We start from the raw sequence: 72,089 nt of genomic DNA on the forward strand, positions 1-72,089 counted from the left end.
ATCTATATGTACATTTTACAGCAAATCTTTTTTACATACGAGGGACTTTTTTTTAAAAAATTCCAAATCATTGGATTTTTTGGGATTATACCAAAATATGAAACAAATTATAAACTTAGAAATCACAAGATAAATTTTTAAAAAAAATTAAATTAAAAATTTTTGAGTGAGATTTTTGTTTTTTTTTTAATTTAAATAAAAATCATTGATTGCAATTTTTAGATTAATTTTTTTTAGATAGATTTGATATGAGCGATATATTTTAACATAATAATTTTGAATATTTTTTAAAATGATAGAAGGTACTGATTTTTATACCTTAAATTTTTTAATTTTTTTGAAGTAGAAATTAGAGAGCCTAATTTCTGTCCCCCTCACAAAATCGAAAGGTCCCATCTTTATATTTTTTACAAATTGAAAACTCCAGTTTTTATACTCTAAATTAATCGAGATCACATTTAAGAGTAATATTTCAGCCATTTATAATTCAAAAAAAGACATCCGCTCAATATAAAAGAAAAAAGTAAAAAGTGGTTTTTATAAGAACTTTTTCATTCCTAATTATAGTTGAAAATTCTAAACTAAATACGTATTGTTTTTCGGCTAAAACCCAAGGGAAACTGAACAAGCTAAGCAAAACGTTAAACGTGCGTGCTTAATGCTTTCCTCCTTTTTTCCCTTTAAAATGAGAAAAAAAATCCCTTACTTACTTAAAAAAAAATTCTTATTAAAATTTAGCTAATATATAATTTTTTTATAAAAAATTTCTATTAGTAATAATAAAGACACATATTAATTGAACTCTTATTATTATTTATTAAGACGTGTTTCTAGTTTCTACTCATTTTAATTAATGAGAGAAAGATGAGAATAAGAAACTCACTTGTTAAGAGGTAGTAAACAACATATTATTTAGTAATGGTTATTAATTTTTTTAATAAAGAACAAATAAATTTTTAACTATTTTTTTAGAGATATATAATCAAAATTAAATACTCCTTAACCTTTGAAAATACAAGACAGATAGAAGTTTTCACAACAAAAACATTTATGTATCTCATCTTTTAATAATATTTTTTTTATAAATATTTATATTTGATTAAAGACCTATTATTTATTCTATTCTATATTTTTTTCTATTTATAACATCCTCCCTTAATAAGTGCAAGAATTCGTTACACAGATCCTTTAATTAATTAAGTAATAAGTAAGGTTGGCAATGTTTATTTCATTATTTATTATTATTATTGGCATGTCTTTGTTTATTGTTTGCTCGAATTTCAATGTCCGCGTTCACACCACACCTTGTGTTCACACTACAAACACAAAAAATATTAATAATATTAATAATAATATTACCACAAAATAACAAACCATATATTATATCATATCATAACTCAATCTCAAAGAAGAAACAAAGAGATTTTAACTCAACAACAACTACTTTTGTTGTCTCTATCTTTTATTTGTTCTTCCAATACTCAAATTTCAGTTCTTTCTCATCAATCAAATTCTCCATAATTTTGAAGAATTGAACTCAACCCTTTTGTTTCTATTTTGTATATTGTTCATTTGTTTATTCATTATTCATTCATGAAACTCCCAACTTTTGCAGACCCTGAATCACTCTCATACGTTTACACTTTGCTTCAGAGTTCTTTTGATCAAATGAATGACCCCATTAATGGTTCCACAAGAAAGAGGCATAGAAAACATGATGATGATGATGATGATGATGGATCAAGCAGTAGCAACAACAATAACAACCAAGAAGATGAAGATGAGGATGAAGAAGATGAAGATGAAGATGAAGATGCAAAGAACAACAAGAGCAAGAAGAAGAAGAAGAACAATAACAATAACAAGAATAAGAATAAGAAGAAGAAGAAAGAGTTAAAGGGTATTCTAACATCTTTGCTATTATTAGATGAACAAGAGAAGCTTGATCATCAAAACCTCAACAAAATCTGTGAAGAAGAGAAGCTCTCATTGGAAACCAATCACAAGAACAAGACAAAAGCCATGGTGAATTACTATTCCAACCTTGATGAATATTATAATCACGTCCAAGAATCAGAGAGGATCAAGAGGAAGAAATCAAGGAACATGGCTTGTGCTGCTGCTGTTTCTGCTGCCTCACAAGGCTTAGAAAAAGCAGCATCTTCAGAAGGTACTAACTACCTTCCAATAATCTCTTAAAATTTCTTTAATTTTTTACTACAAATTTATCACGTATTTGTTGCTATGCATATCTGTTTCCAATATTGTTACTTTGATTCTATTTTTGGTATTTTTATCTAGGATATATGCTGTAATTCTACAATTTGTGACTAATTTTTGCATTACATACCTCAATTTTACACATTGATTGGTATCTGCATCAATTACATGAATTTATCAATTGTGTTGGTGTTTGTACTACATAGGTGGTGGTGGCGGCGGCGGAGGCGGGGCGGGGAATGGGGGGCCTCAGAGGAGGCTGTGGGTGAAGGATAGATCAGGGGCATGGTGGGATGAATGCAACAGAGAAGATTTTCCTGAAGAAGAGTTCAGAAAAGCATTCAGAATGGGAAGATCAACATTTGATTTGATATGTGAAGAACTGAACTCAGCAATTGTGAAAGAAGACACAACACTGAGGAATGCAATCCCTGTGAAGCAAAGGGTAGCTGTTTGTCTATGGAGATTAGCAACTGGTGATCCTCTAAGGCTTGTTTCAAAGAAATTTGGATTAGGAATCTCAACTTGTCACAAGCTTGTTCTTGAGGTTTGCACTGCAATCAAAACTGTTCTTATGCCTAAGTATCTCCAATGGCCTAATGAGTCTCAATTGAGGAACATCAAGAATGAGTTTGAGGGTATTTCTGGTATTCCAAATGTTGTAGGGTCCATGTACACTTCACATGTTCCTATCATAGCTCCTAAGGTTAGTGTTGCTGCATATTTCAACAAGAGGCACACTGAGAGGAACCAAAAGACTTCATATTCAATAACAGTTCAAGGTGTTGTTGATCCAAATGGGGTGTTCACTGATGTTTGCATTGGTTGGCCAGGATCAATGCTTGATGATCAAGTTCTTGAGAAATCAGCACTTTCTCAAAGGGCCAACAATGGTGGATTGTTGAATGGTGTTTGGATTGTTGGTGGAAAAGGGTACCCTTTGATGGATTGGGTTTTGGTGCCTTATAGTCAACACAATTTGACTTGGACACAGCATGCTTTCAATGAGAAGATTGGTGAGGTTCAGAAAGTTGCTAAGGATGCATTTGCAAAATTGAAAGGTAGGTGGAGTTGTTTGCAAAAGAGGACTGAGGTTAAGCTTCAGGACTTGCCTATTGTTCTTGGTGCTTGTTGTGTTCTTCATAATATTTGTGAGTTGAGGGGTGAGAAAATGGATCCTGAGATTAAGGTTGATCTTCTTGATGATGAGATTGTTCCTGAGATTGCTTTGAGATCTATGACTTCAATGAAAGCTAGAGATGCTATTGCTCATAATCTCTTACATCATGGCCTAGCCGGCACTTCTTTTGTTTAATCTTGCTGCTGATGACAGTTGTTCTATCAAAACCAAAAAGAAAAGAAAAAAAAAGTTGTTTGTATTTGACTATCTTGATGCTTTATATGTTCAATTTTTTTTTATATGATATCAAATCATTCATCATTATTTGTTGAAGGGGCTTTTGTAAAAGGTGTATTTGCCTCTGCAATTTCATATATATATATGTATGTATGTATGATTTTACATAGGTTAGGTTCATATACTTGTAAACCAATTCCATACTTTAATTTCCATATGAGAAACTAGTTAATAATATCAGTAACATTCTTTTATAGTAACCCTTTACTTTCATGGATTCTTTTGATGCCATAGGATTTTACAATGGTATTCAACTTTTTCTTGTCATCTTGCAAGCTAAACACATGTTAATGAACAAAAATCCTTTCTAGAATCATTATCATAGTATCTAAGAGTCAAGTATGATCGAAATTGATTGGAATTTGAAGTCCAAGAAAAATAGATGTTATGATAGCAACTTCTGTTATTCATCATCAAGTGAATGTAATGCTTATTCTTTTGTAGCTTTTGTTTTCACTTCATACGGTTGAGAATTGATAGTAAAATTTATTCTTTTAACTATTTTTTTCACATTTTTTCCTTTTCTTCGTACACATTCATTTTTATTTTATATTTTAATTAGAGTCCCACTAAGAAAACAATGGCTTATTTGTACAATGTGTACTATAATATTCAGAATAACCATCCGTGTACTAATGGTTATTCTAGAACTCTAATACCATGTCATGATAAAAGTGTAACACTAATAGTTATATCTTTAAGGGAAAGTATGAGGAGCCAATGAAATATTTGTACAATGTGTACAATAGAGGTTTATGAAGTCTTAGAGATACAACTATTAGTGTTACCTTTTTCCATCCGCTGAAGTTTTTGGGATGAGTGGTATCATAACATGGTATTAGAGCGAATATGTTTATTATCCCTAATACTCGAATGGTTATTAACATTGTATAGATATTCCATTGGCTCTCCATACTTTTCCTTTTAATTTTAATTATCTTATTTTACCCTCCTCATCTTTTCTACATGCAACATCATCTTCATTTTATTTTTTAACTATCTTTAAAATTAAATTTAGTCATTATTATATTATTTTATTAATTATAATTATTTTTGAATAAAAGTATCCAAACATAAATAACTTAAAACAAATTCAATTTTAATCAAAATCAGTTCTAGTATAATCGAATTTAAATTAAACTCCAGTTTATAAAAGCTAAATCAGACACACACCGTGTTTTCGCATTTATGAAAAATGCATGTTTCATTAGAATTCTTGCCTTTCTTGGAAGAGAAGTATACATGTATGTGATTGTGAATGTGTATGAAATTCAAATATAGCAGGCGCATGACACAACACATTTGAATTCCATGTATATTTTAGTTGAACTAATGTCTCTACATAATTACATGTTTGCCCCTCTCATAAATTTAGTCATGGACTCATGGTCTTCGGTTCAGTGCCCAAGATAGCGTTGTAGTAAAAGGTTGGTCCAGGCCTCCATAAAAATTGGGAATGTAAAAAGAAAAAAAAAATCAAAAGGAAAAGGAATTCAAGGATTTGATTGGACCATTAAATTTTGAAGTTGTTAAACATTTATTAGTGATCCTCTCACTCTCAGGGTCTCCATGCCACATCCACTTAATGTTTGACAAAATAGATATGCAAATGCAACCCTTTTCCATGTGAATGGTGGCATGGTTTTGGACCAGAAGTTTGGGGTGCATTTAGGATGACTTGGTAAAATATGACAGAAATCCAGATTTAAAAAAAAAAAGGAATATGACAAAATTCCATATATGGAAAAACAACCAAACAAAATTTAGAAGGGGAGTGTTAGGTAAATAATGACTATTTTGAACAATATGAACAACAACCGATCAAATAAAAATACACTATACCATAATTTAATGTTACTAATTTAAATTTATTTTTTTAATCCTATTAATTTACATTGTTCACACATTGTTCAAAAATATTATTAGTTACCTATACTTTTCCAATTTAAAAAAGTAGTTTCTATGTCCCAAAAAGAAAAAAGAAGAAATGTTGGTTGGTTGTCTTGAGTGAAAAAAAGTTCAATAAGTTTTGTTTCAACAATGAAAAATGTTATTTGTACACTAAAATCAGCTATTTATGTATTTGTGTATAAATATATGTGTAGTTTAATTTATTTTCAATGTGTATTTATATTTCAATATGTATTTTATACTATTGGTTGACTTTGGTGACTAATTTTAATGTACACATAGCATAATTTATTATAAAAAAGATTTATTTTGGTAATTATTTGTCCATGGATATAATTGTTAATTGATATTATACTAAAAGTGTATAAATAATTTTGTTAGAAATAAATTGAGTAAATCAAATTTATTTCATCAAATAAGTTCTTTTATAAATTAATTTAGATTGATTTAATAGTTAATTTATTAGTTCATTTAATTAAATAAATGCCAGTTCGAATATTGATAAGTCAAATTTTTAAATGTAATTTTGATCTATAATAAATTAGTTTTTGTTAGATTGAAAATATCTTGATAAAAAAATTGTAAATTATATGACTAACCATTCACACTTAAAGATTCTCATTAAATGGAGTGTAAAAATAACATGTTCGATAATTGGGTAAGTATGGAAAAAACACTGATCTTGACTTTTTATGTCAAAAAAAATTATGTACTAAAGTCCTCTACAAATATTTTACCCTATTTTCACCAAAAGAAATTTGAAAAGAATCTATTAAGTTGACTACTCCCTAACATAGACAAATAAAACTTAGGTATGGTATTTGAATAGACCCTTCAATGGTATACATTGATGATTTGCTAATAAACTGGATATAAATGTTGTAAAATAAATAAAGGAAGATATATTAAATATAAAATAAAAATGTGTAAATAAAAATATTTTAGTATTAACTTAATAAAATTATTTATATATTTATATGCAGTAAGAAAAAGAGAAAGAAAAAATATTAGTAGTGTATAAAGAGAGAAAAAAGAGTTTTTATTACTTTTTTGTGTATTCCTTTTGCATCATTTCATGTCCTATTTATAGGCGTACAAGAGCATTGTTTTTTAGTTTCATTAACTTCATTTTGTTTTGAGAAAATAAAATCTCATCCTAAAAAGAGTGAACAGTCCATTAAATGGGCATCCACATCATCATACTTATCTCAACACTCCTTTTGAATAACCATTTAGGAATATATCTAGTTAAAACTTTAGTACCTTATTAAAGAAAAATCCAATGAAAAAAATATTTTAATGAAGAAAAAAGAGTACAATATCATTTGTGATGAAAACTGCCTCATTAAAAACATTGTTAAGAAAAGCCCAATAGGAAAAAAACCTGATCAAGAAAAAAAGAGTACAGTCTCCCCTTCTTGTCGACATCATTTGATGTCTCGAAATCGGCGCATCCCAATCTCATGTACCAATCTTTCAAAGGAGGATTTTGGGAGTAATTTTGTGAATAAATCTGTCAGATTGTCACTTGAGCGGATCAGTTGGACATCAATTGTCCCTTGATTTTGGAGATCATGAGTGAAAAAGAATTTGGAAGAAATATGCTTTGTTGCATCACCTTTGATGTATCCACCTTTAAGTTGAGCAATGCATGTTGTATTATCTTCAAACAGGATAGTTGGAGCCATCTTATGATTAATCTGTTCACATAATGACATAATATATTGGATCAAACTCCTGAGCCAAAAACACTCGCGACTTGCTTCATGAATCGCTAGTATTTCAGCATGATTAGAGGATGTTGCTGCAATTATCTGTTTCATGGACTTCCATGATATAGCTGTACCACCATATATGAACAGATACCCTGTTTGAGGTCTCTCTTTGTGTGGATCAGACAAGTATCCTGCATCTGCATAGCCAACTAGTTGTGACTTGGATCCATAGGGAAAAAACAATCCCATATCAACCGTTCCATGAAGATATCGAAAGATTTGTTTGATTCCATTCCAATGTCTTCTAGTTGGAGAGAAATTATATCTTGCTAATAAATTCACAGCAAATGATATATCGGGTCTTATATTATTAGCAAGATATATTAGCGCTCCAATGACACTAAGATATGGTACTTCAGGACCAAGGATATCTCCATTTTCTTCCTTAAGACGGAACTGATCATTTTTCATATCCAAAGATCTTACAATCATTGGAGTATTTAATGGATGTGACTTATCTATATAAAATATCTTCAAGATCTTTTATGTGTATGTTGTTTGATGAATAAAGATCCCATTTTTTGTATGCTCGATTTGCAGGTTAAGACAAAATTTAGTCTTTCCAAGATCTTTCATCTCAAACTCTTCTTCTTTTAGAGTTTTTATAATTGTTGAAATCTCTTCAAGAGTTCTAATAATATTTAAATAATCAACGTACATAGCAATTATAATGAATTTAGATGCAGCTTTCTTTATGAAAACACACAAGCAGATATCATCATTCTTGAATCCGTTTTTGGCCAGATACTCAGTAAGACGATTATACCACATTCGTCCAGATTGCTTTAGACCTTATAAAGATCTTTGTAATTTGATTGAGTATAACCCTTGTGAATATTCATTGGATGATTTAGATATCTTTAATTCTTCATGGACTTTCGTATAGATATCACGATCTAATAAGTCGTATAAGTAGGTTGTTACCACATCCATTAAATGCATATGTAATTTATGATATGCGGATAAACTGACCAAATAACTCATTATTATTGTATCCACTACAGGGGAATATGTTTCTTCACAATCTATACTAGGTCTTTGTGAAAAACCTTGTGCCACAAGTCGAGCTTTGTAACATACAACTTCATTTTTTTCATTTCGTTTTCTCACAAATACCCATCGGTATCCAGCAGGTTTTACATATTCTGGTGTAGATGTCCAAAGACTTCATGTTTTGCAAGTGAGTTTAACTCAGGCTTTATGACTTCTTCCCATTTCGGTCAATCATTTTTTTGTCGATAATCTTCGACTGCTATTGACTCAAGATCCTTACTTTCATGTATGATATTTAATGTCACATTATATGCAAATATTTTATTGACAATTATCTTATTTCAGTTCTATTTTTCTCCTATAAAGACATAATTTATATTTACAACAAATTGAAATACCTATAAAAAACTAATTGCTTTGTTGATGATTCAGATATGGTAAACCAACACATGGTGGCTATGGTGGCTTTGGAATTGGCTTGGAGCCTGTAGAAATACTCTTCTTTAGCGCCTGAATAACATTCGCAAGACATCACTTTATCCTCGTGACCCTAGTAGGATTGCACCATGATAGTTATACCAAACAATGGCTTGAAAATTGCATTGTTACAAAATCTTCTAATTGCAAGAATTTCTTTTCTTTTGAATCAGCAGTTTTGGAGGTGGTGTATACCACTTTACAAATTAAAGAAGATATTTTTTTAAAGGATATATTTTTAAAAGATCTTTTATAAAAATAAAAGTGATTTTATGTTTAGATATGTAAAATTTTTTTTATTTATCAATTAATGTTTAGGTAAAATAAGATAAAAGTATTTTTTTGTTAATTTATTACGTAAAAAATATTTTTTAAAAAAAAAATCTTTTAAAAAAAGATGTAAATGATAGTTTCTCAAAAAGATGTTTTTTGTTAGTACTTTTACTATTAAAAATTTATTAAACACACTAAAAAATAAAATAAAAAATTTTTAAAATTTTTTTTTTATCAAAATAATAACACTCAAATAAACACATAATTAAGATTAAATTGATTCAGCCAGGACCACCCTCACAAAAATAATCTTCGCTTTATTTGTACTATTCTCTTGCCAAAGCTAACTTAGTCCTCTGTCTGTGTTAATTACCTCAAAAATAAGCAAGCAGGACTTTGAGAAGAAATGGAATCAAACCAAGGAATGGAATTAATCATACAAAAATGCTAGGTGTTTAATCCTTTCATAATTAAGTTGTTTAAAAATAAAAGATTTATATCATTTTTTTTAGTTGTTGTTATCATGGTTATCTTTTTTCTCTTGATATTATTGTTAATATTGTTTGTTATTAATTTCTTCTTCTCTTTTATTATCATTATCATTGTTCTTATCGTCTTCATTTTCTTTTCTTATAAATATTTATAAATTTTGATATACAACACATGAATTTTAGTGTAAAGCACATAAATTTTAGTATTTGAGACTATATATTCAAAATATTTTCACTCAATCAATAAAATATATATAATACATAAAGAAGAGTACTAGGGGCTAGCAGATGTTGTGAGTTGTAGCCATCAATGGTATGAGATTTCATCTAATGGTGAAGAATCATTCATTTTTGTTTTGCTGGCTAAATGCTGGCCAGATTTTAACAAATTTGCTGGCCCCTAAACTTTTCCATACATAAATTTGTGTTAACAGCACAAAAATCTTGTTGCATAAGCATAATATAGAATTTTTGAAGTCCATTGTAAAAATTATTGAAGAACTACATATCTAAAACATTAATTCACCTAACTAACAAAATATAAAAAAAAATTGTGTATGTCCAAAGATTTGTGTATTATGTACAAAGATGTGTATACTATATCAATAAATTTGTATTATGCTTAAAATTTTATGTGATATGTTTCGAAAATTTATGTATTATATCAATAAATTTTTATACTCTCCAACAAAAATTTGTGTACTATAAATGACGCGAAAAAAAAAACGATGTATACACACATTTTTTTTCTAGACTTTGTACAAATTTAATTGGATTTAATTAAAAAAGGCCAGTACAAGTAGTACCATTCTACATTATTTTGTTATACGTTTGAATCTTTTAAACACCTTAAAATTGGTAATTTGTTATGTTTTTAAAGAAGTAAATATTATTGCTCCTTAATTAAAAAATATCTTTTTTAATTTTTGACTATTTATTAAAAAGATAAAATATTTATGTATAATTAAAAAATTATTAATTAATTATTCATTATTTAAGTAATTAGTTTAAACATTATTATAAATAATAATTTTTTTTGTATCACATAAGATTAGATTATTTGCTATGAAAAGCAAGATATTAAACCTAGAGAGTAGAGCAGAGTTAGTAATACTAGATAAGAGTGGCAGAGAGAAGTTGTAACAAGCTTTCACTTTCACATTCTTCGATTCTTGGAGGTCATGGACGATGAGCTTCTTGATGAAAAAGAACAAGAAGCCGAAGAAGAAGAAGAGAGTGTGGGCTCCAGCTTGACCATGGTCAAGGTCGCTGCTGCCAAAAAGTTCATCGAGAACCACTACAGAACCCACATGAAGAACATTCAAGACCGCAAGGAAAGGTAACCTATCCTAACCTAACCTAACCTCTAACACAACTATCTCTTCTGATTTTCTCATCAATTCGCTTCAATCGTTGTGATTTCTCTGGTGTGTTGATTTGGACTATAGTACTGATTTTGAATAAAATAAAATAAAATGCAACGCATGTGTTGAATCTGTGTGCGCAATTCTAAATTGCTAATTGAGGTGAAGGTAGTGTTAATTCAAGATGCTTTATTCGGTTGTTGTTGCGTGGTAGCTGATAGTTTTCTTAGTTCAGCTGATTCCTTTGTTGTTTATGTTCTGTTAGGGTTAATTATTTGATTTGTTAGGTTGGACTTGGGAGTTAAAAGTAATATAAGCTCCAATTGAGTGTAATGAAATAATGAATCCTTGAGTTTTGCTACTCAATCTAGCTTCATTGATGAGGAGGACACATTGAGATTCAGTGTTAGCTGATACCGCTTAGTATACAAACTATGTGCTTAAGACAGTTCCAAAACCCAGGAAAATCATCTGTTAGAAGGAGTGCTTAGTCATGGCGGTGACTTGATGGTGAGTATGAGCAATAATGCCTTTTTTACGTATCTCGGTTGAAGACAAAAATGGGAAAAACAACGAAGAGTAATGTTGCGGCTCCAGAATTGTTGCTGAAAACCAAAAGAGAGTTGTTGGATAAGTTAAAAGAGTGAAATTCGCTCATCTTTCCAGAGGTTAAACATAATGTCACATAATTCTGGCGAAATTCTGGAAGTTGTATTCTGATTGTTTAAGATTTTCCAAAATGCCTTAGCTAGCTATCTCTATTTTGATTATTGAACTAGGCTCAAACCAGATAGCGAAATAGGGTAATGACAAGAAAAATTATCCCCTTTGATCACCTAGGATGTTATGTTTTCTATCTCATTGGAAATGACACAACAACAATAGTCTTTAACAACACTATCTAATTATGTTACACAATTGGTTCCTCCTTTTATAGTTATACATATCCATATGTGGATTTCTTGTTTTATTTTATTAGGTCAATGGTGAATGCTAATTTATACAATCATTTATGATCTAGAAAAATTCAGACCAATAGAAATATATGGGCTAATATTTACTCGCCTCTGTCCAAATTTATTGTCCTTTCTTAAAAGTTTATTTGGTCCCAAATAATTATCCATTTAGAAAGATTAGAGAATATTAATTAATTTTTTTCCATCAGTAACCCTATCAAATGAATGAGAAGCTACGGGGAAAGAGATGATAAGTATTGAACAAAAAATAAGGATAACTTGTACACTCGCTTAAATTTATCAAAATTAAGATGTTTTCAATCATTTCCTTAATCCATATGCTGATATCTGTAATTATAACTGGACAATTATTTTGCATTGAAGGGACTACGGAGATTAATAAGGCTATTGAACTTCTCTAAGATTGCAACTTTTTTATTTTAGTAGTTTTCATACTTCTTATTTTGTCCTTAACCTCATATTGGCACTTGATGTTAGAATTTATTAAGGTATGGCTTCTAAATAGTGATACACACATATATATGCCAACTCAATATCCTAACTAGACATAAATGGCATATCTATGCAATAGATTGAACTTTCTGGTCTTGGCTAATGATTCAAGATGTTTCTTCAGTTTCCCATGTGTCTCTGACTGAAAAAACACTCATCTCTTCCAATTTCTTGCCATATTGGATGGTTTCTCATTATAACAAGGTGCTTTTAGTAGGCATGAATGAATGATTGAGATCATCATATTTCTTGAATTTCTCAAAAGAGATTAAGAATAAATGGGCTGTGTACAAGCATGATCCAAGACAGGGCATAATGCGTGTTTGCCGTATAGTTGGCACGTTGTTCTTCTAGAAATTATAGTCTGATCTTATCTCATCAGGGAAAACATTTGCACTTTTTCTTCCTTTTGTGAGTTTCACAAGAAAAAAAGGAATTAGGAATTGCTAATAATGCGATTTACACATCTCTTGCATGAGATCCCTGTTAGTAGCCATGTTTATATACCTCCTTACGGCAGTCTCCAATGTGATGCAGATCTCTTGTTCAGTGTGTCTTTTGGTGTTTCTGATCCTGACATTTTTTTTTCTTATTATAGACGTTGGGTTTTAGAAAGAAAATTAGCTTCTTCAGATGTGCCAGATGAGGAACGGATCAACCTCATCAAAGATTTAGAGAGAAAGGAGACAGAATATATGCGATTGAAAAGGCACAAGATATGTGTTGATGATTTTGAGCTCTTAACAATCATTGGAAGGGGGGCCTATGGAGAGGTCCGGACTTTCTCTTTGCATATGTATTTGTGCATGAAGCAGTTCTTGTTAAATATGCAATCATTATTTGGTGTGTGCATTGATTTTCTGACTGTGTGCTTATAATTAATCTTATCTTCTGTAACCCATTTAATTACAGGTTAGGCTGTGTCGGGAAAAAAAGTCTGGAAACATTTATGCCATGAAAAAGCTGAAGAAATCTGAAATGCTCAAGAAAGGCCAGGTGAGATATATATTATCTGATTAAACAAAATCAGTTACTAATATCTAAAGGATACAGTATTGATTTTTTATTCTAGATAGTCCTTTTAAATTCGTTGTTGTAGAAAACTTCTATTAGTCTATACATGGTCTATTATCAGGTCCTACGGTCTCTGTTTAGGATAATTGCCAAGTCATTGGATCCGTAGCACAATGCATAGTATCCCTTTTTCTTACTTGACATCGTTCATTTTCTATAGGTGGAACATGTTAGAGCTGAGAGGAACTTGCTGGCTGAGGTAGCCAGTCATTGCATCGTGAAACTTTACTACTCATTTCAAGATGCCGAGTACTTGTATTTAATTATGGAGTATCTGCCTGGGGGTGATATGATGACTCTTCTAATTAGGGAAGAAACCTTAAGTGAAGATATTGCTAAATTTTACATTGCACAAAGTGTTCTAGCCATAGAGTCTATTCATAGGCATGGTTACATTCACAGGTTTGTTCAATTTGGCTGTGCTTATGATGTTGTTGACCTAATTTATTCATTGATGATGATGATGATTTATTGGGTGGTAATGTAGATAGGTTTAATGTGCTAAGAAGTTCTATTGATTTTCATCTTTACAGAGATATAAAACCTGATAACCTACTCTTAGACAAAAATGGTCACATGAAGCTCTCAGATTTTGGCCTCTGTAAGCCTCTTGACTGTACCACCTTGTATACACTGCATGAAAATCAGGTCATGGATGACAGAAATTTAGCAGAGCCAATGGATATTGATGGATCTATTCCTGGCATGGATAAGCATACCAGTTGGAGAAATCCACGTGAGCAGCTTGAGCATTGGCAGATGAACAGGAGAAAGTTGGTATGCTATAAAATTTATTAATAGTTCGATATATTGTTGCAGTGTGGCAGAAGATATGTTGCCAATCATGTTATTTAGCTTAAATTACTACATATCGATATTGTTTTAAGATCCTTGTAATATGAATGTACATTCTTATCTCAAGAGTAATGTTCAGCTTTGCTTATTTATTTCTTCATGACAAGAAACGCTTTGCTGAAGATGAAGAGCAAATATTGTTTACTTGTGTCTGAGAAATGAAGTTTGGATAGATTTAATTAGTCCTTGTCATCTTGTAAAAATTAATGATGTGTGTTGTGGAAAGGAAGACTAAATCCTATTTTGTAGAATGGAATCCCATGCCTTTTTATAAGATGTTTTTCATTTAGGTATGGGAATTTGTCATTCTATGAAAGCACTATCATCTTTCTGCATATTAACATGATGCTATGTTATATTTATAAGACTGAACTGCACATGATAATGTAGTCTAGTGTTACTTGGGCTGAATATTATAAATATATATTTTGTATAAACATATTACTTGATCATGGATTTAGCACCTTTAAAATTGTCGTGTGGTAATAAAATCCAATTCAATGCTAAAGAAATTTCCTGTTGCTACCAGAGAGTATTCATCTCTCTAGGTGATATTGCATTTTGATAGCATTGTATATAATTTCTTTTTCCTTTTTTTCTTTTTATCTAATAGCTGGTATGTAATGCCTTTTGGCTGTTATGTTTCTTGTTATCTTTGCAAGGCCTTTTCTACAGTGGGAACACCAGACTACATTGCTCCCGAAGTACTTCTGAAGAAAGGATATGGAATGGAATGTGACTGGTTAGTTCTTACCAATGTTTTTGACCATGTATTATTTTTTTTCGGAAAACAATTATTGAGCTTGTTCTTCTTAGACCAGCATGATAAACTTTTACAATATGTCCACCTTATTCCTATATTCTATATATCTATACCCCTATTCAGTTGTATTTATTTCATGCAAACAGGTGGTCACTGGGAGCAATAATGTATGAAATGCTAGTTGGTTACCCTCCATTTTACTCGGAAAACCCTATGACTACCTGCAGAAAGGTAACATTCTTAATTGTCTTTAAATTTTTACTTTTTTATTTTTGAAGAAAAGTACTTTTTTCATTCAAAAAAGCCAATCCAAACTAGCACTAAGTGTTCCTATTTTTTACAATAGTGTTTTGTTGTGAAACCTAAGAATTGCACTTACAATCAAACTATTAAATGATAGTCTAATTTGTATCCAACCAATTTATTTATTACACTTTATTTGACTATCATTTTGCTTCTTCTGGCTGCTGCTCATTTTTCACCATTCTAGTTTTGCTATTATGAGTCATTGTTCATACTAATTTTATTTTATCATTCAATCAACTGCTGGCAGATTGTTCATTGGAGAAATTTCTTAAGGTTTTCAGAAGATGCACAGTTGTCTCCAGAAGCTAAGGATCTAATCTGCAGATTGATGTGTGATGTTGACCATAGGTTAGGTACTCGAGGGGCGCATGAAATCAAGGTAAGGTGTTCACTATTGCTGTGTCGAATTTTTCCTTCTTCATCTACTAATATTCATTATATTTTGACCAGGCTCATCCTTGGTTCAATGGTGTAGAGTGGGATAAACTGTATGAAATGGAGGCAGCATTCAAACCACAAGTTGTTGGAGAGCTAGATACTCAGAACTTCATGAAATTTGATGAAGTATTAACAACTTTTCTATGCCATTGTCATTGTTTCCTCTTTTCTATGAACCATAATCTATCCCATCTAATCTGACAATTCTTAGATGTTGTCCATGGTCTACTTTTTCCTTATAATCAGTTGAAAGGAGTTGCTTCAATTTTATGAGCAAAGTGTCTGATTATATGACTAAGAAGTTAAAACTAGGAGCATTATATCAATCGCAGTTCCTCTTATTATCTTGTATGTCTTTTTAATCAAATCCTACTGATTTTCACAGAGGCTTCTTCTCTAAATTGTTAGGTTGATCCACCAACAAACGAAAGGCTTGGATCAGGAACCTCCCGGAAGGTACATCTGCTTTGTATTGATTTTTGTATACTAATGTGAAGAATATACTACATATGATAGTTAGTAGCTCAGTGCAGTGGCGAGTGATAATAGTTTTTGAAAATTATATACTACATATGAAAAATATAAACTCTGCACAGCTACAAGACCAGTGTGATATTTTATAGGCCTGAATGTTGGACAGTGAACAACCATGAAGAAAATATGTTAAATACTGCAAAGATGAGGATGCTATGATGAATTAGTGAATACACTAAATAAGAGAATTTGGGATGGATGTATGAAGAGAAAGTTAAGGTGGCAACATTGTGGAAAGTATGGTAGAATACCTTCTTTAGTGGTTTCGACCAGTGTGGAAAAGATTTGAAGAGGCATCAGTAAGGAAAGTAGATCAGATAGAAGATAGTAAGAACATCTATAGATAGAGGAGGTAGGCTTAGAAAAATCATAGGGAGAAATATTAACAGTGGTACAGAATTTTATCTCTTATTTAGTAATCCATTAAATGTGTCATTCAATAACTTTTTCATTTTAGTTTTTCTTTCTCCCACAATTCAATTATATTCTGTAAATAATCAAACTGTGTTTAACAAGTAATTTTGTATATTTTGATATTCCACCTCCACTTAATTCATGCAGATGCCCAAAGATCTAAACTTTGTTGGTTACACTTACAAGAACTTCGACGCTGTAAAAGGGCTGTGTCAAGGTATGACTGTCAGCTTGTTATTTCTTATAGAATGTTGCATGGTTGAACTTGAAAATCAGTTATTTACACATTTCGCTATGGGAAATGTGAAATTTGTATGCTTGTGAAGCTACCTTCATTTGATTCTTCAGTTAACAAAGTTATGTAGTATCCTTGGGCTAAAAGTTTTTAACCTTTAATTTGCCTAACAAAAATAAATTCTTTTCTTTGCCGGAAAGTTTTTGTAAAGATTTTGAACCACATTTAAGATCTTACTGGGTCGAATTATTCTAACACTCACTGAATGTAATATAGAAGACTGAACAATTACACAAGTAATTTGAATCATAATAGGATGGGGTTCTGAAAATTGAGTCTAAAAGCTCTAAATTGGGACTACGAAACCCAGTGATGGTGAAAGTTAAAACCAAGAATTAGATCCTAACAGAATCCAAAGTAAGTGCTAAGGTTATTTGGTTTGTCCCTAGTAGTTGGGATGACCAAAGTAAGTTGAGATAAACTTATAGCTGATTTCTTAATGGGTCTGTTGTAAATTTCTTTTTCCCTTAACAACCATGTGCTGTGTGCCTATGTATTTCTATCTTAATCAACTCTTTCCATTTGTTTGTTGGGTAAGCTAAAATTAATTGTAAATTTGCAGGAGAGTCCATGCAAGAAATTTCTTCTAAATGGCCAGTTGAGGAAACCGGATTGCAAATGCTTGCATCATCCGGTGATCCCATGTTACCATAGGACAATGCAACGATGCATACCATGCATCAAGGTAATCCAATGATTCAAATTTGGTGTATAATAGATAGCTTAGTGCATGATTCGAATCTGTACCTCTGGATTACCTTAATCCTGGTGCATCTAAGACGTTGCCGGTACAATACTAGGAATTTGTGCAATATGCATATTAAGCCCATCTTTGAGGTTCTAGTAAACCCCCTTGGGCTTAAATATTTTGCCAAAAACATCATATTCTCTTATAGTTAAGTTTCCAACGGTGTGTACAGTAAGTAGTTGAACAGCATTCTCTAAGCTGAGTGCTCCATGGCTGCCCAGGTTGGCAATTTGGCATGTTTAAGCCATGCCTTCTCTAGTGGCAGTTTATGTTTTAATAGTTAAATTATAGACAAATGACCGAGGAACTTGGAAGAATGCATCCTGATGAAATTATTCAGTTTTATGTTGTATACATTTATGGGAAAGAGGCACACGTTTATCTATGAAGAAGTTCTGATTGAGGATTATTTGTGAGTGTTGTTCACCTTCATTTTCTTCAACATGGCGATTCATGACTATCTTTGCTCACTTATGATTTAATGTCATACCCAAAAAGGGAGAAAAAAAAGGTTCACGTATGATTGGACATTTGCTTTTGAATTGGATCTATTTAGTATTCCCTATGTTAACTATCTCCTTATGTGTGTGTGTGAAGGGAATGATAAAGTTGTATATAAAAAGAAACAGCAAGAACGAGAAGAAAGGATTTACTAAATCTGAATGTATATATATGTGTTTTGCTTAGATTTTTCCGACTCACAAATAAATCAGTCGATTAAGCTCATCAATAATCTCAATTTTGGGAGTAGATGCAGCTCTTCATGGTGGGTTGTTCAAGGGATTTACAGTAGTGCGATTCTATGATCAAAGGAAGCTTTAAACAATTTTTTGTATCAACAATATGAGAATCACAATTCACAACTTGTGTAAGAGTACATGCATATGTACCAATATGACCAGGGCGTCGAATTTCAGTTCATAAAATGAAATTCTCACTTGATTGCTTTTGTTCGTGTCCTTGAAGATGGTTTGAATGAATAGGTGATTGAATTCAAGTAAATTAGAACGAATGTGCTAGAGGCAAATGTTGCAGAGTGTTCGGAGAAAAAAATTTATCATCCATTTGTGTTTATAGAAAAATTCTTATTTATATAGACCATGGAGGACTGGAGGTTCGCATTGATAATCACAAAATAATTAAAGAAGATTGAGAAGATATAATTTAAAAAATATGAACGACTAGGTGTAATAAAGTAAGAATTTTATATCCTATAGAGGATAATAAAATCTCTGGTTTTCATTTCTTCAACCGTGCTACATATATCCTGTACGGATTTGGATTTTCTAAAATTTGAATTTCACTTTAGAGAATTAAGTTACCCTTGAATATTTTTTCTTTCATATTTATTTTTGATTCTACCTATAAAATCAATGGTAAAAGATTACACTTTACTCTCTAAAATGAAATTCAAACTTTAGAGGATCTAAATCCTGTGATTCAGCAGACTTAGGGCATGTAATTAACTAATTATGTGCAATTTTTGTTAGAGGTTGTTTGCATTCGGTCTAAAACTTAGTATGGTTAAATAAGAGGTCATGTAGTGTAGTGGAATAAATTATTTAAAAAATGTATGATGATTGATATTTTTTTTTGTATGTCTGCTCCAAAAATATGTGCATTTTATATGCACTTAACAAACCCGTACACGAATCATCTTTTTAAAGAACATCTGTATAAAAATTTAAAAATGTATTTAAAAGTTTGTCTGTCATTAGTTTTGATTCAAATCTAAATAACAGTATTTCACAAATATATCATATGTATTAAAATATTGAAATATTATATGTATTTTTATATACATTTTATGTGTATATTTTTTACTTATAATATTAAGTGATTGATAAAAAAAATAAAAATTTATTTTTTATATTATAAAAGAAAGATATAATACTTAGTCGTGTACTAAAAATTGATACGAATATGTTTTAAGTGAATATTTTATAAAAATTAAAAACTTATTAAAGTCTAAAATAAATAAATAAATAAGTTGACATAGTCTTTTCATATTCATTTAAAAATTGTGGGTTCGAGTTTTACTCCTAATTTTGGAAAAATAGATAAGGGTAAAATATATTTTTTGTCCCTAAAATTTGGCAAAAGTTTTAAAAATACTCTTAAGTTTTATTTTGTTTTAATTTTGTCCCAAAAATTTTCGATTTATATCAAATATACCACTGACAATTAATTTTTCAAAAAATTTAAGACCAATTTAATAGCAATTTTATAACTATAACCCTCAATATAAACAAATCAAACATAATTTTCATGTATTATTGTTAAATTAATCTTAAATTTTTTAAAAATTTAGCTGTCGATGATATATTTGATACAAATTAAAAATTTTTAAGACAAAATTAAATTTAAATAAAATATAGAGGTATTTTTAAAATTTTTGACAACTTCACGACAAAAATATACTTTACCTCATAAATAAATAAAAATGTTGACAATTATAAACTTATGGAATATGTGTAGTATAGGTATTAGAGTATAAAATAAATAAAAATTTTGACAATTTTGGAAAATAAAATAATGACAAAAAGAAGAACATGCTTGTCTGCATCTTCTCATTCTTTCTCACCAAAGTCACCTACCTCATCTTTGGAAGTGCACTAAGCAAAGGATAAAAAAAACCAAGCATAACAGGGAGTCAACAAAACCGCTTCATTTCGTTCCAAATCACAATTCCTGTTTCATCAAAACCAAAGCTAATTTTTCGGGTGTTCCTCGTTCCATCAGATTCACGCTTCACCAGCCACAACCACCGAATACTTATTTTTCAGTGAGTTCTTTCATTCATAAGCTTCAACTTTCAATTTTACTTTATTGCTCTTAGATTAGTGGTTCAAATCATGTAAAGTTTGTAACTTTCTTTGCGGAACAACAATGGGTTTTTCTCAGAATTCTTGCTTGCTGTGTATTTTGATGTATCCTAGCTAGGAGCTATGATATGATGATTATGGTGGTTGTGTTTATATCTGATTGTAATTTATATGGTTTGTTACTTTGTTATAGGTCACGAATATCCTAAATTGATTCATCCGTGAAACATCTAGTGTGATGGGTTGATAGAATTTGTTGGGTGTTTTTCTATATTTACCAATTTATTCAATCTTCAATGCCAATAAGATGATAAAATCAAAGTTTGAGTGTGGGGATCAAGATGTTGATGGTGGTGATGTTGGAGAAGCTAACTGTGAAGATGGTCGGTTACTGCGTGACATTGAGGAAATAAGCAGAGCCCTTTACTTGAACAAGGCCCCTTCTAAGGGCTTGTTCTCTTCGTCGAATATTCGATCCAAATCTGCTGAGAAAACTCGTGTAGCAAAGCCAAAAGTTCAATTTGCTCCAGGATATGTTAGGGATGATCTGTTTGTCAAGGACAAGAAGTTGCCTTCAGCATGGAATTGGAAGAAGCCCTTGAAAGCTTTGACCCATATTGGTAGTCAGAAGTTCCATTGTTGTTTTAATCTCCATGTCCACTCGGTTCAAGGGTTGCCGTCGAATTTCAATGGCATTAGTTTGCGTGTTCATTGGAAAAGGAAAAACAGCAGTTTGCAGACACGCTCGTCAATGGTTTTTGGCGGTGCTGTTGAGTTTGATGAAACTTTGGCCCATAAGTGCTCGGTATATGGTAGCGGCAGTGGGACTAGTCATTCTGTGAAGTATGATTCTAAGCGTTTCATGATTTATGTTTCTATTGTTGGGGCACCTCAAGTTGACATAGGGCATCATGAGGTAGATCTCACAAGACTTTTGCCTCTAACTTTGGAGGCATTAAGGGGCGACAATAGTTCCGGGAAATGGACCACAAGTTTTAGATTGGCAGGAAGCGCCATTGGAGCTAGCCTACATGTTAGTTTCAGTTATCAAGTCTTAAATGATGAATTGATGAAATTCGGTGGTAGCAATCCAAATGTTCTCAACCTTATTAATTTGGAGGCTAGCAGGTCTAGTACCGCAGACAATGCTGTGGATTTTGGTTCTAGCAATAGGGACATGAAGTCTTGGCAATCTGGGAGCTATGCTCATGAGCTGCAAAATAGATTGGTTGTCCCTCATTCAGATGATGCAACATCGTGCAATGAATTATTGCTGAATTCTGGCTCAGGTCTTTCGAAGTCAATCAGTTTATTATATCAGAAACTTGATGAGCAGAACTTGGATGATCCAGCCTGGATAAACTCGAAAGATTTGGAACCAATTAGGACCAAAATTCCTCTGAAATCGGAGTTTCCTGAAGAATCAATTGAACATGAGTGTGATGACACAGAGTCTGATGACACTGAGTTTTCCATTATTGAACAGGGTGTAGAAACATCGGATGGTAATTCCATGCAACCTGATCAGGAAAGAACTAAAACAATTGATGTATCTACGGTTGAAATCATTAATGTGGATGAGATTATTAAGGACGACGACATAGATTTAGACAGAAACACAAGATGTGATTCAAGGGATAACATATGTCATAGTTGCTTGAACGGGGCGATTGCAGATGACAGCAAACTTAACTGCAGTAGCACATGTGCCGATCAAACTTCCATGAAAGCAGTGGATACAGCTCATGAGACATCACCGGAGTTGGTAGTTTTAGATAACTTGGATGCTTTATGGCCAATGCATGAGTTTCTACATCACGAACAACACCAGTTGAGTCTCCAGTCTGATTATAAAACACATAGAACATTGAAAAAGTCACATAGCTTGGATGATTTCACTGAATCTGTGGCAAATGATTTCTTGAACATGCTTGCTACGGAGAGTGACACGTTTGACTTGGGTTGCCATGGTGATCCACAATCTCCTAGAGAACAGCTTTTAAGCCAGTTTGTAGAAGAGGCTCTGTCTTCAGGTAACTTCAGTCTTTATTTCGATGCAAATAAGGAGGAATTGGGAATAGATATAGATACACTTGGAGCGGGTAGGGAAGATTTTGCTGCGGATTCTGAATTGTCTTTAACTATTCAATCTGCTGAGGAGGATCATGAAAGGGCGAGTCGGTTATTACTCCATAGAAGGAATGCTAAAATGCTTGAAGATCTAGAGACTGACTCATTGATGCAACAATGGGGATTAAATGAAAAGGACTTTGAAGATTCTCCTGGAACGTGGTCCGGTGGATTTGGAAGTCCAATTGAGTTACCGAATGAAGAATCATCGATGTTACCTTCAATTGAAGAAGGGCTTGGTTCATTTGTTGAAACAAAGGATGGAGGCTTTCTCAAGTCCATGAGTCCTTCCCTCTTCAGACATGCTAAAAATGGTGGGAAGCTAATCGTTCAAGCTTCTAATCCACTTGTTCTACCTGCAGAAATGGGTAATGATGTATTGGAGATACTTCTGCATATGGCATCTGATGGAGTTGAGGATCTGTATAATCATATCTACAAATTAATGCCTTTGGAAGATATCACTGGAAAATCCATTAAGCGAATTGCGTGGGAAGCTACAACTGACATGAGATCTCCTAGAAGGTTAGGAAGTGCTTTAGTGGCCTTATTGAATTATTATTATTATTATTATTTTCAAGATTACCATCTTATATTCATGTTTGTTTTGTTTCTCTTGGAATTTTGATATGGAGTTTGAAGTACTAGACATTCACCGGTTAATTGGTGACCAATATTCTTGCCCCAGAAGTTAGTTCAAAGGGGGAGAATGGCCGAAGCTATTTCTATAAAGGCTATTTGGTCATATTCCTACACACTGCACAATGTGAAACTCAACAGTTTTATTCAAATATTATTAGCTTCTATTTTATATTTTCTGATTTCCTTTTCTTAAATGTTATTGCAGGCATGAATTTCCACATGGTTATGTAATTAATCAAGGCATAGACTTCAATTCCTTATCCCTAGAAGCTATAGCTCCTATAGCTATTGGTATGATTGAAACCCTTTTGATAGAAGGGTTAAGAATACAATCTGGCATGTCGACTGTGGCGGCACCATCAAGCATTCGTCCCCAGCAGCATATGGGGATTGTTGATGTTAATGGATTGATAGGTCTGTCAGTGACATTGGATCAGTGGTTGAGATTGGATTCTGGGATTATTGAAGGAGATTTGGAGCAAATTTTAAAGGTCCTTAAAGCTCATCATTCGAAAATCTCGGAATTAGACGATGAAGTGTTGGAAAAGGCCATGGACAGGGTAAGAATATATGGCAGCGAATACAGACTCTTTGGAAACCACATAACAGTGGCTTGCATGATCCAGCTTAGGGATCCCCTACGAAATTACGAACCTGTTGGCGTTCCGATGCTGGTTTTAACTCAAGTCGAAAGGGTTCACATACATGACGATGAATCGTCGCGATCCCTCAGCATTTTTCTTGAAAGACAGGATGAGGGAGCTGAGAATGAGGCCCTGCAAAATGATTCAAATGATGTAGAAAACTCAGCACCCCAGTTCAGATTTAAGATCAGTGAGATTCATCTTGCCAGTGTTACAACCAACGAAGCCGGGAAAAGGAAACTATGGGGTACCGGAGCTCAGCGGCAATCTGCATTCCGATGGTTGCGCACCACCGGCATGGATAGTAGTAGTACTGCTAAACATTCAACTTCGAAGTCAAAGGCAATTGTTAGATCGTTCCCATTGTTGACCAACAAGTTGCTGAATGAGGATATTTTATGGAGCATTTCTTGTGTTCATGATAACAAGAGGACTAGTGCTGAAAATGTACACATTCGGAACCCTGATATTATCTTTTCCAAATTGAACTAACAGATAATTTTTTGACATGCCATGTTAGCCAATTTAGGGGAAAAAAATGTTCCTCTTTGTAGATAGTTTATACTAATTGGTAGATATTTTGTTATCTGGGAATGAAGTTATAAGAATCAATTAGTTCAAACTCTGAGGTATATTGAACTTTCTCAGAATGTCATAAATTCACCAAGTTATGTTTGGTCAATGAGGCATTAAGATAATTTCAATGGTGTAAATCTAATAGAAATTACTGGTTTAAAATTATGCTAAAGTTTACACCATTGAATTATCTTGATGCATGATACAAATGGGTTTAACTTGGTGAATCATGAAGATGTTTTGAGTGAAAAGTTGGTTGAACTCGAGTATGAGTTACACCAAAGTTTATTAGATATAGATAATCAGTTATAACTTGATTGAAGGTGATTACAGTTGTAACTGATTGAATAACAAAATACCTTCTTGAGAGTTTTGATAATCACTTTTTCTTTCGGTTGAGTATTATGTGTAATTTAAAAATTATTAGTACATTAGTCTAGTTGTAAAAAAAAAAAAAAAAACAAAAATATTCCATTTCCTAAAGCTGATGACTCTGATGGCATAATCCTTTGCTGGAAATTTTTATATTTTACTTTTTAAAAAAATCATTTGTTTGATTTTGTGTTGACAAGTATCATTTGTTATTGGATAAAATGTGAAACATAAATTAATTAGAGCATTTATTATTAGAATGTGAAGTTCACATCATTTGGAGTTATGATGAATGAAAAAAATGTTGGTATAGTATTCTATAAATATTATGTACACGTAATATTGTTCTGTTTCTTTTTTTAATTATTATATAAACTTTCCCTATTTCTTTATGACTCACAATTATATTGTATGAATGTATGAGGTGACCAAGAAGGTATTTATTTCATCACATTAGTGTGTTGTTTAGTTGAGCCTAATTAGGCCCTCTAACAAGCAATAATGGTGTTTTTTTTTTCCACATTTCCTTCATATTTGTATTTTTATTTTTTTATATTTTCATGAGAATGCCACAACCATTATGCGGGACAAGCATAAAATGTTTTTTTTTTTTTTTTTTTTATTGTCCTCTATCTGTCGACTGTTTTGTAGTGAATGTTAATCATAATTCGGTATAAATAAGTATAAAAAATTAAATTTTAATCAATTATTTTTTTATTATAAAATTAAATTTTTAACTCATTTTTCTTTTTGCAGAATTATGATTTGAAGTTAGAATTTAAAACTTAAAAGTTTAATATATAAAACAAAAAATAATTTTAAAAAATTGACTGATATTGACCGATAAAAGTTAACTTTCTAATTTCTTTTGGTAAATATTGATTAATTCAATCTAATAATCTAACTAGCTTGACCAACATTGTTTAGGTGGAAAACTATGCATGGTGGTATATACTAACACAAAAAGAAATATCATAAATATTTTCCTCTAATATTATTCTTTATTTACAGACCTTAGTAAAGATAAATAAGTTTACATATAGGGTGGGTTATATATATAAAGCTAGTAGCGAGATGAAGAAGGATGGTGAATGTGGATGCCTTCATAGGTTGTTATGACATACATTGGATCATCCCTATCCCTCTCTACTCTCTTTTTCACTGAACATCCATCCACTGAACACCTATAATAATTCCTGTGTAATCAAATATAATAAATATATAAAATATTTCTATTCATTAAACTTTTTTTATTTAGGGTTTAGGGGTGCTTTATATATATATACTTATTATTGCACTCGATAGAATTTGATAAAAGGTTTGTTATATTATTTTCTTACAATAATTTTTATAAAGGTGTATAAATAAATTATATATATATTTTTAATTTTCTCATGATGTGAATCTTTTCTTAGAAACCAATTACACATAAATTTGTTCATGATATACACCATGTATATATACATATAAGATGAAAACTCAGGTGCGGTCGACTTCACGTGAAGTTGATAATTGAGAACCATTAGATAATTTGACTGATTTTACTAAATTCTCATCTAACGACTCTCAACTATTAACTTCACGTAAAGTCGACTGCACCTGAGTTTTTACCATATATATAATAATGATAATGAAATGAATACATATATATGCTATATACCTTGGATTGGGGCTATTTTTGACCATCTTCTTTCCATATTTCCTCCACTTGTATCCATCATCCAACACTTCAACCTCTGATTTTGTTTTGAATGCATATCTATGTCTAGCTTCCTTCTTCTCTTGTCCACTGCTTATGTCTTTTAAGACACATGCATATATGCATGCATAACCAATCATGGTTATGATTAATTAAGTCCACATAAATAATTCATCAAAAGTTGAAGTAATTATATATGTGACTTTTGAAAACTGCTTTTGTAAGAAGAACCAAAGATGATAGTATGCATGGTTAGCTCTTAGCTAGGTTTGAGAAAAGAGACACATTTGCAAATGTTCTTTGCATTGTTACAAGAATTTGGCAGATTAGCAAGGAAATTTTGTAAAGATCAACATTTTTTGTTGTTAATTTATAATTATCTAGCGAGAAATTATTAGTGATAAATCAACGATAAATATTTTGTCATCAATTTAGAGACGTGTTCTTTACTTAATTATTAGTCGCTAAAGTTAAAGTTGAACATTGAGTGATGAAAAATGTTAGAAGATAAATAGAATTTATTGGTTTTTGACCATCATTTTTAGCTATTAACTTAATTTCTTTAGTCTAATAATCCAATCACGTATTTTTAATCCACATTTTTAAATATTGATAGTTAACTGTTGGCCAAAAATAATAAATTCTGCTAGCTCTCTAACATTTCTTTTGCGAGAAATTAGTTACCACATGACATACTTCCCTAACTGATTTCATGTCACATATAATGAATACTCAAACAAATGCACATTTCATTTGTAATATGTGAAGGTTTCATTGAAGAAGAAGAACATTTATGGATCATCAAATATATGCTAGCAGAATTTAATATTTCTTGTATAAAAATAGGTAAATTATATTAGATTGGTGTAACTTCAAATATCCTGTATGTAACTAATGATATTTTGAATTAAAACAACATAAAAATAAAACAAAATTAAAGGCAATATATACTTACTTGTTGATGAAGAGCCCTCAAAGTTGGAAGTAGCTCCTTCAACTTGAATGGGTGGTTGATGATGGAAAACATAGTTTTGATGATAAAGATTATGCTGAGAAACAAATGACTCATCATCAAGCCATTGAGTATCATCATCAATGGCCAAGTAATCTGATAATTCAAGAGACCAATTGTTGCTCAAGTCATCACTCTCAGGTGGTGACTCTGCTTCAGGAATTTGATGATCCTTTTGATCTGTCATCTTACTAATTCTCGTACCATAATAATTAATTAAATCATTTCATACATGGGCTCACCAAATAAAGAGTATATATATTTTTATAGATAGCTTTTAGGAGGCTTCATGGTGAGTTTCCTATGAATTGAAATTTTAATAATGATATTGAAGTTTGAAAGGTAATATGCAAAATTAAAGTAGGATTATGGATTGCCACGTATCATTACCATTAAAAATGAATTGCTATGAATAATAAAGTATAGGAAAAAAAAATAATGAGATGACTTGGAGAAGACTTGTCATATCAAGTTTCAAGTGCTGTAAATATAGATATATGTTAAATTTTGAACAAATATTCATTTTATTCATTTACTTAATTGTTGGAAGTTTAACTTTTTTATATAATAATTTATTAACTAATAACAAATTTTAAAATAGAATTTAAATATGTGACAAATTTACTGTTAGCCTACAAAAAATAAAAAAATATTGTTATTTTAGAGATATAATTATTTATATATTTTTTATTTTAATTTGAATTTTTTAAAAAAGTAATATCATATTATAGTATCACAGCTTTTATGACAGAAAAATATAAAATATGATATTTGTTAAAACAAATAAAAAGAAAAAAAAAATCTATGCAAAAAAATCATTCAAACTTAAAAAAATACTTTTACATAAGAAATACGATAAATATATAATAAGTTATGTGTCTTTTTCTATTAATTTAAATTTTTTAAAAAAATGTATTGTAATAGATAAAAAATGTTAAATTTTGAGTTTTACAATACCCTACCAACAAACATGTAACTTATGTTGAATATATATTTGAATAAATTTGACAATACCCACTTTTATTGTGAGTGTTTCTAATATGATGTGTTAAATTTATATTATGTAAGAATATATGTAAGCAATCTTATCCAATTTGAGCGATATTATTTTTTAAAAATTTAAATTAATAAAAAATATACAAATAATTATATCTTTAATAATTTTTAATACGAGAGAATAGTAGTGCTTTAAAGAAAAAACAGAACGAAAAAGATTGAACTTAATGACAAGTCTAAATGTCTAATAATCGGACAAAATTAACCTATTTTCAAATGGAATTTTCAAGTCCACAGTTTTGATGTTTTGTATAATTTTCAAGTTGCTTTGAACCACACAAGTTCGAGTCATTGCTTGCATATGTGGTACGAGATAAAATGACATCATATATATATATATATATATATATATATATATATATATATATATATTCAGAAGTGGAGGGTTCATGACTTCATGCTACATAGATTCTAGAATATGTTTAGTGTGCCATTAATAATTTAAGGATTAAGGGTGAGTTTGACAGTATTATTTGCAAAATAAAATAAAGCTCTAGTTTATAGCAAAAATAAGTTGGTCGTTTTTTCATCTCTCTTAGGTAAAAAAATTCTTAAGAATTTAATTAATATAATAACTTTATCAAAAATAATTCTTTTGTGGCTTCTCAGTTATTTAATATTGAAATTAATTTTCGTTTTATATATTTTATTAAATATAGTGAGATATTAACATTTTGGAGCAGCGTTTCTGTGAGAGAGCCTACAAACATTAAACAAGCCTAAGTGCATTATTGTAAAGTGATGAAAACACTGAATAAGAAGAGAGTGAAAATATATACGGTAAATAAGATTATTTAAAATGAATATTTTTTAAAATAAAAAAATAAGGTTATTTGTCATTTAATCAACAATTTCTATTGAAAGTTAATTATATTTTATATTCCATCAAATGATATTTTTTTTTAATTTTATGTGGGTTATATATAGCTTGTTTAAATTAAAGGGGTACTTAAATTATATATATATATTTACTGATGTATTTTTTTATCTTTTACTACTTTTTGGTCACTAAATATTGAAAATGCATAAAATAATATATGTGTTTATTACACATTTATATATTACATTTATTATTATTATTCAATTATTCTAATAATAATAAATATATAAAATAAAACAATTTTATATTGTTTTAGACTGATTTTTTATTTTTTTTTTAATATTTTGTTTTAAAAAATATTATATTTATCATTAAGCTTCACTGATGGAATCTAGAAGATCGTAGTTCTTTATCTGTAAAAGATATTGTCCAGAAACAAAGGCTTAATAAAAATTTAAAAATTAAAATAAAAGTATATAGAAATTAATTATATTTTTCTCACCAGCGATGACCTTTTGAGAGACATAAATTTGAACATATGTTCTTTTCACATTCAATTTATTGTATTTTGGTTTGAACAATTCATTCAAATAAAATGTTTAAAAACACATTTTACTATAATACAATTTTTTTAAACTAAAGACGCAATTACAATTTTTACTATTCTCTAAAAACCGCTACTGATAGTAACAGATAAGGATGAACATAAATCGTTACTGACAGTCGCAGTTTATGTCAAAAAACGTGCAATCAGAAATCGCTATAGGCAGCAACAGTTTCTGAAGGAATGGATCTGGGCATAAACTACTAGCGATTTATGTGTTGCATTGCTTGGATATAAACCGCTAGAGCTAGCCGCGATTTACGTTAACAGGGGTTATAAAACCGCGATAGCAAGTCGCGGATTCTTCGTTTGGTGTGGAGTGTGAAATTTGTTAGAGAGAAGAAATTCTAGAGAAAAGGAGGAGGATTTTAGGAGCGGATTTGGGTTTTCTCATCAGTTGATCTTCAACTGGATAACATGGCAGACGAACAGAGTTTGTACCGACTGAATGGCGTTGTATACATTGCCGGTGTCATTGTTGACAAGGTGAGCATGTTTTTCTTTTAGTCTTAGAATTTGGAAAATAGAATCTAGTATGTAGGGTATAGGAGCTAGAATTTATAATTGAATCTTTATAGTTGAGTATTACACTTTAAAATTTAGGATCTAGAATGTAGGGTATAGAAAATAGAATATATAAATTAATGAGGAGTGTTAGGTAACCAGCAAGTTTTGTGATTTGTAGTCATCAATTAGCCATCATAAGTATTTTTAATGGTGTGAGATTATATTTAATGGTGTGGGATTACTCACTTTTCTTTTGCTGATTAAGCGCTGACCAAATTTTAATAAAAGTGTTAGCTCCCTTGACTTTCTCTAAATTAATATTTATAATTTAGTATTAGACTTTGTGATATAGAATGTAGTATGTAGCGTATAGGACATGGACAATATCATACCTTAAGATTTATATTTTAGAGCATAGTTATCAGACCCGACTCGATCCGGCCGGTTCGACCGAAAATCTGGTCACCCAGTCATTTGACCGGACCGAGCCACTCGTTGAACCGGCTTACCTAGTCAAATCCGGTTCGACCTGACTGGTTTTCATGAAACCCGGTGACCCCGGCCAATTAATTTAACCTGGTCCAGGTCGTGTTTATTTTTTTTCCTAATAACTGAAATGGCACGTTTCAGACGCCCCCATTCCCTTTCAAGGAAACCCTAACCCAGCCAGCCTCTGAGACTCTGAGTGGAACCCCCCTAACCTAGCCAGCTTCGTCTCTGTGCTCTCTCCATCTCTCTCACTGGCTCACGGCCTCACCTGACATCGTCACTCTTTCATCTCTCTCCTCACCTCGACAGTCATCACTCTCAATCTCTCACCCCTCACTTCGTCGCTCTCTCGGTCTCTCACCTCGTCCCCTCATCTCGGTCGTCGCCGCGGTCCTGTGCCCCTGTGTTTGGTTCATCAGCGGCAGAAGCAGACGGAATCAGTCAAGCAGCAGCTGCTCCCTCGGGTGGTGGTCGTCGTCATCTTGTGTCGCGCCAAACGCGATGTCGGAATCAGTCAATTAGGTGAGCTCCCTTCAAATTTTTTACTATGTTCTTTCACTAGAATTTTTGTTGAGTCTGGTTAATGTTGCTATTGTATTTGGTTTTAGAGTTGTTGAACTTGAGAAAATTTGAGTTAGAAACTTAGAATTGTTACTGAATCTGGTTAATGTTGCTGTTGTATTTGGTTTTAGAGTTATTGAACTTGAGAAAATTTGAATACTTGCTGGATAACAAAGTTGGATACTTGCTGGATAATTTTTTTGTTGCTGGATAATGTTTGAGATTTTAAGTTGACAACTTGCTGGATAATTTTTTTGTTGCTGGATAATGTTTGAGTTGAATACTTGAATTTTGTTGCTGGATGATAACGTTTGAATTGAATATTTTGGTGGTTGTTGCTGCGTTGCTTAAAAACTCACTTAGGTCAATTTTTTGTTGCTAAAAATCTTTTATTTCTTTTGATAGAATTTTAAAAATGTCTTCATCTCAAATTCGTCCTATGAAGATATTGATGCCAACTTTGAGATCACTCCTTGGACTTGATTTACCGATTGTGTTCTTCATTCGCCCTTGTTGATTTAAATTGAGAACATATTTTGTACTATATACTACTTTATTATCTTTTTTAAGATCATTAGTTATGGTTAAAAATTGATATTAGATTATTAATATTTGTAAAGACTTACATTTTAAGTTTTAAGACATTATTTTAATTTTATTTATATAATTTTATATTTTTTTAATTATGACCGGGTTAACTGGGTGAATCAGTGACTCACCAGTTGAACTAGTTACTCGGTGACCCGATCATATGACCAGATTGATTACTGGTTCGGTTATGATAACTATGGTTTAAGGTATAAGATTTAATGTGGATGAAATATTAGACTTTGTTGTGTTTTTGTAATTAGAGAGGTTGCAGATGTTATTTAGTGTTTATGCGTTGTAGTTATTTTTATTTATTTAATTATTTTGAGTAATTATTTATTGTTTATGCGTGTATCAAGTAGAATTTAATTGCGTCGTGGTTATTTTTAATGCATGGTGCAGCCGAGTAGGTGTATCTACAGTGTTCGGCGGCAACAAAATATGTCTATGCATGAACGAATCATACCTTATTTGGAGAGGGATTATTTGTACCACCTGACCAGGTTGAACAAGCTCAGTGCATTCATTAAGAAGTGGTGTCCTGAGACATACACATTTCATATGCCTTTCGAAGAGTGCACCATAACGCTACAAGATGTGGCATATCAGTTTGGGTTGCTTGTCGATGGGAAGGCCGTTAGTGGGTGCCTAGCTGAGTTCGAAAAATTCATGGAGGGTGGCCGACCAGCTTGGGAATGGTTTCAAGAGTTATTTAGTGAGCTGCCACTGCCGAATAAAGTCAAGCAGATGACAATCCACTTCACATAGTTCCACGAGAGGTTTAGGGTGTTACCAGCTGATGCGACCGAGGATACTATTTGCATATACGCAGTGCCTATATTATGATGTTGTTATCCACTTAGTTATTTGGTGACAAGAGTGCGAAGTGGGTTCATATTTGGTGGTTGCCTTTTGTGGCGAATCTTGATGACATGGATAATTATAGCTGGGGTTTCGCTGCATTGGTATGGTTGTACCAATGCATATGCCAGGTGGCGAATAGAAATGTCACTAACTTGGCGGGTCATTTTCAGCAGCTACAGAGTTGGATCTTCTGGCGGTTCCCCTTTCTGAGGCCGTAAGGGTTTGAGGATTTTTCATTTCCATTGGCATCCAGGTGTCATTTATTTGTTTCAAGTTTATAAACTATTATATGTCGTGTTAAACTTTCATCTTACCACTTACTATCATTCAGGTGGGTAGCATACTTACCACCAAATAGTGGGAAGGAGCAAAGGGTTATATAGTATCGCATGGCATTAGATCGATTGAGCGCTCGAGATGTAAGTTTCATGTCTGTGGTTGTTTGTATAAGTAGCGGTTCACCATTATCGCTGTAAATAATATTCTAACGTACGATTGTGTTGAATGTTTTAGATTGTGTGGGAGCCTCAGCAGCTTGCTGCAACACCTTTAGCGTTACCGATGCATCGGCTCTAACCAACGAAAAAATTCTCGCCCATATGACATGATAATCAAGATACCTGTGATCACTTGATATCGATATGGCCAAGCATGTGTGCGGTCATTTGTACCTCCGCACTTCCCAAGTGCTCTTCCTTTGCCGGAGCGTGATACGAATCATCCACGTCCACATTTTACCGAACTCTTTGCATCTTCCATGGTATTTAAGATGGTCGGATTCCCATCACCCTGTACTCAACTCCACGCCGAATGTAATCTTTTATGCTCAACACGGCTTCCTCCTTACTTTGGAAAGATTTGCCAATCTGAAATTCTGTTGGAGCAATTGCATCATGTAGTCCCTGACTCCCAAACGTTGCATCGACACCCGGCTGTTGGCCTAAGGCTTCCAAGTTCAAGGTCGACAAATGTGGAGGATGTTGCTGTGTGCCGGAACTCGATGGTTCATGGGGTATAGGTGGATTGCTCGGAGTATCATCATCATTGTCCCCAACAATGTTGACTGGCTCATCGTCTGAATCATCCTCTCGATCGCATTTTCAACTTGATCTGGTCCAGACTCAATTGCAAAATTAGGAAGACCCCGAGGTGAACTAGCAGTACCAACTGCAACACATGGAGGATCAATCAGCAAACAAGTAGGTACTATCACAAGCATCGACGTTGAGGCACCCCATTGTCGTCGACTGAGGATTCAGCGCTGATGCCCCAGAGCTGTTGACACCATCTTCCAACTTGGCAAACAACTTGGGTATTCTAACTTCGGAAAAACTTCCCCTACAGTGAAACAAGACCTGTATATCTTCATCGGACCCTATCACAAATGTCTCATACTTCACACCGGTTGACACAACAGTAATGGAATCTTGTAAAACAACTTTTTTACCTACTTTGTCCCACACACTCCCAACTTCTGTAATATGCTGTTTTTTATATTGGCCAAAGTACTCAACGACAGGATAAAAAGGCTAAGTAGTTCCCTATTCGTAAATTTAACACCGTACTTTTTACTTTTCTGAATTTTGCCATAGCAATGCACTAGTGCTAGAAAACTCTCATCACGTGAAAAATGACACTCCACTACTACCTCATTGCCTTGGAGGAATATATATAGACAAGAAGCATATGCATAAAGCACACATAAACTATTACTACCTATAGCGATTTATGCTCAAATTTATTCCTTCAGAAATCGTAGTTGTCTATAGTAATTTCTGGTTGCACGTTCTTCAATGTAAATTGTGACTGTCAGTAATAATTTACGTTCATCCCTAATCTACTACCTGCTATTAGTAACAATTTCTATAAAATTGTTAAAATTATAATTGCACTTTCAACTTAAAAAAGTTATATTATGATAAAATGTGTTTTTAAACATTTTATTTAAGTAAATTATCCTTTAATTTGACTTCAACTTTATTGTACAAAGACTTTTAAATTACTTTCAAAATTTAGTAGTATGAAATAGACATATATGTGTGATATTTAAATAATAATAATATAATATCATTCAAAGATTCTTGCATAGTGTTTCTTTCAGCAATTTAACCTTTTAAAAGAAATTATTTACCCTTTCCATTCTTTTTGATATACTACTTGTTCTTGCCTGATTATTCCGAAGTATAGCTCGTCTTCTGGCAAGGTCGGTGGACTTCTAGAGTGAACCAAGATATACGTCGGTAAAGGGTGAACGGCGAAAGTGGACACCTGCAAAGGCACTCCGACGCTCAAGTTAGTGCAGAGTGGACAATAGATCTTTATTTTTGGAAGAAGTGACATACCTCTCTTAGCTTTTTCCATCTGCTTTATATTAGCGGAAAAGGTCGGCTGTTTTTCTTAGGTCGTAACGCCCAGGCAGAGGATTAATTGTAAATCTGACGTTATTGATTAATGGTCGTTTATGGCCATTATAAAATCGTCGGTTATGATTGGATCTCAAGCGTTACCAAACTATAACTCGTAACCGATGTTTACTAGTCATATCACTACTTTATCAATTTTTATTTCACATTTCCACTATACATGCTACTTTTATTTTTTTATGTAAAAATCATTATTGAATTATTAAATCTATTTTATTATTTTATCTCTATTAACTAAAGATTATTTTGTGAAGTATATTTTTTAAATTATTCTTGATAACAAGTTTTCCAACAAAGATGTTGCATATAGTGTATATGTCAACCTACCAATCATAATATAGTCCAATGCTTGCTCATTTTTGTGTTCGGAATTCTTAATTAACATTATTCGTTGACTCAAGTCAAATGATAGCTTAAATTAAATACCAAGATTTTTTGGGGTCCCATGAAATTGTGACAAGATTCCCAAACACACTTACTTGGAAGTTCATATGTATCTTCCTCGGTTTTTCATGTTTATGGTTATAACTTATAAGTGGCTGAGGATTCTTCCTTAATTGATTCAAAGTGTTGTTGTAGCTAATAACATCAAACCTTCATTATTGATTGTCTCATATAAGCATGCAACTTTCTTTTATTGGTTCCATCGAATCTTCTAACTCGATAGAATAGAGACTATTTTATTATAAATTAAATTTTTATATATTATTTAAGAATTTTTTATTGATTAATAATAAATTAATATATATACAAAATAAAATTCAAATTTTTGACACTAGGCCAATTTCAGGTACCTTTCCCCTTATTAGCAATATATATGTCAAAATCAAGCATCTTGTATTTTTTTATGTTATGTTTTTTCAAAAAGTATTCATCAAGACTTGTTTCTTGGAAGCCTCATGGCACCATATGTAGCTAGGTTGAGAACCTTCTTTTTATTATTATTATTATTATTATTATTATTATTATTATTATTATTATTATTATTATTATTATTATTATTATTATTATTATTATCACAGTTTGATGTTATTATCAAATAAGCTTCAATATAAAATTCAATAATCAAATCTTCATACTAAATAATATTACATACAATAATATACTTTTTTATATAATAATAATAATAATAATAATAATAATAATAATAATAATAATAATAATAATTGTATTCTCATTAGACCAAGATTTAGACTGTTTTATGATTTGTAAGCGTCATTTCGGGCTCATGAATAAATGAAATTTTATTTTTATAAATAAATAAGATAATGTTGCTGATGTTTTGTTTCTAGCTCTGATGAGGACGGCGATAATAGGTTGCTCAATTCTTTTGACTATTCCAAGATTAAGAATTATATATAATTTTAATTTCATGGATCTTTGATTTTTAAACCGGTCAACGATCTGCAACTTATGAACACCATCAATCAAATGCCGAATATTATTGCCGAATATGAACACCATTTTTTATTTTTAATTCTTAATTATTATATTATAATATTTAAGTATCATTCATTAGTTGTGAATGTTATAATTTTAATTTTTTATAATTATTTTCCATTTTCATTTTTTTTCAAAAAAATGATAACTGAAATTAAAAAAGATATTTTTATCATAGTCATGATAAAAGTAATAATAAGAAACAATTAAATATTAAACACAATATTTTTGTAATTAATACTAGCTATATATAGAGGCATCTTAATAGATATTATAAAATTAATAGATGACTCTATGTATTAAGCAGAATTTAAACTCTTATTAGATAAATAAGTGAGTTTATTACTGGATCGACGGCGGAGTCATATAGTAAAAAAAGGGACAATGACTCTTTAATTTTAATTTTTTATATGTAAATTATATGTAAATTTTAATTTAGTCTCTCTTAAAATTTTATTTTAATCTTATTTTATTGTGTAAATATTTTTAATTTCCTCTAATATTTTATCTAATTTCGCTCCTGCACTTGATCAATTAAATTGGTTTAAAATCAAGTTAAATTTAAGGGTCAGTTTGGCTAAACTTCTTAAATAAATTCTTTTGAAAAAGGAGCTTAAAATATAATAACTTTTATTAATAACAATTTTTAAATAAGTTATTTTGTGTTTGGAAAGTTATTATGGAAATCCTTATTTTAAAGTTGTGCATTAAATAGGAGTGATAAAATAGCTTTTGAAAATAGGAGAAGTCACATTTTTTAACTTTTTCAAAAAGCTCTTAAATAACTTTTTAAAAAGTTAAAAGTTTATCTAAAAAATTGTACTAAACACTATTAATACAACTTTTTATAAGTCAAAAAAAAAAAAAAGTAGCTTATTGGTGTTTCCCAAACGGATCCTTAGTCTAGTAGTTAGCTCACTACTAATCTGTTTAAGTAAATGTCGATATAATTTTTATCTTGCATTATACATGTAACAACTCATTGACTAACGACAAATTCCTAAATAGAGTTTAATATTGCAATGTATTAATTATTTTGACCGATAAAATTAGCAGATACCGTAAAAATTAAAAAAAAAAAAAAACTAAGTTGGTTAAAAATCTTGTTGTAGTTGAGCTATATCAAACTCCGAATATATAAAATTTTTTAGTGGGCAAGATTCCATTTCTGTTCTAACAGAATTTCTGGTACAACTCTTTTCTGCCACATGTGTATATAGCTACTGATGTGTATAAAACTCATCCAAGAATAACACAATCTCATTCAGTTTCTTTCATTCATGACCAAACCATCTCTCTTATTAAAACATTAGGTGAAGCTGAATTTTAACACAATCCATTGTTTTGTAGATTTAAATATTGTGTTAGTCTTTCTAGTTTTATCAAAATTATAATTAAATTTTTATATTTTTTATTTTGTAATTATTTTTTTAAATTAAAAATATTAAAAGTAACAAATATTTATTCTAAAAAACATGTATTTAAATATCTAATTAAATTTTTAATTAAATTAAAAATATTAAAATTAACCTATTTTTTATCTTAACTTTGTTTTTTATATATTTTATTTTGTTACTTTCTCATTAATTAACCATTTAAGTAACTTAAATGAATATACTCAATCACACTAATACTCAAATTAGTCATGAAGAACACGACAACTTTACTAATTTTTTAATTAGTTGTAACTCGTTCCACTTGCCGAAAACTAAATTTATAAATTGAATTTCTGTCGACCAAAAGATCATATCTAAATGTCGCTTCTTGTTGAATCCAAAAACAATTAAGAATAAAAAGACAATAGAATTAAAAAAAAATCTATACGTAATTATATTTCATTACAAAAGGGCATATAACGTGAAACAATAATAAAAAAAGTAGTGTTACTTCTAGGAAAAAGCTTAAAGTGATATTTTTACTTTTGTAATTATTAATCATGCCTAACAAAATGTTAGTGCATTGCTTCAACACAATGTATGGTTGATTCCATTGACTTGAGACTTGAAGAATTAGACAAATAAAAAGAAGTCAAAAAGACTTAATTCACTGAGCTGTGTCGTTTTCAGCCACTTGCAATTATATATATACTACTGACTATAGTGAGTGATATATAGCTGGTGAATTTATTTATTTATTTATTTTTTATTAAAGAGATAAAAACCATGTTGAAGCCTGTATGGACGATGACGAAGATAATAAGACAATTATCGCAAGAATAAACCCTTTTTCATATTTAAGAAGAATAAAAAAACAATAATAAAAAAGAAAGAATGTATATATGATTACGAGTTAAAAGATTTTAAGAGAATTTCTACCACAAAAATAATTAACTATTATGGTAATTGATAAGAGTATATATAGAGATCTTTAATTTTTATGTTATTAGTTTCCTTAATTTTAATTTTTTTTTAAGTTATATTTTTATATTGGTCCCTCCTAAAAATTATTCTAATTTTGCTCGTATATAAGACTTTTTTGTATTCTCATATGTGAGCTTCTTTTTTAAATACTAATTTAAAAAATATATATATTAGATTATTTATAAATTGTTAAAAATTATAATATTGGACACTATTTATTTTTCTTTCAGAGATCTATATAAATCTACTATTACGATTCTTTAAACACTTAATACCTTTTTTACGTTATAGACTTATAAATACAAAAATTTTCAAATATTTATTTAATATTTTTTCTTAAGAATTTATACTATTGTAAAATTTTCTCCGGATCTACTAGTATGATTATTCATAATTTTTTGATATGCCATATCATTGGGCCTGCAGAGACCAAGTACATTCACAAAAATGATCAGGCCTAAAAATTTGTTAAGAATTTTGAGTGTGCTGTATAATTTCGTTATCAGATAGATTTTAATTTTGAGATTGCATATTCTTAGAAGAACCCTAACACAGAATATATATAGAGAGAATAGAAAGGCTTTTTGTGGGGATTCCCTTAACTTTTGGCATCTTCAAAAGAATTTTTTAGCATGAAATAATAAATTACGAAAATGTTTGGTAACCAAAGAAAATTACCTAAAATAGTCATAACTTGCTTTATTTAACATTTATTAGTTGTTGCGACAATTAATAAATACTAAATAAAGTAAATTATGACTGTTTTTTTTAACCTGACATTACTGAATAAATTAAACCCTTTGGTTAGGGTTATTAATAATGAATTAATGCTATTCATGAGTTTAAATTATTGATTTAGTATATGTATATCAGGAATGTTACATAATTAAAAATAATAAATAATAAATAAAAATACATATTTAATAATATTTTCATTTATAAAAAAGTGTGAATACTTTTCTTAATTAATTGACAATTAATTTTTTATAATTATCTTTTTTATTTAATTACACCATAAATTAATTCAAATTTTATGTGAATCAAATCTCAAAATTTTTTTTTATCATTAGTTTATTACATCCATAATTATACTATTTTTATTTCAAATAAAAATTTTAAACTCTTATATCATTAACCCTAAATATTATTTTTAAATTGGCACAACACATTTTATAAAAAAAACAAAATTTTAAATTTGATTAGTCTCAATTTTTTAAAAATCAGAAACATAAAAAAATGTTGATTTACGACGTACAAAATAAAAAAAATAAATAATAAATAAGATAAATCAATTTCAATTCGTTAATTATAAATGTTATATGTTTAAAACGATGAATATAAAATTTGACTCTTAATCTTTAAGTGCTTATTCACTACTAAATATGGCATCTGAAACTTCATGGACTTGAGGAAGAAATTAAAGCAGAATTTTGTGATTAATTATACATTATTGTAAATTGAAACAAACAATCAGATATAAGAAAATGTGACATATCTATATATATATATATATATATATATGGTGCTTATTCATATAAAATCTATGCATAATCATAGACACAAACCCTGGATTACTTATGAAATATAAGTTTAATACAAAATAAAAACGCATAGCGATAAACCTTAAAGCATAAAAAAATAATGATCAATGAAGATTTCGGTTGATGTCGTCAGCAATAGCTTCAGCATCAAATTTAACACCAAACAAGCCTCTTCTTGCAAGTCCAGCACAGTATAATCCATGTTCTCCCTTCCAATGCTTTGGAAATTCATTCTTTGGCATTCCATCTTCGTTTAGAACATACTTGTAATTATCCTATTCAATTAATTAATTAATTAGTTAATTAATTAAGTAATATAATAATAATAATCAACTCAATTTAATTAATTAATTAATTATATTCTCACCTTCAACCATTTGTTAGCAACGCTTTTATAACCAGTGGCAAACACAATTGCATCAAATTCCTTCTCCGTGTTGTTTCCAAATATCACTTTGTTGTTCTCAATTCTCATTATATGAGAAGGGATAACCTGTTATATATGTTTTGTAGGTATAAGAAATTACATAAATTAATTAAAAAAATATTAATTATTTAAAAAAATACCTTGATTGCACCGTCTTTAATCTTGGCAATGGTTCCAACATCAAGAATTGGAGACCTACCAGCAGCTTCCTTCAGATAGAATGGTCCCTTATTTGGACGACGAATTCCAAATTGAGAGAGATCACCGAATTTAATGTTTGCTAAAAAAGTGATCACACTGTCCACAATATTTACCGGCAAATATTTCAGCATGCGCATACCTTGATGGATTAGTTCTTTGCTGACCACATGAACCTACAATTGCAGAATCAAAATCAGTAATTAAATTTTTATTTTACAATTATTTTGTGAACTTTTTACTGTTGAAATTCGACATGATGGCAAATAATAAATAAATAAATCTGTTAGAAAGACATATAAATAAAAGGTTTGTTTGGATGGATTTTTAAGAAAAGATTTTTTAAATTTTAAAAAAGTAAAAATAATTTTATATTAAGATATCTCATATAATTTTTTTATTTGTCAATTATATTTAGATAAAATAATATAAAAATACGATTTTATTTATTTATTATATAAAAATATATTTATTTTAAAAAAATATCTTTTTAAAAAAGATGTAAATTATAATTTATAAAAAATATATATTTTTTTAATATTTTTATTTTATTATTAAAAATTTGACAAAATATAAAAATATATATATATATATAAAAGATTTTTTATTAAAAAATATTTTTTATTTTTATTAATTTAATGACATTCATACAACCACACAATATAAAAGAATTATTTAATGCATTGATGAATTTTTGTATATACAATTGTATTAAATCAAAAGGATTCACTAGGATTTAAATTAAAATTTATTTCTATATATATATGAATGACTTATCTATCAATTATATTTGTGTATAACAATATAAAAATACATTTTTGTTTATTTATTATATAAAAAATATATTTATTCAAAAAAATATTTTTAAAAAAGATGTAAATTGTCTTCTAAAAAAATATTTTTTAATATTTTTATTTTATTACTAAAAATTTATTAAAAATATAAAAAAATATTTTTTATTAAATTTTTTTATCAATTTAATGACACTCAAATAACGAGACAACATAAAAGAATTATTTAATGCATTGATGAACTTTTGTGTTTACAATGATATTAAATCAAAAGGATTCAATAGGATTTTATATTTTAAAAATAAAAAAACATAGATACAATTAAAATTTATTTCAATATATATACAAATGACTTAGATACAAAATTAAATTACCGGATTTCTAATGAGAACTGAAGTTTTAGCACCAGAAATTTGAAGATCATATGCAATTTCCATTCCAGAATTACCGCATCCAACAACCAAAACTTCTTTAAATGCAAATATAGAACCATTTTTATAGTGTTTTGAATGCAATATTTGTCCACCAAAAGTGTCTAAGCCAACCACATTTGGAATATATCCTTCACTATTTTCACCTGTGGCTATCACAACATACTTTGCCCTATAAACCTCATCAACCACCCTCTCCATATCCCCTTCTTTAACCCTAGCCTTTGCCTCAAGCTTCCACATCTTTTCGCCCTCGTCGTACATGGCCGACTCCACTGTCCGACAGTAGCGAGGGCTAATCTCGAAACGTTCGACATATCTGTCGACGTATTCGAGAAAATAAGACTTGGAGAGAAAGGTAGGGCAAGAAGGAGGGTAAGACATGAGAGGTAATTCACAAAACTCTTTGGCCAAATGAAGGTTTACTCTATCATAAGCATGCTTTCTCCAAAGAGAAACATTGCAATCCTCTTTCTCAAGTACTATGTGACTAATTGAGTTTTGTTTAAGGCATGCTGATATTGCAAGCCCTGAAGGTCCACCACCTACAATTACCACTGTAGTTTGCTCCATTTTTTTTCCCCTCTAAACTTTGATGGTTAGTTATGTAATGTGAAAGAATTGAAGGGTTTATATAATGTACTTGGAGATGCTAAAAGATCCTATTTGTTCATGCATGAAACAAATATTTTTGGTAAGATATTTAGCCAGGATTTGGTAATAAAAATGTGCTACATATACTTTTGCTAAGGATGGAAACAAATCTGGACTATTTGATATATTTTTAAGCAATAATAATATAACAAAAATATTATGTATGTGAATATTAAAAATTACCTGTAATATTAGTCGATATGTATTTATATATAACTATATATATTAATTTATTTTTAATATATATTTTATATGAATAGCTGTTTGAATAACTAATTTTTTTTATACATATAATATAGTTGATAATATAATAAGGTAGGTTAGAAGAGACACATGAAAATTTTATAATCTTATTTACCTATCTATTTATCTACTTAATATACTAAAATTGAATTTTTTTCCAACTAATTAAAGTGAGATATCAATTTTTCGTGAACTCTTTTTTCATCTAAAATGAAATTATTCTTTTTCGATATAATAATGACATTTATTATTATTTATTATTATCAATTATTTTTATTTTTATTTTTCCATTTATTAAAAATCTCTTTATTTAAGAAAAATATATTTGTTATAATTATGTTACAATTAGTATTTAATAAATAATGTATAATTATACTAATTTAGAAAAATATCTTTATTATAATTATAGAAAAGATCTAAACGATACATACTACACACATTATATATTTTAAAAAAGTAAAACATATTTTAAAAAGGACTAGGATATTAATAATAAATTGTAATTGATAACAATATTAATAATTAATTCTTATAATTATTTTTTTACTATTAAAGACTTTATATAGTATTTCTTTTGTGGTTCATGAGTATAGCTTTGAGTCAAAGTATTTTATTTTTTAATATGTTATTTTTTTATTATTTTATAGAATAAGAATAAAATAATTAAAAAGTCATTTGATCAATCTCATTACAAAGAAATAAATTTTAATTAAATACTAAAATAATTGTCAAATATTATTTACCTTCAATTAGTTAATAAATTTAATTTTAATTGATATGTTTTATTTTTTATTCATATTTTTATTCATTAATTATTGTACTTTTTATATTTATAGTAAATATTGAATATAAAAAAATAAAAAATAATATTAATTGTTATTTATTTTATTTATTTAGAGTCATAATTAATTTTGTTATAATTTGTAAAAAGTATCTATAATTAATAATATAATATTATAATTTTAAGTTGTATAATATAATAAAAAAGAGCATAGATGTTTGTATAGGATAAAATAATAATACATATATTCGCATTTTTATGTATTAAGATTTGAGAAAACAATTTTTTTATATTTTTTTTGAAAACAGATAATATATATATATATATATATGTATGTATATATTAGCTGTAGAGAGTATATTTGATATAAATAAAAAAATTTTAGAACAAAATTAAAATAAAATAAAATTTAAGGATATTTTTAAAATTTTTACCAATTTCAAAAACAAAAAATATACTTTACCCTAATTATAATTAATTTATGTTTATTATTTAATTATAAAAGAAAGATTAATATAAATTAAATGTTACGGGCATGAGTCAAAACCTGATCAATTCTACACAAATTTACTTTAATTTAATTAAGGAAATAAATTAACTGTGTTTATAAATTGTTTCATATTTAGTTTTGTTCCTAATTTTGAATTTTGATTATTCAACATCCATAGTACAAAGAAACATATTATTTAAGAACATGTAAAAGAATCTTATATATTACAACATTACTTACAGAAAAAAAAAATGTAAGCATAAGTATATCGGATTTTTTTAAATAAATAATTTAATTATTTTAATTACTAAAATAAATAACTTATTTAATTTGTAGCGTATTTGCCAAATTATACTATATTTATTTATCTCGTTTACACTATAAACGAGATAATTTTGCACGTATCTTCTTTATAGTGTAAAGGGGATATGTGTATTTTTTTCAATTTTCATATATCTCGTTTACATTGTAAACTAGATACATGAAAAATTATCTCGTATACATTGTAAATGAGATATATGTATTTATAAATAATTAAATATAATTTTTGAAAATAATAAAAAATATTAATAATTAAAATTAGACTAAATTCTTAAAAATAAAACGTTTTAAATAGTAAAAAAGATGGACAATTTTAAATAATAAAAAAGATATATAGTCATTTTAAATAACAAAAAAATAGATTGTCCATTTAAAATAAGTACATTAACATGATTTAAATAAACATTTCATTTTTAAGAGTGTAATTCATTTTTATCAGAGTTATATTTTTTTTAATTTCAAATTCACATTTATTTTATATATCTTTTTGTATATTATTATTATTATTATTATTATTTGGTAGGTCATTTTTGGTATATACTTAGTATTTTTATAATGGAGTTAATGGGTTCCGTTATTAGCAACATAAAATATTGTTGAGATTACTTTGTTAGTAAATTTGTTAGCATTTTATTCATTTGGCTATACTCTAGGATATAATACTTTTTTTTTTCTTTGCCGTATTATTATTACTGGTATAGTAGTATTTTATCGTCTTACTTTCTAAAATATTAAAATTTCGCTTCTCATATTGAGTATGAGATCATTTTCACTTAAAACAAAAAAGAAAAATATTGGATGATTAATATTTTTTTAATATTTGCCTATAGCATATTTATCATGTATTCTAAAATATTCTCTTAATTTTTGTATATACATGTAGACATCAGAATTTCTAATTTCAATTAACTCATTCTTATTCTCTCTAAATTCATTTTTTTTAATACAATTCTCTCTTCTAACACCGAGTAATAGAAACTTTCCATTTTTTCGCTACCATTATATGAATTAATGTAGATTAACTACAAGAAAAATGTTAAGTACTATTAGATTTAATAGTAAATTTTTTGATAGATGTAAATAAAAATTCGTCCTTCGAATAAATTGTCATTGAATTTAAAATTTTGCCACTAAATCTAATGATAAATAGAAACACAAAAATTAATTCTATTAGCGCTAAATTTATTATTGTGGAATTTTCTGTCAAAACATTTCAATGGTAATAGGATTAGTAAAACGCATCGTTTAGGCAACGACGAATACTTTATCGTTGAATTTTTTCGCCGATAAATCTGACAATAATTTTAGAATAAAATTCAAACGCAAAAAACTCTCTCTCTCTCTCTCTTCTCCTCTGGTCCAATGAGAAAGGGTGCGCCGCCGCCACCTGGAGTTGCCATCGCTACCGATAAACAACATTGTCGTCGTCGTCACTGCTGTTGGAGTCTCTGTGGAAAGTCTATGTCATGCTACCGTTGTTGGTGTTCTTTACTATTGGTCGGAGGTTGTTGCTATTACCGTGGCTGATGAGATCCACCGCGCCAAGTAAGTAAAGTTGTTGTCCATTTTTTCTTTTGGTTGTTTGTTATGTTATTAAACCCTAACTCCACTATTGTAGGTTTTACTGCTGCCTCTTGCCACTACCACGTTTTCACCATTCTATAGCCACTATCAATGATAATTCTTTTTATAATTTTTGTATTTTTTCAAATTTTTTTTGTTTATGATTTTCTTAGGCATTTTATTAAATTATTAATTAAAATTTTTAATGAAATGTGTGATTAGAGTTTGTTATATTAATTTAGTGTAATTAGAAATTTGATAATATTAGGTTAAGTAGGGTGTAATCTAGGACTTGTTTTAAGTTGATAGTGTTTTAGATGATTGTTAATTTTCTGAGTTTATTATTATTTGAGTTAATTATTTTCTGAGTTAATTAGTATTGATTGTTGTTAATTCTTTAAGTTAATTTTAGTTTGTTAATTTTTTAATTTAATTATTGACTTATTGTTGATTGTTGTTTATTCTCTGAATTAATTTTAACTTGTTAATTTTTTAAGTTAATTATTAATTTATTATTAATTGTTGTTAATTTTGTAAATTTATTGTTATTTGAGTTAATTAGTATTGATTGTTGTTAATTCTTTTGAATTAATTTTAGCTTGTTATTTTTTTAAGTTAATTATTGACTTATTGTTAATTGTTGTTAATTTTTTTAGTTTATTGTTGTCTGAGTTAATTATTTTTGAGTTAGTTAATGTTAATTGTTGTTAATTCTGTGAATTAATTTTAGCTTGTTATTTTTTTAAGTTAATTATTGACTTATTATTGATTGTTGTTAGTTTTCTGAGCTTATTGTTGTGTGCGTTAATTATTTTCTGAATTAATTTTGCTGAGTTGATTGTTATATATTTTACTAAGTTTGTTACAATTTTCTCATTTAAACATATGAACTTTGATTTATTTATTTAATTATAATTTGTGTATTGATTATGTTTATAGTTTATAATTGAAAGTGTACAGTTTACTATTCCAAAAAATTATACTCCCATAAATATGTAAGTTAATAGATATACTATTTGAGAGTCATACATATGCAAGTTAGTGAATTACTTAGAATCTTAAATAAATATCCTATTTGTGTAATTATTTTTTTTTTCAATATTTTATTGTTTAGAGAATTTTAACTATGCAATTTACTTAGCCATAATGAGATATCTTGTTTTTCATATCAAACTTTATGTAAGTTCATCTTTTCTGAATTTAGAGTATATGTTTATAGTGCTATTTTTTTTCCATATACGAGTAATTATTATTTTTCTTCTTTATTTTTAAACTTTGATGTGTGAATTCATTTATAAACTTTTAATGAAAAATTATAGATAAATTATTATGAAAAATTATAAAATTTAAATTTTGTTAATTTAAAAAATATTGAATTTAATCATTTAAAATTATATATTAAATTTTTAAATAAATTTTAAAAAAATTTAAAATTACCGCCAGATTTATCGAGGGATAAATCCGACAATAACAATTTCTATAATTTCGTTAATTAAAAATTAATACTTGCCGCTAAATTTGTCGGTAATTAGTGGTGAACTAAAAAATCTGCCGATAAATAATTACCAAAAAAATTTATATCGTCAAAATAAACATATAACTGGCAGATTTTTTTGATAAATCCGACAATAAATTTAACAGTAATTAATATTTTTTTGTAGTGATTCTCATATTATTGACTTTAAAAAAAAAGAGAGTAAGTTTTGTTAGATGATAGTTGGTAGATAATCCTTATATTATTATATGATTTTTGTTTAATAATTAAATCTTATTACTATCTACTAATTATTCAGAAAAGATACAAGAAAAGTGTGAAATTAATGATTGTTAAAAAAGAGAAATTCAATTGGTGACATATATAATCAATTAATTTATTTCAATGACATCAGTAGTATATATTTAGAATCCTATTTACAAGAATCAGTCAAATAATAATTATTCAATCTGATCTCAAGGAATGAAAGTCCTATCTTTTTACAAAAAAAAAGTTTTCATAATATATCTATTAAATTATATTATATTAAAATTATATTTCTATATTTAATGATAAAACTACTATATATATTTTAAAAGTTTTTTAATTTATTTATTTTAATAATTAAAACAAATTAATAATATTTATCTATATATAACAATTAACATAAACAATAACCAAATTGGGTTGGTCTAGTGGTTAGCTCATTAGTCGCAAGTGTTGGGAATTCGAATCCCGCATTGTGCATGCAGCAACCCATTGGTCAACGGCAAACCTTTAAATGGATCTTAATACCGCGGATTAGTCCTTAACCAATGGGTTGAGATACCGTCAAAAACTCAAAAAAAAAATTAACATAAACAATTAAACACCCCATTAAATGGGAATGGAACTGAACGTCGCCGCCGCAAGTGTTGTGTTGTTGCAGCCATGGATCGGAGTGCTTGGGATGCATGGCCTGTAGTCTCATACTCAAATTATTACTCTAATTAATTGCAATATAGAATTGCATTTAATAATCATAATAATAATAACATCTTTTCACCTCTTGGAATTGAATCAAAAACCATTTCTTAGTAACATATAACAAGAATGTATATATCATTTAAGGTTATTACAGCAGCATTCAATAAAATTGCAGGATACTAATTCTATGTTACCATCTTGGGTCCATCCTTTTTGTTCAGGAAGCAAATTATTTTATTTTAATCTTTTCTAGAATATAGCAATTATCTACAGGCAATCCCTCGCGTTTCAGCTTTCAACCACAACCATGTTCTTCATTATTTTAATTTTTTCAATAATCATTAACAGATGCTAGAACTTGAAGTAGAAAAGAACATTATGTGCAGCTCATATTCAAGTTAACTATCCTAATTTTAGATGATTCAATAGCAGCTCATATACCTGTAGCATCATCTAAAACAATTTAACCTGAAATTAACACCAAGACTACTAACAATAAAACATCACAAACTAAACACATTAGTAGCAATAAAATTGCCAGAATATATAGAACAATCATTCTAAGCTAGCCATTGTTACTGTCTAGCTCTCTTGTTGCTGCAAGATGGACATTTGTACTGCTTGATGTGTTCAGCCCTTGCAGGGGTAATCTTCACACACTTTCCATGGAACCACTTCTCGCATATGTCGCAGCAAATCCAGAAACCGTCGTCATAGCTCTCTCCACATGCCCCACAAGGAACGTCTCCTCCCTGTTCTTCACCATCCTTGTCCTTTGATTGTGTTGCCTTAGAATTCTTTGGCTTAGACTCGGAACCTTTCTGCATTTGTCAACCCACAAGATATCATGACAATGAGAGCATATTTGGCAACCCCAACAAACAAATCTTTTTGTTATTTATTTTTTTTTTTTTAACAAGACAAATCTGTTCTAGAAAAAGCTAAACATAAGCTGTTTACTGTTCAGTTTGTATTAACAACAACAAAACCTTGTCTCACTAGGTAAGGTCGGCTTACTGTTCAATTTGTATTGATTTTCCAAAAAAAAAAAAAACTCATACAAAAGTACATTTTTCTATACAACCCTTACAATACAGAATAGCTTTAGTGCAAAAAGTTGTGCAACTAGCAAACTGTTACAGTATTACTACTGTGGTCAGTATAATTTTCAAGCTTGTGTACCTTAGAGTTTGATTTAGATTTGTTACTGCTATGATTAGAAGCCGGTGTCTTTCCCATTCCTGTAACAACCTCAAATATTGTTGGAAGATCATTTATCATAGTAAATAGTCTCTTCCTGCATGAAAAATGAGAGCTGGATATTACTTAAACATGACCAAAAGGACAGCATCGCAAATCAATTACTAACTTGAGAGGGTACATGAAAACAAACTAAAGCATATTAGAAAACTTCGGGGGAAAATCAGCATCATGCAAATAGTATCAGGACTCAGGACTCGGGACATCAAAAAACATTAAATACAATTAGAAAGTACATGTTTTGTTTGCTACAAGAAAAGGAATGAATCTGATTAGTGATTAATTAAACTTAAAAATTTGAACTCTTTGACCCTCAAAGATTATAGAGATAAAACCAAAAGGTTTTGCTACTGAAACTATGAAACAGAAATAGCTCAATTGCCTGAACGAAGGCTTGAAACATTCTCCAAAATCTCCATCCATCCCCCCCCCCCCCTTCTTTTTTTTTTCTCAGTTTTTGATACCAATTCTTTTTTTTTTTCTCTCTCAGTTTTTGATACCAATTCAATTCTTACATTACATCCTTCAAACTGTAAATGAAAAAAAAATGTGACCTTGACACTTCTCCCACTACAACCACATTATGTGTATGATATTCATATCCTCTCATTTTATCCTTCGATTTGATATCTGTTAGAATTAGAAAGTGAATACCAACAAGACAATTGGAATTTAATCATTTTCTTATGACCGTATTCCCAGATTAACCACAATCATGCAAAAGATGAAAGGTAACAACCTGAACAGTTCTGTAACAAAATTGTGAATACATAAAAGAAATAGAAAAATACAAGCCACAGAAAATGCATTAACTTGTGAATGTTTTATACAAGACTAGATACTCCACTAATAAAATCATGGAAAGGAAATATAATATATGACCCAGCTGTTTTTATAAAGCATTAGTATAAACAACAAAGTATCTTTGTTCAGCTAATATCATTTTTTCTATACCATCAAAACCACTGAATGTTGTAAACTATACTTTATTTGAACAAATATCTTTCAAATATTCTAATAACAAATAAGTTGCACCAATATGAAGACAACAGAAGACCTAGGCCAATTGCTTAGTAGTTACCAGCCTCATGTTATATTTCATTTTCCATTCTCCCCCATGATCCTACTCCGCTATCAGTCAACTAAAAGTGGTTAGCCTCGCAAGGTGATCCTCGCTCATTCACATGGGATACCATGTCCCCCATGCTACTCAGGTTAAAGTGTAACCTAGTGATGCTAGTAACTGAGTATGATACCAACAATAATGGACAAAGTAATGAATTCATATTCTAATTAAACATTTAGTTACTGGTTACTAGTTGCAGCCATCAACATGGTCAACTGTACAAAAGCTAACTAAAGTGCATCAGGTGCTATGATTTTCTAAAGTTGCACTGCCTACTTCTGCTGTCTTTTATTATATAGACATGTGCCTCCTTTATGTCTAACTATTTCTTTCTTACAATTTGATTTTTGTTTACTCATTCCAAGAGCAAATAAAGCAGAGTGCTTTGTTCAAAGAATACACTCGAACCATCCTTGGTTAAACTTAAATCGAAGAATACATTCAAACAATTCCTGCTTACACTATAATTGAAGAATACATCAAAACCACCCGCGGGTAAAACTTTAATTGAAAACTACACTTGTTAAACTTCAAAGAAGTGATGTCAAGGGATTCAAATAAAGCATGGATATGCGTTTTTTAAAAGAGGGTAAAACAGTAAGGCAGCAATATATTTATAAAAGGAACAAGACATACCTATCAGCCCTGTCAAATCCAACTCTAGCACCAAAATAAAAAGCCACACCAAGTATCCAAGCATCACTATGAGCAGCAACCAAAGATAGCCATTCCTGTTTATCAAGCCCATCTCTGGCAAAGTTAATACCCAATGTTGGCTCCGGAATCTCTGGAGGCACCTCCTCAACAGGCAGATTGACTTCCCACTCCTCGGTAGGAAATCCATACAGGCAAAGATTGTCCTTTTCTGTATCACAGAGCTCACACAAATCAAATAAATTACCTAAGCCAATACTTTCAGCTATATAAAAAAGTTGTGCATACTATTTGGAAAAGAACTATCATCAACTATTTGTCTTACAGCAAAATAGCAACATAAGAACTTACAAATTTTATCAAGATATGGAGACAGAAAAATAAAAGTTTACAGAAAATTACCGAACTTTATTTCCAAGAAAATTGATAAGAGTTAAATCCAGTGTGAAGGGATATCATGACCAGTGTTTTGAAATTGAGGCCATGGCGAAATGGCGTGGCAGATTTTGGGCCCCCCACCGCCATCTAGGGGACGCTGTGTTGTGGAAATCATGGTGGCCACAATTGTGGTGACGCCATGGCGGAACGCTACGTGAATGGCGGGTCTGGGTGTTTTTTTTTTTTTTTTTCATTTGCGGGTAATTTTGGTCATTTACAAAACCTTAATAGCCAAGTTAGAGAGCTCACATTCTCAGATACTAGCTTCAGCCTCTTGCTCTCTCACCAACCCAAAAATCTCTTCCCTCTCTGTCGGACTCCCTCCCTCTTTGCTGCTGTAAGAACGCCGACAGCATCACCATCCTCCAACTCCTCCTCCTCCTCCTCCTCTGTTTTCCATGTCTGCTGTTCTCTCCGCTGGAGGCACCGTCTACTGCTCGAGGAAGAACCGAAGAGGCCATCACAGCATCTCCACTGCAGCATCACTGCCCATGCTGGTTGACCACCTCCTCTCCAGGTGGTCTCCTTTTCTAACTTTTCCTTCCTCTCTTTTCGAGACTGTTCTGTTACAAAACTTTTTTTTTTCTTTTCTATTTTCTGGTTCCTTCCTCTCTTCCATTCCCTCTTAAGTCTGAAATTCTGAACCTCTCTTCTTCTATCCTTTATTTCAATTTACATAGGTCACTACTCACTACGTCGACTTCAAGACAACCAACAGCTCCTAATAAATTCCAAGCCCCTGCCTCTACTGCCCCTGCTTCTTCTGCTCGTGTAGCTGCTGCCATGAAGGGTTCTAATAGAGTTGACCCAGGCTGGAAATACATCAATACGGTGGAATGTTTGTGTTTACTTGTTGAATTTGCTGCTGAATTTGTTGAATTAATTGCATGCTTTATGAATAGAAAGTTGCTTATATTGATTAGATTTTATAATCTATTACATGTGCAGTTTTCTGCATCTTTTTGTGCACATATATGTATAGTATTTTCATTCCACCCACCATTTCCCATAACGTCAAATGCCACAATCCTATGGTGGATTTTTCGCTCTCCACCATGAGCCGTCACAATCAAAAACTATGATCATGGCCCAATGGGATATTCTTCATGCAACTAAATTTCAACCGAGTTTATTTCACTCAAAATAAATAACTCTACTCAAAACAATCTTATCCATCTATACTCTCATGCATCCTAAGTAGTCCTCTTCCTCTGAGATTTTAGCTCCTGTGCATCAGGGTTGCAGAAAATTAAAGACATCAAAGGAGCTATTGAATCAGTTTCAGCTCACATGGCACATGTACATATGTAGACAATAGGCTGTTTCCCAGTCCCTTTAAGGATGAATGAAATGGAGAGTTTTGGAGGAATCGGGCAAGAGAATAAGATTTTCATTTTATTTTTCTTTTAGTAAAAAAATGGCAAATAATCATATAACCTATCTATCATTCTATTATCAGCTTAACAATCCTATAAGTTTTTAAACTAAAAAAAAAAATATACCACTTCAATTTTACCGACAGGTTGAGGGAATAACGATGTTATGAAATGCGACAAAAGGGGTGAGCGGGGAAATGGAGTGAAAAGGATGGGAACGGAAGTTATAAAGTAAATCCCATCCTTATTTGAAAACTTTTTATTTTGAGGGCAGGTACATGAGGTACTATCATGAAATCTGCCAATATCCTTGTTTATTATTTTTATATACAATTTGAAGTTTTTCCTATCTTTAGCACCTTAAAGGAGTTAAAACAACTAAGCAAAGGGAATGAAATCATTCCATGGTATTATTCCCTTCCTCCCCCCCCCCCCCCCTCCTTTTGCTTACAACTTCCAAAAGACACACATTCCCTGACAACAACGATGAAAAATTACGGGAATATAGTTTTTTCTTTTATATGAAGAAAGTTTAGGTCAATTCAGTGACAGTTATCTCACCAAAGTCAGGGCACAGACACAGCCCCTGCACTAAAAGAGCACATAAAAGGGACTTGCAGGATCAGTTACCAGCAAGATCCACACATTAATGGTGAGAATTGAACACGACTACGTGCAAATGTCCAATACAAACCCATTCGTTACCAACTCTGCCAATCTCAGATGACAAGATCAACATACTTTCATTCTTTTATAAGTTCAAATTATTTTCAATTTAGACCCTAATCCAAGTAAGAGACAAGTAAAACACTAAAGACCAATTTTTCTAATAAGAGAATCACAAACTATTATTAGACTAAATCGGAAACAATATTTGTAGAGATTAAGTTAAAAATAGCCACACACACACACACAGATACACACAAAATAAACTAAAATAATTAAAAAATTTAAAAACAAAAAAATTAAAAACGGAAGAAAAGAAAACCACAAGTAGATCACAGAAAACAATACCAGATTACTTACCAGTCAACACCCGTGAACGGAATAAGAATTTTCGTTTTCCGTTTATTTTCTTTATTTATTTATTTATCTTTGAAACTTAACATTTTGCACAGCGTTTCCGGAAAATTCGCATAGAAAATCGGAAATTGCAGCTTCAAACTCTAACGAAAGCTTAAATTCAGAACCAAACAATGCACGAATTCAAAAACAATTTTGACTTATCTTTTTTACTTCACTAAAACAAAATTAAAAAAAGTAATTGACGAAATGAGAGCTCAGTAGTAGCTTACCGGGATCACACTGCTTGAAGAACTCTTCAGCATCTGCGTGAAAAAATAAAAAGAATTAAAAAATGAAAGAAAAATCCGAATGGAAATAGAGTAGAGAAAGGATTACCAGTGGTGAGGGCTTTGATCAAAGCAGTACGGCGAGACTTGAAATCACGGAATACCTCTTCAACGGTACGAGGATTGTAGGTATCAGGTTCTTCCTCCATTTCGAAAAAGAGAAGAAGATGGGTGAATGGAGGGAAATTAAAACAGTTTTGTGGGTAATTATTAATAATAATAAGTAGAAAGTAAAATTGAGTTAAGAGTGTTGGGTGTTTCTTTTTCTTTCTTCTCTGGGGAATGTGGCCAGACACTGGATACACTCTCACTCCCTCACTCTCACCACTGCTTTCTTAATAAATAATAAATAAATATAAATATGCCACGCACTCAATTTTTATTGGGTCTAAGCGCTGGTGCTTTATAGCCCATTCTCTTTGGGCTTTTTTGGACATACGTAGATTATAAAGTATTAAAAGTTCAAGAACTAGTAAAATTTATTATTTTTAGCACACTTTTATCTAATTTCTTTAATTTATTAATATAACAATATATTTTTAATTCGTATTTTTAAATATTGTTATCTAACCATTAACAAAAAAAAAAAGATTTTTTTATACCTTCTAGCATTTCTCGTAGAGTATTGTTAGTTGTCACCACGAGCCTCTATATAGGTGACAAAATGGAAGTGAACTTTTCAACAAAAAAAAAAGGGAGTAGAGTAAAAAAATTTAAATGAGAAAGGTGTGTGTTCCATGTTGGCAGTATCGCTTCTCTAACAACTCTCAAGTAATTGGTAGTGACTAGAGATGGCAACACAAACTCGTACCTGTGTTGGGGTCTCTATGAGTATGTATGTATATTATTTTAAAAAAAAGAGAAAGTATAGGAAGTTAATGGAGTATTTGTATAATATGTACAATAGGGTTTAGGGATGTTCGATTCAATAACATATCAGATATTTATTATTTCTGGTACTGAATGATTATTCTGGATAGTATGGCTGTATTGTATTCGAAAAATTAGTAGTATTTTACTTTGAATGTTCATTTTTTAACTCATATTAGGCCAAATAAATAACTCATTATACGTATTGTACAAATACTTCATTGGCTTCCTAGTAAGATTCTTAAAAAAATTGGTTGTAGGAGCAAGAAAGAGAAAAAAAAAGTTATTATTTTATAGATTTGTAGATCGATCACATTTGTGTTTAAATTCTCCCATTTATCTCATTTTTTATTTTTTTTATATAATAAGATATAAAAACTATAACATCTATTTTTCAAAAAAAAAAACTACATATAATATATATTTTCAATATATAATTTTATTTCGGAATGAAATTTCGATTTTTCAATTTACTACCTTCTAATTGAATTTTAATACATATTTTAAAAAGAGAAGCAATTTAGTATGATACAGATTGAGAAAATTTATTCCGTTTTCTTTTTGGGTCGATAGCTGGCTATTATTGTCCAGTGAAAATTGGTGTTTGACTTTTTTGGGTTCGTAATTCTTTCAGAGTTTCAGCCCATATTTTTCATAATTATCTGCAAGACATTACCAGGCTCATAAAAAATTGTTTTTCAGTACAATACCAACTTGGGCCCAATAACTATGAATTCCAATCCAAGTTAGGTGCCAACAAAAACGTAATTTGGAACTAACTTGGGTTAGTCGAGTAGTTAGCTCACTCGTCCACTTAAGAAAGTGTCAGGAGTTTGAACTCCATCTTATACATGCAGCAACTCATTAGTCAACAGCAAACCTTTAAATGGAGCTCAAATCTGCAACGGATTAGTCCTTTATCTGTCGGGTTGGGGGATACTGTAGGAAACAAAAAAAAATGTAATTTGGATTTTAGAATACCAAGTTAGGTTGGTCTAGTAGTTAGTTCACGAGTCCACTTAAGTAAGTGTCGAGAATAATTCATTGCCAAGAACAAATCCTTAAATGGAGCTAGCTTATTTGTCACTTTAAATAAATGTTGGAAATTCAAATCCCGATCTATTAGCCTAAAGTTCATGACAGATTAAATTTCATTTGTGATTTTTTCATTTAAACTAAAAAAAATCCATTAGTTTTAACCTTTGTCTAAAGAGCATATTATTTAATATTTATGTTTTGCATATTATCAATTAATTTTGGCAAGGTTTTTACTTTCTAGGGTTTATTGTGTATCACATAATGCTTGTACACAGAATAGTCCTTCCTATATGAGAGTTAGGGAGAAGAAAGGGAAATATGTCTTTGGATCCGAAAATATGATGAAGCAAAAACCGTTGGGCCCTCCCAAACTTCAAGTGTATGTCAGAGACACACATCAGAGATATAGAAAAAGACTAAACATGACAACAAACATTAATTAATATTGAAAGGTTAATGTCTTCACTCTTCACTTCCTTATCAAACATGGTCCAAATTAAGCCAAAGCCCCACTACACGTGTATCGCATTATTAGAGGACTATAATTAATAATTAATTTGCTGAAATTAAAATACATGAGATCATACACATATCATATTGAGGAGAAAATTAGACCATGTATTTCTAAAAATAATAATAATGATTACTTTAGGGTTTCTTTTAACCATGTATATACTTTTATTTTTAACATAAATTTTACTTGAAGTTATTGGAGTACCGTTTGTAAGCTATAAAATGTGCACCGGATAACATTCATATACTTGAATTCGTAAATTTATAAATGAATTAAACAATATAATTAAAATCTAATGCGAAAGGCGTGATTTTTAATATGATATTAATAATTAAAGAATTCAAAGTAGAATTTAGGTTGAATTATTCTGCCAGTATTTATAATTTTATCAAATTTATAATGAAATTTTTATATAAACTTGTACACTATTTCAATTTTTGTAATTAATTTTTTTTTAAAAAATATTAGAGTTAATCGAATATTATAAACATAAATGTTATTCAAATTTAAAATTGTAGTCCTTAAGTGTGAATATATTCAATTTGGAGATGAATTATTAATTTTCACCTTTTTTTGTATGAAAATTAAATGACTTAATTATAAATTTAAAATTGTATAAAGATTTAATTAAAAATTTTTAAATTATACAAACTTAATTATAAATTTAATAAAATTATAAGAATTAGTATAATAATTTAATAAAAAATTTATTAATATACTTAAATATTTATAGTCCTCTATTGACTAAATAATAAGATCAAACTCTGAAGAAAGAAATAAAATTGGTGAAGCGATAAAATAAAAGCCTAATTACCAATCACAAATGTTACTGGCCCTAGCATTGCTCTTTTTTGCTATTAATATGAGAACCACTTTGGTGGGTATTTTAAAGTAACGCTTATATCACATATTGTGTTAAATAAGGATTGTGTTTATTACCAACCCAAAAAAAAAAAATTGTGTTACATAAATACTAATATTAGTTATTAAAACTAATTATTAGTATAAAATATATATTAAAATATAAATATATATTAAAAATAAATTAAATTATATATATTTATATATAAATATATTAATAATTAATTTTAGTATATAAATAATATTTTTTATTAAATAAATATCACTAAATATATCCTGCTATCTTTATAATTTTATTAAATTTATAATTAATTTTTTATAATATAAATTTTTATATTATTTTAAATTTTATAATTAAATTCTTTTCATAAAAAATTGTTAAAGTTAACCGAATATTATACACAAAAATGTCATTCATGTTTAAAAATTTAATCATCAAGTGTGAATATATTCAATTTGGAGATGAATTATTAATTTTAACCTTTTTTGTACGGAAATTAAATCACCTAATTATAAATTTAAAATACTATAAATATTCAATTGAAAGTTTTTAAATTATACAAATTTAATTATAATTTAATAAAACTATAAGAACTAGTATAATAATTTAAAGTTTAATTATTCTGTTGGTCTTTATAATTTTATTAAATTTGTAATTAAGTCTTTATACTTTTTTTAATTGATTTTCTACACTACTTTTAATTTTGTAATCAGGTTCTTTATATGTCAAAAATATTTAAATTAACAGAATATTTTTTTCAAAAACTATATAATTAAAGATCTAATTAGGTTCTTAATTATAGATACTTTCAATTTGTAAAAATATATTCAGTTAATTCTAATATTTTTTACACTATAAAGGATCTAATTATAAAATTAAAAATAATATAAAAACTCAATTAAAAAATAAAAAAGTATAGAGACCTAATTAAAAATTTAGTAAAATTATAAATAGCAACAAAATAATTAAATCATAATTTAATAAATAATTTATTAATATACCTAAATATTTATAGTCATCTATTGGCTAAATAATAAGATCAAACTCTTTTTAAGTGATAAAATTGGTGAAACGATAAAATAAAAGCCTAATTACTGATAAACTAAAAATGTACATATAATAAAAATAAAAAATTTAATGATAATTAACTTTTTACTTATATTTTTCATTTCAAAGGATTTTTTCCGGTTGGATGCACTCAGTAAAATATGGACTTGAATTTTAAAAAGATGTATATATATTATTTGCTATTAATATGAGAACCACTTTGGTGGGTATTTTAAAGTAACGCTTATATCTCATATGGTGTTAAATAAAGATTGTGTTCATTACCAACCAAAAAAAAAAAAATTGTGCTAGGTAAATACTAAAATTAGTTATTAAAACTAATTATTAGTATAAAATATATATTAAAATATAAATATATATTAAAATTAAATTAAATTATATATATTTATATATAAATATATTATTAATTTATTTTAGTATATAAATAATATTTTTTATTAAATAAATGTCACTAAATCTTTATGTTTGAGACACGTATAACACAAATATTTTACACCAGAGCCATTGATCATACGTCACCTCAATAGAGTGAATGACAGAATAGTTTTTTATTTTTAGAAAAAATATGAGCAGAGCAACCATATTATTCATGATTCATCACATGAGGAAAACAACTTCACGAAATTGAACCTAGCTAGTTATTATACTGAATTTGAGGTTATTAGGGTTTGCCCCAAATGAAAGGGAAGAAAAGAAACACATTGCTCCAAGTGGAAGTGGTTGCAACCTACGTGGAAATAATTGAACTTAAATCAATCGGTCAATAACTAACACGTACCCATATAATAATAATGCTTTTGTATTTTGATTAATTAAGTTCATGTTCATGTATGAAAACACACCCCCCATATTATCATAAAATTTAATGAAATCAAATAATTGTGCGCGTGGTACTTATCCAATTATATGAAACTCCACACATTCATTACCATCTCCATCAAAATATATGTATATCAACAAAGGGGGAAAAAAAGTAACAATAATTACCATCTCCATCATAGCAAGCAATTGTTGTTATCTGATTAATTTTGATAATGCATAAGTAAGACTTTTTGCATATATTGTGTCGGCTAATCTTGTATGTGGGAATCCCCAAGTGGTTATTTTGTCCCAATAAGCATAACATTTTTTAATTGTAAAATGTCAATATTATATTATTAAGTTTTGTCCTTTTGACAAATGTGACTCCTTCAAAAATTAAAATTCCAATAATAATATTGGATTATTCAGAAAATAGACATATTACTATATATCTTGATAGAATTTGTATACACTAATATAATAGTATAAAATGTGTGAAAACTATATACAAAAGGACAAAATGTCCTTTCTTCTTTAAATTATGAATCACAGAAAATTTTATTCATATAATAATAATAATAATAATAATAATAATAATAATAATAATAATAATAATAAAATTGAAAATAAAAATACAACTTATTTAATTCTAATAAAAAAACATTCCATGTTCTAATCTCACTAATGATCTGTAGATTTTTGTTTAAAGATTATTTGTTGTAAGAGTATACCACTAAAAATATTTTAAAAAAATTTAGATATGGACAAAAACATTGTTCAAAAGTTAAAATAATAAAAACAATTTAAAACATTTAAAAATATAACAAAAGCAACTAAGACATTTTAATCATTAAAATGCGATTTTTCATTAAGCGGATTTTTTATGCAATTCATTCTACTGTGTGAGTGACCAAAAATAAAAAAAGGAAAGAAAAAGTTTTTAGAAATTGAAATTTAATCCAATTTTTTGCATTTACCTTCTAAAAATGTAGAAGTCATTATATTTGTTATCTAAAAAAAATAATATTTTTTATTATTTTGATATTTGAGAAGTATTATTGTTGTTCACGCTTAAAATCATACTGTTATTTACTCATGCATTGTGTCTAAACATCTTAATATCCCAACCGAAGATTAACTTATTCTGACAAAAATAACATATGATGCTTTGTATAAGATTAGAGAGAGTGTTAAGTATGAGAAAAAATTCGAGACCAAGACGATAAACTCCAAATTTTGCCTATGCCAACCGAAAATCTTTTGTCATAAAGAATGTCATCTCATAAATTTTATCCTTTGTCAAAACTTTAATTTACCAGAAAGTGTATTAAGCCAATGAAATATATGTATAATGTGTACAATAGAATTTAGAGATGTTCGATTCAGTAGGATATCAGATGTTTATTTTCCCTGATATTTGGATGATTATTTTAGATAGTATGAATGTATTGTGTTTGAGAAATTAATTATTATTTATTTTAGATGTTATTTTTTAATTCATATTAAACTAAATAAATAACTTATTATACACATTATACAAATACTCTATTTGCTCCATAGCAAAATTCTTTATTTATTTCTTTGTTCTTTATTTATTTCTTTCAAAGATAAACTTGTTTTGACGAAGAACATGTAGTGACTCGAAAAAAAATATCACAAACTATATATATATTCTTTTGAAATGAAATTCATTTGTCTGGTGAGCTTCATTTGCCACCAACCTACAAAAATTGATACATTAGAAAAATATCATTTAAATAAAATAAAAAAAATTATGATCAAAATCATAAGATAATAAATTAATAAGTGTTTCATCTTATAAACTCTTTATTTTTTTTTATTTCTTTTTAATGTATGACTAATTTCATACACTACTCCTCAACACTATTAAGATTGAATAGACACTCCACAAGTGCCATTGAATCTGGAAGAAGCAAGGATTATTTGGCGTGACAACACAACAGCATAGTGAAGGTCACATGTCCTCTTAGTATTTGGTTTCCTCTATGTTGATTACTAGCATTAAGACATAAGACAGCCATGACCCATTGTGCCCCCTATATTAAGAAAAGGAAAAACCTTTGATTTAGAAAGGTCCTTCATTTGGTCTCTGAATTCGGCTGCAACAATTTTGGATGCAATTTTGGTCATGCCTTGCTGAGGCTGGCTTCCACCAACAATTAGACAATCATCTTCTGTACTTTCAACATCTGATGGCAATGGATCTTCAGGCTTATTTAATATTTTGTAGGCCCATTCTGCTATATATACATATATATTGTGGTGCAACAAATCTCTCAAATTGTTTAGTGAGAACTGAGAAGTATTGTGAAATTACTTGTCCCAAATTGTGCACTTTTCAGTTTTCAATGGACATTTTTCATTCTTTTTTTGTTTTATTTTAAATTTTTTTTATCTTTCTAGAGATAACAAAGATCAAATTTCAGATTTTTTAGTCATAGCAATTTTATGACATTATATTATAAAATTACTTATCCTAAAAATTTAAATAGACAAGTAGAGATGTTCATAAATTTATTATATATATATCTAATTTCATAATCAAAATGTGTCATATGTCACTTTCTCATTATAATTAGAATTAATTTTTTTTTCTAAAATTAAGAAACTCTCCTCTCCTTCTTACTAATTTTACAACCAAAATATGCCACATGTCACTCTCTCATTGTAATTGAAATTAAATATTTTCCTCCAAAATTAAAGAATTTTTTCTCCCTCCTTACTAATTTTACAACCAAAATATGCCACATGTCACTCCCTCATTGCAATTGAAATAAAATCTTTTCCTCCAAAATTAGAGAGTTATCCCCTTCTCCCTCTTCCTTTCTCTATTTCTCTCATTCTTTCAACTACTCTATCTATATTTTATATATCATTATCAATATCAATGATTAATTACTAATTTGACAATCAAAATGTGCAACATGACATTCTTTAATTACATTAAAATTAAATTAAAATATTAAAATTGAAATTAAAATATACTTGTATCATATATTACTATCTAATTTAATAATCAAATGTGTCACATGACACTTTCTTATTAAAATTAAGAGAAAATATTTTTTGTCAAAATTAATAAACTCCCTAAATTCTCTCATCTACCTCTTTTCATTTTTCTATTTCTCTCTACCATTTTTACTCTATATATAATTTATATTTTATATTAATAATTTCACAAATCAAAATATGTTATCCGGTATTTTTTACAATTAAAATAAATTTTTTTCTAAAATTAACAAATTCTCACTATCACTCTCATTTTTCATTTTTATCTTTCTCTCTCTTTTCTCTCATTCTCTATTTTTTCTACCTTTCTGTTCTACAGAAAGCAAAATTAATTAACAAAATAATATAATTCAAATAAAAAATATTATTATTATATTTTTTAGTTTTTTATTTAGTTTTAAATTTTCACTGCTTATCTTTCTAATCTATATTTTTATTTTTCTTCTTTCAAATATTTATTACATATAATTTGGAGAGAATACTAATGTTATAATTAAAAGTTAGAATCAAGATTCAATTGTTTTAAAAAAAATAATTTTGAGTTAATTTTATAACTATCAGTATAATTTTTTTATGTTAATATCTAATTATATTTTTATATACTCAAAAAAAATATTATTTTTAAATGACAAGTATAAAAATTAATTATTTCTATTTGTGCAATAGACTTAACACCTAATTAAATGTAAAAATATATACGTTAAATTATTTTAAATTTTAGACAACGAATGTTAAAATTAATTATTAATAAAAAATTAGACCTTTTTATATAAAAATAATAACTAAAAATTATATTATTTGATTTTTTATTTACAGATATCTTGGTCTTTTTAGTCAGAGACTTTTGTCAATTTATGACTTTTTTTTTAAAAAAGTAGTTTGATTTTATAAATCTCTTATGCCATGCATAATCTATACTGTCAGAACAAAATAGACTATAATTTTAAAAAAATTATATTCCCATAATATTATTACGGATAAAAATACTAATAATTATATATATTTAATAAAAAAATTAAATATTAAAAATAAAAATATATAAATTTAATTGGGAGATTTTACTCTCTTTAAATTTCAGTGAAATGGAAGGAGATTTTTTTGTCTTCACTTACCCAAATATTTAGAGTTTGATCCTCATTTTAAACATAAAAAAAAAAGAAAAAACTAAAATTTTAGACCAAATATTTCACCCGTTGAAATATCTACAACTCATAAATTAGTCATTAAAAAAATGATTTTGATGATAGATGTTGAATATTGATATCATTGATGAGGGAAAAAAAGTTTTTAAATTCTAAGTTTTCATACTTTATGTCATCCTTTAATTTTTTATTCTTAAATTTTAGTGCGATTCTCAATTTCTACTTTAACACATAAATTCTTATTTTCCATTTTATTAATTTGGATCGACTAATATAGGTGTTTGTGGACTTTTGATCTTATGTTTGGTTGGGCTCTTGATATTTGAATTCTATTATAAAAAGTTCAAAAATACTATAGGTATATCAAATGTCATTCACAAATGAGTTATTATGTATTTATTTATAAATATAAATATGTATATAGTTTAATTTATTTTTAATATATTTTTTATATTCTAACATATATTTTATACCAATCATATTATATATATAAAAAAAACCAGACATATATATAAAAAAAGTGTTAAAATATAAAATACGCATTAAAAATAAATCAAATTAAACATCATATATATTTATATACATATAAATTATGACTTTTTTTGTATATGTAGTATTTTGATTAGTAATACTACATGACCAATATAATTTATTATTTTTTACTAATAATTTACCATTAATATATAAAAATATTAGCTAAAAATATAGTGTTAGATTATTGGACTAAAGATGTTAGGTTGTTAACTAAGAGTGTTGGCCAATATAAAATAACCAATTTTTAATTTCTTTTTTTTTATTTATGAATGTCTGTTTAATAATTAATATTTTTGTGTAACCCTAACAACTCTCTAAAAAATCTGATTAAATTTCTATATGAAAAAGGAGAAAGATTTCGTAGCATTTTTTTATTTAAAAATTTAAATTCAAAACTTGAAATTGATATCTCACTATATAATATCTTCAAAACATATATTGTGGTCCATGATGTGGTATGGTCACTAAAATAGAGTCAAAGAAGGAGGGAATGAATTAATTGGTGGACTTTAATTTATTATTATTATTATAGCCAAATAAAAGATTTTTCAATAAGCAATTGATAAGCATATGCAAAGCAACAATATTGTGTGGCAAAAGGAAAACAATGTTGTATCTTGGCATAAGACCCACACAAACCATAATCATTTTTCATGGATCTTGTTCCAAATTGCCAAGAAATTAACAAAAAGAAATTTGGGGGGACCATGTCATTTGCATTGCCCCATTTTATTTAATTTGACCGTCTATCATGGAGACTCTCTCTTTTTTATCTTTTTATTTTTATTGTTTTTATTTTGCTTTTGATTTCCCCCACTTTCTATAAAGAGAAAGTAATTAAGGTATCATGAGAATTATATATGTGTGGAGGACAGAGATGCCATAATAATTTTGTTGGAGATTAAAAAAAATATTGTTTACCTATATTCATTGCTATGAATAATATCCATAAACACTTTTTTTTAATTAATTTTATCTTGTACTTTCAATTGAGATAGGGATATAATTGCTTGAGTGCATGTCCTGATCGTGAAAAAAGATTAATTGCTCACACGCATGTTTGATTATTTTGTTTAAAGAAACCATATACTTAATCTTAGGATATTGTTATGTCGTCTAATAACATAAAAGAACAACATCAATTTCAACAATCAAATAAGACATGTATTCTTCGTTCTTCTTCTTCTTTTCCCACCATATATTGATCAGAGAAATGTCTTTAATGAAAAATTTTGGAGTTATATACCATGTAAAAAAATTAATATAACTTTAATTAATTCAGTTTTCATTGTTATGTACGGATAGTATAAAATTCTTTATAGTATTATTTTATTGAATGTTTGTGTTTGTTTGAGAGTTAGGAAGTCGTATTGCAAAGAAAATTTTGAAATATATATTATGAGATTTTAAATTTAAACTTCATTATTTCTCTAATGTAAATGAAAATGTTCTTGTAAAAATTTTAAAATAATAAGTAATCAAATTACATAATTTTATTAATATAATAATATATAGAATCTAATTTTGACATGCTGATAATATAAAATATTTTATATAATTATTTAATCACATTTATTATTTTAAATGACTAAGTATGCTTTACTTTAAAAAGTAATTTATTTTTTTTTAACATGCATGTAATTAGATATAGGTATAATTGTTCAAGATGCATTGATATGTGCACTTGCGAGCTTAGTATAATGAGGAATTATAGAGAAGAATCCCAATGCAAGTGGTAAGGTTCTTAAGTGGATTAAGTGATCAATTCGCCACTGTGAGATCACAAATCATGTTGATGAAGTCAATGCCAAAACTAGAATCTGTGTTTGCCTCCATTTTACAGCAAGAAAGATAACTTAATATAACTGAAACTCTGGACAACAATGCACTGATGATGAATGCAAGAAGCAATAGTGCAAACTCAAGAAGTGAAGTCAATAATGGCAATATGAGAGGCAGAAGAGGCAGAGACAGAGGGGGAAGAAGTCAAAAACAGTGTGTCTGCTGTGGAAAGTTAGGGCACTTAATTGATGTATATTACAAGAAGCATGGATATCCTTCTAATCTCAAGAACAATCAAAGCTCATTCAACAACATAGTTGCTGAAGATGATGATGAAGATAGCAACATACAGATGCAGTCCCAAAAAGAAACGGATGATATGTCTGAGCCTTATTTTACTTTAGATCAGAGGGAAGCATTGCTTGCTCTTCTATAAAACCAAGAATCTCAGGCAAGGCATAGCATCAATCAGATTAGCACCACTACTCTCCCCTCCAACAAAAGTATATCCTATATCAAGTTACTTTCTATTTTTAGCCTAAGATCCTGGGTCATTGACTCAGGTGCCACAAACCATGTAGCTTACTCACACAAATTCTTTCACAAAATTTATAAAATTAACCTTGTGATCATTAACATGCCTGATGGAATTAGAACAATTGCAACACTAGCAGAAAATGTCATTTTTCATAACAATTTACAACTGTTTAATGCGTTTTATATTCTAACTTTTAAATTCAATTTGATATCGGTTTCAAAATTAACTCTGAATTCTGAATGTCAACTGATTTTTCGTGAAAATGGTTGTGCAATCCAGGAAAAGAAAACATTGAAGACAGTTGGTGTAACTGAACAGAGAAGTAGATTGTATGTATTTAAAAATCTTCAACCTGTTCCAGCTACATCAAATTCAGCATGCATCAATACACACACATCACATTCATCGTATCCTGACTATTATGCATTAAGACATCTTAAATTAGGCTATTTTCTGAATCATAGAATAAAGGTGCTACAAGGGGCATACACTGATTTACAATTTTCTAGTTGTAATTAGCCGTGTGACTCTTGTTACTATGCAAAACAAAAGAAAAATTTCTTTGTACCAAGAATTATACAAAGTAAGAACAGATTTAATGTTGTGCATATTAACATTTGGGGTCCAATAAACACTATATCGATTTCTGATTTTAAGTACTTCTTAACGATAATAGATGATAAAAGTAGATTCACTTGGATTTACTTCATGAAATAAAAAAGTGAAGCTACTGAATTAGTTAAAATTTTGTCAAATTAATTGAAACTCAATTTGGTATCATTATCAAGAATATTAGAACAGATAATGAACCCGAATTTAAGCTTAATGCTTTCTATGCACTGAAGGGAATCAAACATCAAACATCATGCGTTGAGATGCCTCAACAGAATGGAATAGTTGAGAGAAAACATCAGCACATTTTAAAAATAACAAGAGCACTGATGTTTCACTTCAATTTGCTCAAAAAATTTTGGAATTATGTTGTGGTATATTTAGTTCACTTGATGAATAGAATTTTTAGCAATATTTTAAAAAATGTCTTACCATATTAATTGTTATATGATAAACAGCCAAATATTTCATATCTCAAAATCTTTGGATGTTTAGTGTATGCATTTATACACTAGTGAATCATAGAAATAAATTAGATAAGAGGGCTGAAAAATGTGTCTATCTTGGTATAAAGGAAGGAGTTAAAGGACATTTATTGTATGATCTTAGCAGTATAGATATCTTCATTTTAAGAAACACCACTTTCTATGAATTTATTTTACTTTTTACAATACAAGAAACTGTACAAAATGAGAAAGTTGAGCATGAAACACATCCAAATTTTTGCATACATGATTTACATATATTTGATGATCCCTTGTGCATTGAGATTCAACAATCACACACATAACCAGGATCACAACAAACTGCATCTAAGTCCTTATCTTTAGATCATGCACCATCAGCATCCTCTCATACCAATATTCCTATTCAATCTTCACACACTCCTACTATGCAACCATTAAGAAGGTCTAATAGGGAGATAAAAAAATCGGCATACCTTGCTGATTTTCAATGCATGACTACTTCATCAGTTCTATTAGCTACACCAGATTTTAGCACAACTCATTCTTCACAATGTCTTCATAAAAATTTTTTGAACATTATTTTGACATTATTTATGATCCGAAACAAAATTTCTTTGAACATTTCACCCTGCTATTTTTTGAATCCACAATACTAGATTCAACCTTACCCCTCATTTCATTATGTCCATTCTCCATTGAATTTGTCAATCAAACCACCGTCCAGCCAATACACACTGAACCTAAATGCTATGCTGAGACTGTCACTAATCAAAAATGGAAAGAAGCGATCAATGTGGAGTTAAATGCTCTAAAAGAAAATAAGACTTGGACTCTAACACCTCTTCCAGTTGGAAAAAAAACTGTAAATTGAAGCTCAATGCTGATGAAACGGTGGAATGCCACAAGGCCAGATTAGTGGCACAAGACTTCACCCAGACGGCTGGGGTGGACTATCTTAAAACATTTAGCCCTGTTGTGAAGATGACAATCCTTCGAATCTTGTTTGCCATTGCAGCAGTAAAGGCTAGTTTGTGTATCAATTGGATTTCAACCCAATTTTTTTACACAGGAATTTTGCTGAAAAGGTTTATATGAAGCCTCCTCCTGAACTTTTTCTCTTTGACCCGGGACTAGTATGTAAGTTAGATTGCTCTCTTTATGGTTTAAAACAAGTCAATAGGCAGTGGAACACTAAACTCACTTCCACTCTTTTTTCGATTAGTTACTGTCAGTCTCGAAGTGACTATAGCCTTTTTACCAAATCTACAAAATCTGGTTTCACAGTTATACTAGTATATGTTGATGACCTAATTGTTTTAGGGGATTACATGGCAGAGATCACCTTTATCAAACCACATTTGCATCATTTGTTCAAGATCAAAGACATTGGTGAACTCAAATTCTTTCTTGGCTTAGGGGTGACAATTTAAAGCAAGAGGGGGATCATGGTGAATAAAAAAAATACTGTCTCGATCTCTTGAAGGATTATAACCTACTAAATGCCAAGTCAGCCACAACACCAATGGATTACACTATCAAATTGATCAAGACTTCAGAAAATTTGTTGCAGTCTAATACAGAGTATAGGAAGCTAATTGAAAAATTGGTCTATTTGGCCAATACTAGGCCAGAAATTAAATATGCCATTGGGATACTAAGCCAATACTTGGATTGTCCCTCAAACATACATCTTGAAGCAGCATTGAGAGTTTCGAGATACTTAGGAGGAACACTAACCAAGGAGCTGATGTTTACAGCTGACACAGATTTAATACCCACTAATTTTTCGGACAGTAATTAGGGCACTTGTTCATATACAAGAAGATCAATCTCAGGCTATTGGTACTTCATTGGCACTTCATGTGAGGCTAAATATAGAGTCCTATCAATGGCTACACGGGAGGCATAGTAGATCACTTATGTCTTACAAAATTTGAGAGTAAAGTTGAAAAAACTCATTGAGACATACTGTGATAGTCAATTGGCATTACATATTGTCACTAGTCTAGTATTTTATGAGAGAACTAAACATATAGAGTTGGATTGTCACATTGTGAGAGGCAAATGGTAAGAGCAAGTCACAAAGCTGCTACCCATCTCCACCCACAATCAAGTGGCAGACATATTAACAAAAGCGTTGGCTCCCAATCAGTTTCAATAATGTTTGAGCAAGTTGAGAATGATTGAAGCATCAATTCTAGTTTGAGAGGGAGTGTTACATGAGAAAATATGTAGAGTAACTTATTAGAATAGTTAGTAGCTGAGTTAGTTGCAAATAATAGTTAGTTAGGAGATTAATTGTTGTTATTTAAGAGTTGCAGCCAGCTGTAAAAATTAGTTAGAAATCCAATTCAATGAAATCAGTTTTTGAAACTGTGAGAGAACCCTAATTCTTCTCTGGTCACAATTTTTTCATCTTGTGAAGTTCTTCCGGTCTCTTCCTAAACGCTTCACCATTTCAACAAAATATATAAGATTGAATTATATCTTAATATTTTATTTGATTCAAGATAAATATAGATATAAAATAAGAATATTTATTAATATTTATTAAAATATTTTTAATTATTAAAAATATTCAGTCTCATATATCTCTATTTTTTAGAGCTATTGAAAGAACTAAAATTTTATATTTCGATATTAAAATTTTAGTTCAAAATTTTTATTATTAAATATAATATTGAGTCTCAATCTCTTAATTTTAATTTTTTAAAATAAACACTATTTAAAAAATTAAAATTTGTGTTTATTGTGAAATTTCAGTATTCTACGGGGGTCAATGCAAAAAAATAATAAAACTAACGGCCAAAGACGAATTTGCCAGTGGTACTACTACTGTCTGTTGATAATTTTTCTCAGTAAAGTGCTATATATTAAGTTACTAACATTTTACATATTATATTTAGAATATATTTTTTAATCCTTAATTAATATATTTACTAAAATAGTATTTTTAGATCTTAATTTTAAAGAATCACTTCTCATGATTAAAGCTTCCCTTTGTTTTGATCCACTTAATTTTTTTTCACCCTTTTATAGTCATTTTCAATTTTATTTACCCCAATAGCTTTTATCACTTTCAAAAAAATAAAAATGAAAAAAAAAAGCAGGAAAGGAATAAAAGAAAGAAAACCGTTATCATATTAAGAAAAGGAAAACGGGTCCCGATCCCCATAATATCTTGGCTAAGGTACTAAGTATTAACCTTCTAAATAGTATAAGAATCTTTAAATATTCTTTCCACTCCTTAAGCTGTAAAATTGTTAAGGGGATTTGAGAATCCCCTTTTACCTCTGTTTTCATGTTACCATCCTTT

At 29.2% G+C, this 72,089-nt stretch overlaps 6 protein-coding genes across 8 annotated transcripts; 3 read left to right on the top strand and 3 right to left on the bottom strand.

The window, feature by feature from the left end:
* Positions 1–1,367: 1,367 nt before the first annotated feature.
* Positions 1,368–3,837, top strand: LOC112697634 (protein ALP1-like). The gene is made up of 2 exons (XM_025750888.3): positions 1,368–2,170; positions 2,427–3,837. The coding sequence occupies exons 1-2, from the start codon at positions 1,594–1,596 to the stop codon at positions 3,533–3,535; spliced, it is 1,686 nt and encodes a 561-aa protein (XP_025606673.1). The 5' UTR covers positions 1,368–1,593; the 3' UTR covers positions 3,536–3,837.
* A 6,767-nt stretch (positions 3,838–10,604) lies between these two features.
* On the top strand, positions 10,605–18,226 carry LOC112697635 (uncharacterized). 3 transcript variants are annotated; one of them, XM_025750890.3, is made up of 12 exons: positions 10,605–10,896; positions 12,989–13,163; positions 13,303–13,386; positions 13,625–13,866; positions 13,998–14,241; positions 14,982–15,061; positions 15,229–15,313; positions 15,636–15,767; positions 15,839–15,952; positions 16,235–16,282; positions 16,922–16,991; positions 17,632–18,226. In XM_025750890.3, exons 1-12 carry the CDS (start codon positions 10,739–10,741, stop codon positions 17,721–17,723), a joined length of 1,524 nt encoding a protein of 507 aa, XP_025606675.1. In that variant the 5' UTR covers positions 10,605–10,738; the 3' UTR covers positions 17,724–18,226. The 3 variants fall into 3 exon arrangements, with proteins under 3 accessions (XP_025606675.1, XP_072077582.1, XP_025606676.1); XM_025750891.3 differs by lacking the exon at positions 12,989–13,163 and having other exon boundaries at positions 10,607–10,896; XM_072221481.1 differs by lacking the exons at positions 16,235–16,282; positions 16,922–16,991 and having other exon boundaries at positions 15,839–15,977; positions 17,608–18,226.
* Positions 18,227–20,330: 2,104 nt separating this feature from the next.
* LOC112697636 (protein PLASTID MOVEMENT IMPAIRED 1-RELATED 2) lies at positions 20,331–24,687 on the top strand. The gene is made up of 3 exons (XM_025750892.3): positions 20,331–20,602; positions 20,836–23,297; positions 23,620–24,687. Exons 2-3 carry the CDS (start codon positions 20,950–20,952, stop codon positions 24,548–24,550), a joined length of 3,279 nt encoding a protein of 1,092 aa, XP_025606677.1. The 5' UTR covers positions 20,331–20,602; positions 20,836–20,949; the 3' UTR covers positions 24,551–24,687.
* Positions 24,688–25,958: 1,271 nt separating this feature from the next.
* LOC112698319 (probable WRKY transcription factor 75) lies at positions 25,959–28,112 on the bottom strand. Its single transcript, XM_025751618.2, has 3 exons — positions 27,661–28,112; positions 26,667–26,805; positions 25,959–26,202 (listed from the first exon to the last, which is right to left on the bottom strand). The coding sequence occupies exons 1-3, from the start codon at positions 27,902–27,904 to the stop codon at positions 26,070–26,072; spliced, it is 516 nt and encodes a 171-aa protein (XP_025607403.1). The 5' UTR covers positions 27,905–28,112; the 3' UTR covers positions 25,959–26,069.
* Positions 28,113–41,000: 12,888 nt separating this feature from the next.
* On the bottom strand, positions 41,001–43,390 carry LOC112698320 (probable indole-3-pyruvate monooxygenase YUCCA10). Its single transcript, XM_025751619.3, has 4 exons — positions 42,761–43,390; positions 41,538–41,771; positions 41,338–41,463; positions 41,001–41,245 (listed from the first exon to the last, which is right to left on the bottom strand). Exons 1-4 carry the CDS (start codon positions 43,388–43,390, stop codon positions 41,075–41,077), a joined length of 1,161 nt encoding a protein of 386 aa, XP_025607404.1. The 3' UTR covers positions 41,001–41,074.
* Positions 43,391–49,595: 6,205 nt separating this feature from the next.
* Positions 49,596–55,885, bottom strand: LOC112697637 (PHD finger protein ALFIN-LIKE 4). Its single transcript, XM_025750893.3, has 5 exons — positions 55,565–55,885; positions 55,459–55,491; positions 52,332–52,560; positions 50,492–50,606; positions 49,596–50,130 (listed from the first exon to the last, which is right to left on the bottom strand). The coding sequence occupies exons 1-5, from the start codon at positions 55,662–55,664 to the stop codon at positions 49,885–49,887; spliced, it is 723 nt and encodes a 240-aa protein (XP_025606678.1). The 5' UTR covers positions 55,665–55,885; the 3' UTR covers positions 49,596–49,884.
* Positions 55,886–72,089: the final 16,204 nt, after the last annotated feature.

The sequence above is a fragment of the Arachis hypogaea genome, chromosome 16 (assembly GCF_003086295.3).
Source record: "Arachis hypogaea cultivar Tifrunner chromosome 16, arahy.Tifrunner.gnm2.J5K5, whole genome shotgun sequence".
Classification (NCBI taxonomy): Eukaryota; Viridiplantae; Streptophyta; class Magnoliopsida; order Fabales; family Fabaceae; genus Arachis; species Arachis hypogaea.

Bases quoted from the DNA above. Each gene is read 5' to 3' on its own strand.
- LOC112698320 (XM_025751619.3), bottom strand. From the start codon at position 43,390: ATGGAGCAAACTACAGTGGTAATTGTAGGTGGTGGACCTTCAGGGCTT. The intron at 41,772-42,760 runs GTAATTTAATTT...CTGCAATTGTAG, and splicing joins CAGTTCTCATTAGAAATCCG to GTTCATGTGGTCAGCAAAGA. The intron at 41,464-41,537 runs GTATTTTTTTAA...CATATATAACAG, and splicing joins TTAAAGACGGTGCAATCAAG to GTTATCCCTTCTCATATAAT.
- LOC112698319 (XM_025751618.2), bottom strand. From the start codon at position 27,904: ATGACAGATCAAAAGGATCATCAAATTCCTGAAGCAGAGTCACCACCT. The intron at 26,806-27,660 runs GTAAGTATATAT...GTGTCTTAAAAG, and splicing joins TGAGGGCTCTTCATCAACAA to ACATAAGCAGTGGACAAGAG. The intron at 26,203-26,666 runs GTATATAGCATA...TTGATTACACAG, and splicing joins AAAAATAGCCCCAATCCAAG to GAATTATTATAGGTGTTCAG.
- LOC112697635 (XM_025750890.3), top strand. From the start codon at position 10,739: ATGGACGATGAGCTTCTTGATGAAAAAGAACAAGAAGCCGAAGAAGAA. The intron at 15,062-15,228 runs GTTAGTTCTTAC...TCATGCAAACAG, and splicing joins TATGGAATGGAATGTGACTG to GTGGTCACTGGGAGCAATAA. The intron at 15,953-16,234 runs GTATTAACAACT...CTAAATTGTTAG, and splicing joins ACTTCATGAAATTTGATGAA to GTTGATCCACCAACAAACGA.
- LOC112697636 (XM_025750892.3), top strand. From the start codon at position 20,950: ATGATAAAATCAAAGTTTGAGTGTGGGGATCAAGATGTTGATGGTGGT. The intron at 23,298-23,619 runs GTTAGGAAGTGC...ATGTTATTGCAG, and splicing joins GACATGAGATCTCCTAGAAG to GCATGAATTTCCACATGGTT.
- LOC112697634 (XM_025750888.3), top strand. From the start codon at position 1,594: ATGAAACTCCCAACTTTTGCAGACCCTGAATCACTCTCATACGTTTAC. The intron at 2,171-2,426 runs GTACTAACTACC...TGTACTACATAG, and splicing joins AAAAGCAGCATCTTCAGAAG to GTGGTGGTGGCGGCGGCGGA.
- LOC112697637 (XM_025750893.3), bottom strand. From the start codon at position 55,664: ATGGAGGAAGAACCTGATACCTACAATCCTCGTACCGTTGAAGAGGTA. The intron at 55,492-55,564 runs GTAATCCTTTCT...TTTTTCACGCAG, and splicing joins GATCAAAGCCCTCACCACTG to ATGCTGAAGAGTTCTTCAAG. The intron at 50,131-50,491 runs GTACACAAGCTT...TGACAAATGCAG, and splicing joins AATCTAAATCAAACTCTAAG to AAAGGTTCCGAGTCTAAGCC.